Source organism: Oncorhynchus clarkii, chromosome 20, assembly GCF_045791955.1.
Source record: "Oncorhynchus clarkii lewisi isolate Uvic-CL-2024 chromosome 20, UVic_Ocla_1.0, whole genome shotgun sequence".
Classification (NCBI taxonomy): domain Eukaryota; kingdom Metazoa; phylum Chordata; class Actinopteri; order Salmoniformes; family Salmonidae; genus Oncorhynchus; species Oncorhynchus clarkii.
In genome coordinates this window covers 31,481,024-31,551,432 of record NC_092166.1, presented here as the reverse complement: position 1 = coordinate 31,551,432, position 70,409 = coordinate 31,481,024, and the positions used below count along the sequence as shown (strand labels likewise).

The 70,409-nt window shown below is 41.6% G+C and overlaps 6 protein-coding genes and 1 pseudogene across 10 annotated transcripts in view; 5 read left to right on the top strand and 2 right to left on the bottom strand.

Moving 5' to 3' along the window:
- Nucleotides 1–1,484, top strand: part of LOC139376201 (outer dense fiber protein 2-like) — a 17,016-nt gene extending 15,532 nt beyond the window's left edge. Inside the window, exon 16 of one of the 2 annotated variants that reach the window (XM_071118495.1) lies at nt 1,032–1,484. In XM_071118495.1, coding sequence (XP_070974596.1) covers nt 1,032–1,211 — 180 coding nt within the window. In that variant the 3' untranslated portion in view covers nt 1,212–1,484. The remainder of the gene's footprint in view (nt 1–1,031) is intronic. The other variant, XM_071118493.1, reaches the window with a different exon arrangement.
- An 8,315-nt stretch (nt 1,485–9,799) lies between these two features.
- On the bottom strand, nt 9,800–13,041 carry LOC139377048 (CCN family member 1-like; annotated as a pseudogene).
- Nucleotides 13,042–40,442: 27,401 nt separating this feature from the next.
- On the top strand, nt 40,443–44,079 carry LOC139377386 (B-cell lymphoma/leukemia 10-like). The gene is made up of 3 exons (XM_071120415.1): nt 40,443–40,747; nt 41,631–41,919; nt 42,122–44,079. Exons 1-3 carry the CDS (start codon nt 40,697–40,699, stop codon nt 42,574–42,576), a joined length of 795 nt encoding a protein of 264 aa, XP_070976516.1. The 5' UTR covers nt 40,443–40,696; the 3' UTR covers nt 42,577–44,079.
- Nucleotides 44,080–46,324: 2,245 nt separating this feature from the next.
- On the top strand, nt 46,325–51,124 carry LOC139377385 (mucolipin TRP cation channel 3a). Its single transcript, XM_071120414.1, has 12 exons — nt 46,325–46,429; nt 46,736–46,903; nt 47,231–47,384; nt 48,383–48,464; nt 48,565–48,661; nt 48,960–49,059; nt 49,435–49,544; nt 49,732–49,881; nt 49,965–50,066; nt 50,212–50,334; nt 50,555–50,761; nt 50,996–51,124. Exons 1-12 carry the CDS (start codon nt 46,340–46,342, stop codon nt 51,122–51,124), a joined length of 1,512 nt encoding a protein of 503 aa, XP_070976515.1. The 5' UTR covers nt 46,325–46,339.
- A 2,038-nt stretch (nt 51,125–53,162) lies between these two features.
- On the top strand, nt 53,163–64,647 carry LOC139376199 (afadin- and alpha-actinin-binding protein-like). 2 transcript variants are annotated; one of them, XM_071118490.1, is made up of 14 exons: nt 53,163–53,435; nt 57,329–57,457; nt 57,648–57,820; nt 58,016–58,228; nt 58,907–59,017; nt 59,250–59,385; nt 59,578–59,653; nt 59,781–59,967; nt 60,213–60,381; nt 60,887–61,026; nt 61,383–61,559; nt 63,202–63,319; nt 63,534–63,681; nt 63,850–64,647. In XM_071118490.1, the coding sequence occupies exons 2-14, from the start codon at nt 57,415–57,417 to the stop codon at nt 64,004–64,006; spliced, it is 1,848 nt and encodes a 615-aa protein (XP_070974591.1). In that variant the 5' UTR covers nt 53,163–53,435; nt 57,329–57,414; the 3' UTR covers nt 64,007–64,647. The 2 variants fall into 2 exon arrangements, with proteins under 2 accessions (XP_070974591.1, XP_070974592.1); XM_071118491.1 differs by having other exon boundaries at nt 53,216–53,435; nt 61,386–61,559; nt 63,850–64,643.
- A 107-nt stretch (nt 64,648–64,754) lies between these two features.
- LOC139376200 (guanine nucleotide-binding protein G(I)/G(S)/G(O) subunit gamma-5) lies at nt 64,755–66,333 on the top strand. The gene is made up of 3 exons (XM_071118492.1): nt 64,755–64,904; nt 65,255–65,414; nt 66,068–66,333. Exons 1-2 carry the CDS (start codon nt 64,824–64,826, stop codon nt 65,378–65,380), a joined length of 207 nt encoding a protein of 68 aa, XP_070974593.1. The 5' UTR covers nt 64,755–64,823; the 3' UTR covers nt 65,381–65,414; nt 66,068–66,333.
- Nucleotides 66,334–67,078: 745 nt separating this feature from the next.
- Nucleotides 67,079–68,730, bottom strand: LOC139377384 (sterile alpha motif domain-containing protein 13-like). Of its 3 annotated transcripts, none has more exons than XM_071120411.1 (4): nt 68,709–68,730; nt 67,721–67,763; nt 67,499–67,610; nt 67,079–67,412 (listed from the first exon to the last, which is right to left on the bottom strand). In XM_071120411.1, the coding sequence occupies exons 2-4, from the start codon at nt 67,756–67,758 to the stop codon at nt 67,236–67,238; spliced, it is 327 nt and encodes a 108-aa protein (XP_070976512.1). In that variant the 5' UTR covers nt 67,759–67,763; nt 68,709–68,730; the 3' UTR covers nt 67,079–67,235. The 3 variants fall into 3 exon arrangements, with proteins under 3 accessions (XP_070976512.1, XP_070976513.1, XP_070976511.1); XM_071120412.1 differs by lacking the exon at nt 68,709–68,730 and adding an exon at nt 67,882–68,108; XM_071120410.1 differs by lacking the exon at nt 68,709–68,730 and having other exon boundaries at nt 67,721–68,108.
- Nucleotides 68,731–70,409: the final 1,679 nt, after the last annotated feature.

The following is a 70,409-nucleotide window of genomic DNA, read 5'->3' as shown; positions in this document are numbered from 1 at the left end:
ATTTTTTAAAACATTTTGAGTTTAATGGCTGTGATAGGGGAAAAGTGATGATGGATCAACAACATTGCAGTTACTCCACAATGCTAAGCTAATTGACAGGGTGAAAAGAAGGAAGCATGTACAGAATAAAAATATTCAAAAAAATGCATCCTGTTTGCAACAAGGCATTAAAGTAATACTGGAAAAAATTATGTGGCAAAGCAATTCACTTTTTGTCCTGAACACAAAGTGTTATGTTTGGGGCAAATCCATCACATCACATTACTGAGTACCACTCCATATTTTCAAGCATAGTGGTGGCTGCATCATGTTATTGTTATCATTAAGGGCTGGGGAGTTTTTCAGGATAAAAAGAAACGGAATGGAGCTAAGCACAGGCAATACCTGTTTGTCTGCTTTTCACCAGACACTGGGAGGTGAATTCACATTTCAGCAGGACAATAACCTAAAACACAAGGCCAAATCTACAAAGGTGTTGCTTACCAAGAAGACAGTGAATGTTCCTGAGTGCCCGAGTTAGTTTTTACTTAAATCTACTTGAAAATCTATGGCAAGACCTGAAAAAGGTTCTCTAGCAATGATCAACAACCAATTTGACAGAGCTTGAAGAATTACAAGTATTGACTCAGGGGTGTGAATACTTATGTAAATGAGATTTTCATTTTGAATACATTTGCTAAAATCTCTAAAAACATGCTTTCACTTTGTCATTTACAGGGTATTGTGTGTAGATAGCCTACTGCAAACCATGTGACATTTTCCCCCATATCCCTCAAAGCTAATGAGAACACAGTACATTACTTTTTGATGCCATACAATACGCAATGAATCAGACCAGTTTTCTATTTTAAAGCATAGTAGTACATACTGTACATTTGTCAGGTCAGATTCCTTGGTGAATGAAATCATGTTAAGTGTTAACTGTTGTTTTGAGTTTGAGTATTTTCTGAGATTGTTGTTTTTACCTTGACTGCACTACAAATGTCCAAATTTGGACAATAAAGAGATTGATTGGTTGTGTTGCTCTGCAGGCTGAGAAGCAATTTGAGGTGCGTCTAAAGGACCTGCAGCTCAGCCTGGACCAGTCAAAAAGCCACAAACAGAGCATTCAGAACTACGTAGACTTCCTCAAAAACTCTTACGCCACCATGTTTGACGAGGGACTACCACAGGCACCGTCTAGTTTTGGATCATCCTACTTTTTAAAATGATGATTACTCCGGTATGTGTGTTTGTGGTGTGTAATGTGTATTGTTGGTTCAATCATGTACAATGTATGAGCATTATTTAAGAATAATGTGTTTGACAAGCAATGAATCGGCACATATACATTTTATGTTCGATAAAGTCCATGTAAATGTTTATATAGATCAGCTAATACTTTTTTTTGTCCATTTATAAATAGAATTTCAATAAGGTTTATAATGGCATATTGTACAGACCGTTTTCATCACAGAATCCAATTACAGAACCGCCACAGCCAATGTGTTTTTCTCTAGTCTTAAGTTTGTATATCACTCTTCGTGCTGTGCAGGATGTGGGAGCCTCTGAGAGCCAGTTTCATGTTCTGTTTGGGATCTCACTGTATCCAGGGTTTTGCTCAGGAGTTGTCTGTCAACACTTTGCATAACATTAGGAGGAGAGGAAACAATCTGATGTAATGCCAACATCTGAAAACAAGGTACAGTTGCTTCAGTTGTCAGGCCTGGTTTCATCACAGGATCTCCAGAAATCCAATATAGAACCAACAAACAGTCTTGGTTATAGTACCAGTCAAAGTTTGGACACACCTAGTCATTCAAGGGTTTTTCATTACTTTTACTATTTTCTACATTGTAGAATAGTAGTGAAGACATCAAAATTATGAAATAGCACATATGGAATCATGTAGTAACCAAAAAAGTGTTAAACAAATCAAAATACACTGCTCAAAAAAATTAAGGGAACACTAAAATAACACATCCTAGATCTGAATGAATGAAATATTCTTATTAAATAGTTTTTTCTTTACATAGTTGAATGTGCTGACAACAAAATCACACAAATTATCAATGGAAATCAAATTTATCAACCCATGGAGGTCTGGATTTGGAGTCACACTCAAAATGAAAGTGGAAAACCACACTACAGGCTGATCCAACTTTGATGTAATGTCCTTAAAACAAGTCAAAATGAGGCTCAGTAGTGTGTGTGGCCTCCACGTGCCTGTATGACCTCCCTACAACGCATGGGCATGCTCCTGATGAGGTGGCGGATGGTCTCCTGAGGGATCTCCTCCCAGACCTGGACTAAAGCATCCGCCAACTCCTGGACAGTCTGTGGTGCAACGTGGCGTTGGTGGATGGAGCGAGACATGATGTCCCAGATGTGCTCAATTGGATTCAGGTCTGGGGAACGGGCGGGCCAGTCCATAGCATCACTGCCTTCCTCTTGCAGGAACTGCTGACACACTCCAGCCACATAAGGTCTAGCATTGTCTTGCATTAGGAGGAACCCAGGGCCAACCTTACCAGCATATGGTCTCACAAGGGGTCATAGGGTCTCATCTCGGTACCTAATAGCAGGCTACCTCTGGCGACCCTCATGGAGTCTGTTTCTGACCGTTTGAGCAGACATGCACATTTGTGGCCTGCTGGAGGTAATTTTGCAGGGCTCTGGCAGTGCTCCTCCTTGCACAAAGGCGGAGGTAGCGGTCCTGCTGCTGGGTTGTTGTCCTCCTATGGCCTCCTCCACGTCTCCTGATGTACTGGCCTGTCTCCTGGTAGCGCCTCCATGCTCTGGACACACACAGCAAACCTTCTTGCCACAGCTTGCATTGATGTGTCATCCTGGATGAGCTGCACTACCTGAGCCACTTGTGTGGGTTGTAGACTCCGTCTCATGCTACCACTAGAGTGAAAGCACCGCCAGCATTCAAAAGTGACCAAAACATCAGCCAGGAAGCATAGGAACTGAGAAGTGGTCTGTGGTCACCACCTGCAGAACCACTCCTTTATTGGGGGTGTCTTGCTAATTGCCTATAATTTCCACCTGTTGTCTATTCCATTTGCACAACAGCATGTGAAATGTATTGTCAATCAGTGTTGCTTCCTAAGTGGACAGAAGTGTGATTGACCTGGAGTTACATTGTTAAGTGTTCCCTTTATTTTTTTGAGCAGTGTATATTTTATATTTGAGATTCTTTAAAGTAGTTACCCTTTGCCTTAATGACCGCTTTGCACACTCTTGGAATTCTCTCAACCAGCTTCACGAGGTAGTCACCTGGAATGCATTTCAATTAACAGGTGGGCCTTAACTTAATTTGTGGAATTTATTTTCTTAATGCGTTTGAGCCAATCAGTTGTGGTGTGCCAAGGTAGGGGTGGTATACAGAACAGCCTTATTTGGTAAAAGGCCAAGTCCATATTATGGCAAGAACAACTCAAATAAGCAAAGAGAAACTACTGTTCATCATTACTTTAAGACATGAAGGTCAGTCAGTACGGAAAACTTTAAGACTTTTTAAGTGCAGTCGCAAAAACCAAGCGCTATGACGAAACTGGCTCTCATGAGAACGGCCACAAGGAAGGAAAACCCAGATTTACCTCTGCTGCAGAGGATAAATTCATTAGAGTTAACTGCACCTCAGATTGCAGCCCAAATAAATGCTTCAGAGTTCAAGGAACAGACACATCGCAACATCAACTGTTCGGAGGAGACTGCAGGTATCAGGCCTTCATAGTCGAATTGCTGCAAACTACTACTAAAGGACACCAATAAGAAGTGACTTGCTTGGGCCAAGAAACACGATCAATGGACATTAGACTGGTGGAAATCTGTCCTTTGGTCTGAGTCCAAATTTGGACTCCGACCAAATTTGAGATTTTTGGTTTCAACCTCTGTGTCTTTGTGAGACGCAGAGTAGGTGAACGGATAATCTCTGCATGTGTGGTTTCGACGATGAAGCATGGAGGAGGAGTTGTGATGGTGTTGGGGTGATTTGCTGGTGACACTGATTTATTTAGAATTCAAGGCACACTTAACCAGCATGGCTACCACAGCATTCTGCAGCGATACGCCATCCCATCTGGTTTGCGGATAGTGGGACTATCATTTTTTTCAACAGAACAATGACCCAACACACATCCAGGCTGTGTAAGGGCTATTTGACCAAGAAGGAGCATGATTGCGTCCGAGTGCTGCATCAGATGACCTGGCCTCCACAATCACCCGATCTCAACCCAATTGAAATGGTTTGGGATGAGTTGGACCGCAGAGTGAAGGAAAATGCTGAGCACTTGTTAGCTGCTATGTGGGAACTCCTTCAAGACTGTTGGAAAAGCATTCCAGGTGAAGCTGGTTGAGAGAATGCCAAGAGTTTGAAAAGTTGTCATCAAGGCAAAGGATGGCTACTTTGAAGAATCTAAAATATACGAACACCTTATTTGGTTACTACATGATTCCATATGTGTTATTTCATAGTTCTGATGTCTTCACTATTATTTTACAATGTAGAAATAGTGAAAATAAAGAAAAACCCTTGAATAAGTAGGTGTATCCAAACTTTTGACTGGTACTGTATGTAAAAGACAATAAATACAAAAATTCAACAAACGTAGCTGCAACGTGAACCACAGGATGCTTCTTTACTTCCCCTCGTGTTCTCTTTCTGTTTCACTTTTGATGTGTTGAGTTGTAGAGGTTTTTGGGGTATACTGAAAGGCTTCCAGTCTAAATAACAGGAACCTTGGCACATCTCATTGCTTTGTTACATAAGCTTGACTTGACATGTGTGATGACATCCAGGAACATTTGTTCCTCCTTGTGAGAGTCAGAGATGGACGGTGTCATTCCCATTGGGCCTAATCACTAATTACTGTTGTCCCGTGTTGCCTTTCACTGATTATTAGATAGCCATACATTCTTTGTTAGGGTGTATTAGCTGGAAGTCATAAGTTGGACCAAAGAGTGTGATGATGACTTCATTCTATTCGTCTTTGCCATTCATCGTTAAAGGCACAGATCCAGGATTTCTAAATTACAGCCAGAGACTGGAGAGGCTGTAATTTAGAAGTTTCTAACCTCTCTTTTACAGCATTCACAGAAGAGAAGGTTTTGTGGTGGGTATAGGAAACACGTCAATGCTTACGCTTTGACTGCCTTGACCATGAAGAGAAGAAAAACTGCAATTGATTAGTTGTACAGAATACTCAGTGTACTGGGCCACCGTTTGGTTATGTCATGATTATGGGACTGTTAAGTGTTGGTTTGAGTCATCATCCTGCCTGGATTTGTCTGGCGGTGAGTTGATATTATGTGAACTCATTAAACCCTAGGGTATAGGGAAGAGGCTAATAATGTCAGTCAAGTTCTCTGCCTCACAGGGTTGGGGTCAGTTCCATTTCAATTTTGGAAATAAATATCAAATTCCAATTTGTTTTATTTTTGAATTGATTGAAATTAAATTGACCAAAACCTCACGAGTCGGCTCTTAGCTAATGAATATGCTGTTAGGATGAGTAGACGTGAACTTGGAATAGACCTTGGAGGCTGTCCAAGGAGGAGTATGGAATTCTGCAAAGCTTAGATGTGGACCTCTTCCACAAAGCAGGCATCCCTCCTCAAGTTTTCACAGACAAAGCTCCATTGTACTCCACAGACACGAGATGGACGTATTTCACTTCTGTGTGCGTCAATGCCCTAATCCCCCCCCCCAGTCCAAGTCAGAACTTGTTTATTTAATACTGTCAGTCATGCTTGGGTGTATGCATCTCTCACTCACACACACACACTCTCACACACTCATCTATTTACTGGAATATATTCTCGCTTTCATGCTGATGCCTGACATGTTGAGCAGAAGGGAAGGTATTGTACTGACACACACACACACACACACACAGTACATCAGATTTGGCAGTCCCTCATCTTATGTGTCTACCAGTCTCCTCAGCAGTTGGATTCTGACCCACATATCTGTTTATAGACACCTGCTGTATGAAAATAGACTTGATGTCAGTTATGGATGTATATAGAGGTTTTATGAGGGTTTGATGTTTGTGGGCACTGAGTGTAATGTAGGAGCTGGATTAGATGGTACTATGTGATTTACCAACACAATAAACTACTAAATGAAAGAAATGTACACATTTGATCCATCCATTCAAATCTAGATCCCCTCAGAAGTGGGTCAGCCAGAAACACAGCAGGGCAGGTATCCCTTGCCTAAGTATGGAGTCGGACAAGCTATTGGGAACCATATTCTAAAATAACTGGATAGAGGATAGAATAAACTAGGGAAATCCATGCCAATAGAACTAAGTTAGAGCTACTGTCCAACGGGGTACCAAACACTAAACCACTTTGATCAAATCACATTGTATTTGTCACGTTTGTCACAACAGGTGTAGGTCTTACAGTGAAATGCTTACTATAAGCCCTTAACCAGTGATGCAGTTATAAGAAAAAAATAAGTGTTAAAGTATTCACTAAATAAACTGAAGAAAACAATAAATAAATGAAAAAATAAGAAAATAGACAAATAAAAAATGATTAAAGAGCAACAATAAAATAACAATGACGAGGCTATATACAGGGGGTACCGGTACAGAGTCAATGTGCAGGGGCACCGGTTCAATGAGGTAATGTGTACATGTAGGTAAAGTGACTATGCATAGATAATAAACAGAGAGTAGCAGCAGAGTAAAAATGGGGTGCGGGGGACAATGCAAATAGTCCGTGTAGCCATTTGGTTAGATGTTCAGGAATCTTATGGCCTGAGGATAGAAGCCTTTTGGACCTAGACTTGATGCTCTGGTACCGCCTGCCATGCAGTAGCAGAGAGAACAGTCTATGACTTGGGTGGCTTTACATCGCCTGGTATAGAGGTACTGGATGGCAGGAAGCTTGGCCCCAGTGATGTACTGGGCCATATGCACTGCCCTCTGTAGTGCCTTGCGGCTGAGAAGTTGCCATACCAGGCGGTGATGCAACCAGTCTGGATGCTCTCGTGGTGCGGTTGTAGACCTTTTTGAGGATCTGAGGGCCCATGCCAAATCTTTTCAGTCTCCTGAGGGGGAATAGGCTTTGTCGTGCCCTCTTCACAACTGTCTTGGTGTGTTTGGACCATGACAGTTTGTTGGTGATATGGACACCAATGAACTTGAAGCTCTCAACCTGGTCCACCACAGCCCCTTCGATGAGAATGGGGATGTGCTCGGCCCTCCTTTTCATGTAGTCCATGATCATCTCCTTTGTCTTGATCATGTTGTGGTAGAGGTTGTTATCCTGGCACCACACTGCCAGGTCTCTGACCTCTTCCCTATAGGCTGTTTCATCATTGTTTCATCATTGTCGGTGAGCAGGCCACTGTTGTGTCATCAGCAAGTTTAATGATTGTGTTGGAGTCGTGCTTGACCATGCAGTCATGGGTGAACAGGAGGGGACTGAGCACGAACCCCTGAAGGACCCCTGTTTTGAGGATCAGGATGGCAGATGTGTTGTTACCGACTCTTGCCATCTGGGGGGTGGCCCGTTAGGAAGTCTATGATCCACTTGCAGAGAGAGGTGTTTAATCACAGGGTCCTTAGCTTAGTGATGAGCTTTGAGGGAACTATGGTGTTGAATACTGAGTTGTAGTCAATGAATAGCATTCTCATGTAGGTGTTCCTTTTGTCCAGGTGGGATATGGCAGTGTGGAGTGCAATCGAGATTGCATCATCTCTGGATTTGTTGGGGCTGTATGCAAATTGGAGTGGGTCTAGGGTTCCTGTGATAATGGTGTTGATGTGAGCTGTGACCCGCATTTCAAAGCACTTCATGACAACAGACGTGAGTGCTACAGGTCGGTAGTCATTTAGGCAGGTTACCTTGGTGTTCTTGGGCACAGGGACTATGGTGGTCTGCTTGAAACGTGTTGGTATTACAGACTCAGTCAGGGAGAGGTTGGAAATGTCAGTGAAGACACTTGCCAGTTGGTCAGCGCATGCTCGGAGTACACATCCTGGTAATCTGTCTGGTCCTGCGGCCTTGTGAATGTTGACCTGTTTAAAGGTTTTACTCACATCGGCTATGGAGAGCATGATCACACAGTCGTCTGGAACAGCTGATACTCTCATGCATGTTTCAGTGTTACTTGTCACGAAGCGAGCATAGAAGTAATTTATCTCGTCTGGTAGGCTTGTGTCACTGGGAAGCTCACGGCTGTGCTTCCCTTTGTAATCCATAATAGTTTGCAATCCCTGCCACATCCGACGAGCGTCAGAGCCGGTGTGGTAGGATTCAATCTTAGACCTTTATTGACCCTTTGACTGTTTGATGGTTCGTCGGAGGACATAGCAGGATTTCTTATAAGCGTCTGGGTTAGAGTCCCGCTTCTTGAAAGCGGAAACTCTACCCTTTAGCTCAGTCCGGATGTTGCCTGTAATCCATGGCTTCTGGTTGGGGTACATACGGTCACTGTGGGACGACGTCATCGATGCACTTATTGATGAAGCCAGTGACCAATGCGGTGAACTCCACAGTGCCATCGGAAGAATCCCTGAACATATTCCTGTCTGTGCTTGCAAAACAGTCCTGTAGCTTAGCATCTGCGTCATCTGAACACTTCCGTATTGAGCGAGTCACTGGTAATTCCTGCTTTAGTTTTTGCTTGTTAGCAGGAATCAGGAGGATAGAGTTATGGTAAGATTTGCCAAATGGAGGGCGAAGGAGAGCTTTGTACACGTCTCTGTGTGTGGAGTAAAGGCGGTATAGAGTTTTTTTTCTGGTTGCACATGTAACATGCTGGTAGAAATCAGGAAACATGGATTTAAGTTTCCTGTATTAAAGTCCCCGGCCACTAGGAGCACCGCCTCTGGATGAACATTTCCATGTTTGCTTATGGCCTTTTACAGCTCGTTGAGTGCGGTCTTAGTGCCAGCATCGGTTTGTAGTGGTAAATAGACAGCTAAAATATAGATGAAAACTCTCTTGGTAAATAGTGTGTTCTACAGCTTATCATGAGATACTAAACCTCAGGCTAGCAAACCTCGAAACTTCATTAATATTTGATTTTGTGCACCAGCTGTGATTGGCAAATAGACACAGACCGCCACCCCTTGTCTTACCGGAGGCAGATGTTCTATCTTGCCGATGCACAGAAAACCCAGCCAGCTGTATGCTATCCATGTCATCGTTCAGCCACGACTCAGTGAAACATAAGATATTACAGTTCTTAATGTCCCGTTGGTAGGATAGTCTTGATCGGAGCTCATCACGTTTATTATCCAGTGATTGCATGTTGGCTAATAGGCCTGATGGCAGAGGTGGGTTACCCACTCGCTGTCGGATTCTTACAATGCACCCCAACCTATGACCCTTATATCTCCATCTCTTCTTAATGCGAATGACGGGGATTTGGGCCTTGTCCAGTGTCTGAAGTAAATCTTTTGCGTCCGACTCGTTAAAGTAAATCTCCGTCCAGTACGAGGCGAGAAATCGCTGTTCTGATATCCTGAAGTTCTTTTCGGTCATAAGAGATGGTGGCAGAAACATTATGCAAAAAAAACATGCACAATTGGTTAAAAGCCCGTAAAACGACAGCCATCTCCTCCGGCGCCACAATAGGATTATGTGATATCTACTCATTCACGACAGAGCATCAGGTTCCATAAATACATATTTTATTAATAACATACATAAAACAAAATAAATGCTCAAATATCATTTTCCATTATGGCCTATCACATCTTAATAAAATGTAAAAATGTTATAGATAAATATTACTAATATTGTGATATTGAAAATGAATCATTTTAGTAGATGCCACAAAGAAGCTACACTGTCTTTTCAAAGTTTTCATGTTGAATGTACTTTTTTTTTTGAATAGATACACAAAAACATAGGCATGCATTCAAAACTCTAGTGCATCTCATGCCTTGTTTGAATAAACAAAACATAAGTTGTCAATGAAGTGAAATATTTCAACATAGCATTACGCTCCATATCGAAGCAACCAGTAACGCTCCAATATTACGAAGCAATTCATTTAAAAAATCCTCTGAATAAATGTCTCCAGCATAACGGTGCACATCTGGAGTTATCCTAACTCTCATATCCCACACTTTTATTCCCTCAACCTTCCCTTCCCCTCAGTCTCTGGACTTGTGGATAGCCTGTAGAACATACAGGGCCTCTCGTTGCAATGGGAACAGTTGAAGTCACATGGACAGGACTCTGACTATGACATTCTTGCTGAAGGTGTCTCCGTCCTCAAAGCGGACCGTCATAGTCTGGGTCTACTGAGAGGTGCAGCAGCGCCCGTCCAGACAGGAATCACAGTACCTGGGACGGAACTTATTCACACTGCTGCAAACTGCGTAGGTCTGTTTCAATGGAGGGCTGGCCTTTTCAATACGACTGCACTCCTTACCCTTCTGTTGGTGAGAGGAGAAGAAGAACAATGTGTGATCCGAATGTTGATGGACTAGACATACATGTCCTTATGATTCAGTGTCAACCAGGTGATGGCATGGCATTGTCGGTTTGATTTGATGTGTACCTTGAGGCTGGAGTAGGCTGACTGGGAGCAAGGCGGAACTCACAGAGACGAGTCTCCTTCACCAGCTTGCACTGGCTGTTGTTGTTGGTGAGCCGGGAGGACACTCCTGTGCCACGGGACTTAGCACAGGGGGACCAGGCTGTGGTCTGAGTCACACACCTCTTGTTCCCCTTGGACATCAGGCGACTCTCAGGCTTACTTCTGAAAGCTGTGGGGAAAATATGGCCAGACTATTATTCAATGTGCAATGGAGGCCAGGTCCCACAAAACTTCAAGCAAATTGGACATGAGTTTAAATCACAGGAGGTTGGTGGCACCATAATTGGGGAGGACAGGCTCGTGGTATTGGCTTCGAACAGAATAAGTTGAATGGAAACAAATACATCAAACACATGGTTTGATGCCATTCCATTCACTCTGTTCCAGCCATTACTATGAGCCGTCCTCCCCTCAGCATCCTCTACTGGTTTAAATCTAATGTGCGATGATAACAGGGACGAAGGCATGGGTGGGCACAAGCCCACCCACTGGGGAGCCAGGCCCACCCAATCAGATTGAGCAAAAGCAAAACAATGATACATTATTATTACAAAAATACTACTTGGCCCATCCAAATTTATGCAGGCCCACCCCCAACGAATTTCTGGCTACACCCCTGGATGACACATCGATTGTTAATAAATGGAATTTCCATTTAAACTCCGTCTGGATGTTAACTGAGGCTGAGGCTGATCTATTGGAGCTCAATAAATCCACTAACCTAATCACTGGAATAAACAGAGTTCAATTGACTCACCAGGTAAAGACTTGAGTCCTCCTCTGTCGACAGACACCAGCTCGTTCTTGTTTGTGAGGTCATCTTCGGAATGTTTATCCTGGCGGCCATCTTTTCTGACCTTGTCTAATGAGGCTGAGCCCAACACGTTCCCCTCCTCAGGGCAGACTAGCTTCTCACAGTAGCGACCAGGTACTTTGACCAGCTTGGGTTTGGCACAGCCCAGTTTGGTCAGGGAGAGCTGCTGGGGGCACAGGGGCATACACCCCACGGCACCATCCATGCACGTACACTGGTGCTTGCAGTTGGAAAGGAAGCTCTCTCCATTCTGGTAGATCTTGCTGTTGTACTCACAGGGTCTTCCATCTGTTTTGGCTGTTTGGAGAAGCAGATGGGGAGACTGTTACTATGTGAGTCAAGCGCAGGGTTACAAAGGCAGGGTATATTACTGGAAACTTTCGAACTTTACCAGTCAAATAACCAGAATTGTGTTAAAATTCCCCCAAATACTTGAAAGTTATCAGATGAGATCTAGTGGCCTTTTTTGGGGTACTTCAGATTATCACAGGTGTCTGTAATTATCTCTGGCCCTCTGTGTAGTCTTTTACATGTATAATATATAAAATTATAAAATAATATTTTAAAATATAAATTAAAATGACAAAGCTATAAAACATTATCCTAAATATAAACCATCAACTTAGTGAATACCATTGGTGTTTAATGAGGGTTTCAGCATGAAATATTATTTTTTACACATTTGTGTTTATTTTAATATTTCTTTGTTTTGGCGCCAAATTTGTGGCAGTTGTGAAAATAGTCAATAGTTGCAAAGTTAAGTAAAAAATAATGCCATTGTTGAATATATGCTTTTTTCATCAATTAGGCTATTTTCTCTTGAACCATATGGTCTATCCACTAGAAACATCGACAATATGGACACAGATATAAAAATGAATGCTATATATGAATATATATTTTATAAGTTATTCGAGTATATTACCTTTTAATTACCGGCATTACTGAAGATTCTGCTAACTTTGGTAGCTTTGCAACCCTAGTCAAGTGTAATATTCTAATTATAGAGAATGCTCCGTAAATAAACCAGAAGCATAATTCCTTATTTAAAACGTTGTAATAAACAAGTTTTTTTTTAACTACATCTCTAAATCAAAACCCATAGGAGCTAGATTTGTAGAAGTAATAGACTATCAATGACCGCAGCAGGGTATCAGAATTATTGTTTCCTATACAACTTTATCATACCACGACAGATGCCTTTAGCTGTGCCAGAAGCAGCCCCAAGATTGCACTCCAGTCCCTTGATGTGGTCGCATGGCTCTGTCTTGCTGCAGTCTTCATTGAGCTGCCGAGCGCAGACTTTGCAGCATCCACAGCCGTCGGACACAAAGCTGATTCCTGGTTCGCACCTGGGTAGGCCTACCTCACGAGGACACGAACATTCGGAGGGACAAGATGCTGATGCCTAAAATACCAGAAACATGTTATAAGAGAAATGTTGACTTAATTTGTGATTTCTCCTAAAAAAAAATATTCGACTGTAGGATGGAGTGGGGATCTTAATCGCCATCAAGCACCACCCACCCTGGGCATTGGCAATCAATCACGCATATTTTTGTAGGCTATGAATGATCATGAATTAGGCTATATGTTTTCTTACCGAATTTAAACACCCATAGAGGAAAACAACAAAGGAAAGCGCCAAAATCTTCATGTCTACTGCCATAGTATTGGTACAATTTTAGCAAAGATAGAGGCTAATTTAGATCAATCCACGCGTTTGCACACGGAATGCGCAATGTAAACTACCTACAGACTTACTGGGTTCTCTGGTGTCCCCCTCTCCTCTTTTATATCCGAAAGAGATCTGACGTGTGCGTTAGCTGACGGGTGAACTGTTCCAAAGCTATGCGAGAAATGTCTCCCAATGCTTCCTCCATTCAAGCCAAATACCACCCTGTCTACTTTAATTCTTACAGGGTTTCCATGACCATGTTACAGGCTATTTCATGTCGGAAACTAGGCTATTTATTTGAAGATATTTATGTGTAGTCTTTCCTGTCCTAAAGTGGGCCCCAAATTGTAATTGTCACATGCCTTGTAAACAACATGGTGTAGACTAACAGTGAAATGCTTGGGCACTTCCCAACAAATGCAGAAAGAAAAATTATAGAAAGATAATGACAAGGAATAAATGCACAATTGGTATAAATGCACAAAATACCTGTATAAAGATACCTGTGATCCCTGGGGAACTGGTACTTTTTATTTGTTCATGTTCGTGATGAAAACAGCTCATCAGATGATACAATGAGACTATGAGATGCCCTGGGAGGGGCTAAATATGATGGATCAGCACTCTTAACCATTTCCTTAGAGAGCTAGGATGAAAGTAAGCCTAAATATTACAAGATGAGTGACATATTTCTATGGCTAACTGAATGGAAGAAATCGGTCTCCCTAGGATTAGGCCAGCCCAGGTGTTTAGAATATTGCCCTCAAGCTATGGTCAGTGTTTGTTTTTAAATGAATTCCCTTATTATTGCTGTCTTGGTCTGGTGTTGCTCCAGTCCTCCCTGTCATAATTAGCAACCTAGATAGCATACTATGTCCCGTAGTGCTGTTAATGTAAGTGACCTGATTTATGTTTATCTAACTCCCCTGAATACCTCTGTTAATCCGGCAACCTATTCATGTCTAGATCGGTTGAGTGAATGTAAGATATCTAAATAATAAGTTGTTCAGTGATCTTATTATTTCCAATGACATTGATATTTTCATGCTTTACTGAAGCCTGAGTTAAACCCGAGGATTTTAGTTGTCTAAATGAAACTTACTCCTCCAGCCTTTACTTATCTACAGAAATTCAGGCCGTCTGGATAAGGTGGTGGGGTAGCCGTCATTCATAGAGACAAATGTATTCATAGAGACAAGTATTCAGGCCCCTAGACTTAATTTTTGTTTTATTAAGTTACAGCCTTATTCTAAAATGGATTCAATCGTTTTTTTCCCTCATCAATCTACACATACCCATATTAACAAAGAATTTTTTTTTTTTTTTTTGCACAAAAAAATATATAAAGAACTTTATTCAGACCCTTTACTCAGTACTTTGTTGAAGCCCTTTTGGCAGCGATTACAGCCTCGACTCTTCTTGGGCATGAAGCTACAAGCTTGGCACACCTGTATTTGTGGAGTTTCTCCCATTCTTCTCTGCAGATCCTCTCAAGCTCTGTCAGGTTGGATGGGGAGCGTCGCTGCACAGCTATTTTCAGGTCTCTTCAGAGATGTTCGATCAGGTTCAAGTCCGGGCTCTGGCTGGGCCACTCAAGGACATTCAGAGACTTGTCCCAAAACCACTCATGTATTGTCTTGGCTGTGTTCTTATGGTCGTTGCCCCAGTCTGAGGTCCTGGGCGCTCTGGAACAGGTTTTCGTCAAGGCTCTCTCTGTACTTTTCTCCGTTCATCATTGCCTCGATCCTGACTAGTCTCCCAGTCCCTGCCGCTGAAAAACATCCCCACAGCATGATGCTGCCACCACCATGCTTCACCATAGAGATGGTGCCAGGTCTCCTCCAGATGTGATGCTTGGCATTCAGGCCAAAGAGTTCAATCTTGGTTTCATCAAACCAGAGAATCTTGTTTCTTATGCTCTGAGAGTCATTGGGTGCCTTTTGGCAAACTCCAAGGGGGCTGTCATGTGCCTTTTACTGAGGAGTGGCTTCCATCTGGCCACTCTACCATAAAGGCCTGATTGGTGGGGTGCTGCAGAGATGGTGGTTCTCCCTTGTCCGCAGAGGAACTGTAGAGCTCTGTCAGAGTGACCCTCGGGTTCTTCGTAACCTCCCTGACCAAGGCCCTTCTCCCCTGATTGTACAGTTTGGCCGGGCGGCCAGCTCTAGGAAGAGTCTTGGTGGTTCCAAACTTCTACCATTAAAGAATGATGGAGGCCACTGTGCTCTTTGGGACCTTCAATACCGCAGACATTGTTTCTTCCCCAGATATGTGCCTCGACAGAATCCTGTCTCAGAGCTCTTTCACACAATTCCTTGGACCTCATGAGTTGGTTTTTGCTCTGACATGCCTTGTCAACTCTGGGACCTTATATAGACAGGTGTGTGTCTTTCCAAATCAAGTCCAATCAATTGAATTTACCACAGGTGGAGTCCAATCAAGTAGTTGAAACATCTCAAGGATGATCAATGGAAACAGGATGTACCTGAGCTCAATTTAGAGTCTCATAGTAAAGGGTCTGAATAATTATCTAAATAGGTATCTGTTTTTTATTATTAATGCATTTGTAAAAATTGCTAAAAACTGTTTACGCTTTGTGATTATGGGGTATGGTGGTATCCTAGTTTTAGAGCCTTATCTTTAGCTTGAACAAGAAACAGCCCACTTTGTATATTTTAGTGTACTGGCCTCCTAAACCAAATAGTTTGTTCATTGCAGAATTCTCTGACCTGCTATCTTTTGCTACGCTAAATATGACAGGCTTATTATTCTTGGAGATCTTAACAATGTGTGTTATCCAAATAATGCACTTGTTGGGGAGTTTCTTAACCTGTTAGAGTCCTTTAACTTTATTCTACATGCCACTGGGCCTATACACAACAAAGGCTATATATACTATTGATCTCGTGCTGTCCTATGGTCTGAATACTGATAACTTGTAAACTATTGATGTGTGTGTCTATGACCATCTCAGTATAGTAAAAAAAAAAAATAGAGTCGATTGACACACCTGTGTGTTTATGCTAGAGACTTACTGTGGTCCCTGCAGCTCAATCTACTCCTTCCGCCGATTTAAAGTTTGCACCTATTCCATAACATGGGGCTTGTGAGAGCTGCCTTTTTCTACACCTGAGAGGATACGGACAAGAAAATAGTCACGAAATTGTCTGTAAAACCAGAACTGTGTGAGCGACAAATTAATATATCACTAATATCGAAAGGGGAGACTCTCACGGTTGTTTGGCTCTATGACATCCACAAGCTTTATGGGAGTTGTCTGAACTCTCTATCTTGAACGTCCTCATTTCGAAGAGGTCTTCTCACAAAATTGACCGTTAGGACTGAACCATATGACACCAATATCGACACAGGAGACGCTCATGAGCATAAAGGTGTCGATTGTTCTGCTCTATGACGCATAGAAGCTTCAGGGGAGTCAATTGAAGGTAACCAACCCAGTACCGGGCTGTACATTATTATATATTTTTCAATATTCCTTTTACTTCTATCTCAGATATGGGACAGACAGTTCAAAACCTTGTTCCTTATTATTTATTTTTGGACTTTCTGTTTTGCCATGTATGAATGTGTTATTCAATGCATTTCTATGGGCTAAAGCAGAAGGGGCCAAATTCAATGTTTCATCAAATACTTTTTATACCTATGGGGTCCTAAAGTTCAAAATCAAGTGGCTAAAGGATCAATTTTGCGACCATCTTAGCTTAGTAAATAGATATTGCGATCTAAGGGCTTAGAACTATTAAAATGCTTTCTCCTCCTCCTAAAAAATATCTGTCACCACTCGCCCTCGCATCCTTTTCTCCACAACTGCTAGAACATTCGTGAAGGCTTTTAGTATCCTCTACTGATGTTCTTGTTCTTTGTCATCACACCGATGAGTTGCTGAACAGTTTTCATGACATACAGTGCCTTGCGAAAGTATTCGGCCCCCTTGAACTTTGCGACCTTTTGCCACATTTCAGGCTTCAAACATAAAGATATAAAACTGTATTTTTTGTGAAGAATCAACAACAAGTGGGACACAATCATGAAGTGGAACGACATTTATTGGATATTTCAAACTTTTTTAACAAATCAAAAACTGAAAAATTGGGCGTGCAAAATTATTCAGCCCCTTTACTTTCAGTGCAGCAAACTCTCTCCAGAAGTTCAGTGAGGATCTCTGAATGATCCAATGTTGACCTAAATGACTAATGATGATAAATACAATCCACCTGTGTGTCATCAAGTCTCCGTATAAATGCACCTGCACTGTGATAGTCTCAGAGGTCCGTTAAAAGCGCAGAGAGCATCATGAAGAACAAGGAACACACCAGGCAGGTCCTGAGATACTGTTGTGAAGAAGTTTAAAGCCGGATTTGGATACAAAAAGATTTCCCAAGCTTTAAACATCCCAAGGAGCACTGTGCAAGCGATAATATTGAAATGGAAGGAGTATCAGACCACTGCAAATCTACCAAGACCTGGCCGTCCCTCTAAACTTTCAGCTCATACAAGGAGAAGACTGATCAGAGATGCAGCCAAGAGGCCCATGATCACTCTGGATGAACTGCAGAGATCTACAGCTGAGGTGGGAGACTCTGTCCATAGGACAACAATCAGTTGTATATTGCACAAATCTGGCCTTTATGGAAGAGTGGCAAGAAGAAAGCCATTTCTTAAAGATATCCATAAAAAGTGTCGTTTAAAGTTTGCCACAAGCCACCTGGGAGACACACCAAACATGTGGAAGAAGGTGCTCTGGTCAGATGAAACCAAAATTGAACTTTTTGGCAACAATGCAAAACGTTATGTTTGGCGTAAAAGCAACACAGGTCATCACCCTGAACACACCATCCCCACTGTCAAACATGGTGGTGGCAGCATCATGGTTTGGGCCTGCTTTTCTTCAGCAGGGACAGGGAAGATGGTTAAAATTGATGGGAAGATGGATGGAGCCAAATACAGGACCATTCTGGAAGAAAACCTGATGGAGTCTGCAAAAGACCTGAGACTGGGACGGAGATTTGTCTTCCAACAAGACAATGATCCAAAACATAAAGCTAAATCTACAATGGAATGGTTCAAAAATAAACATATCCAGGTGTTAGAATGGCCAAGTCAAAGTCCAGACCTGAATCCAATCGAGAATCTGTGGAAAGAACTGAAAACTGCTGTTCACAAATGCTCTCCATCCAACCTCACTGAGCTCGAGCTGTTTTGCAAGGAGGAATGGGAAAACATTTCAGTCTCTCGATGTGCAAAACTGATAGAGACATACCCCAAGCAACTTACAGCTGTAATCGCACGCCCAATTTTTCCGTTTTTGATTTGTTAAAAAAGTTTGAAATATCCAATAAATGTCGTTCCACTTCATGATTGTGTCCCACTTGTTGTTGATTCTTCACAAAAAATACAGTTTTATATCTTTATGTTTGAAGCCTGAAATGTGGCAAAAGGTCGCAAAGTTCAAGGGGGCCGAATACTTTCGCAAGGCACTGTATGTCAGGCTACTTTAGCCTCGGTGGCACCAGTTAAAACCAAGAATAAACTCACCTTGCTAGTCTCACCTTGCTATAACATGACCAAATGTGTAATTATCTTTTCTTTAACCAGGTAAGTTGACTGAGAACACATTCACAGCAACGACCTGGGGAATTTTTACAGGGAAGAGGGGGATGAATGAGCCAATTGTAATCTGGGGATGATTAGGTGACTGTGATGGTATGAGGGCCAGATTGTGAATTTAGCCAGGACACCGGGGGTTAACATCCCTACTCTTGCAATAAGTGACCACAGAGAGTCAGGACACACATTTAACGTCCCGTCTGAAAGACAGCACCCTACACAGGGCACCCGAGTGGTGCAGTGGTCTAAGGCACTGCATCTCAGTGCTAGAGGCGTCACTACAGACATCCTGGTTCAGTTTACCCCAATCATTGGGATATTTTTTTTGACCAGAGGAAAGGGCCTCCTACTGGCCCTCCAACACCACTTCCAGCAGCATCTAGTCTCCCATCCAGGGACCGACCAGTACCAACCCTGCTTAGTTTCAGAAGCAGGCCAGCACTGGGATGCAGGGGAGTATGCTGCTGGCTTCTGAAGGCACTATCTCTAAACTTGTTTTTTTTTTAAAGTTGTTTTCAAGCAATTGGTGGCTTATTTGAATATAAACAACGTATTTGAAAAATTCCAGTCAGGCTTCTGCAAACTTCACAGTACAGAAACTGCTTTATTGAAAGACAGTAATGACCTCCAGTTGGCTGCTGATGCCAGTGAATGCTCTATTCTAGTTCTTTTGGATCTAATTTCCGCATGTGATACTATTGATCATAACATCCTTGTTGACCGACTGGAGAGGTGGTTGGGAATCTCCGGGCAAGATTCCCAACCACCTCTCTAGTCGGTCAACGAGGATGTTATGATCAATAGTATTGACTAGTTCAGGTCATATTCATGTGGCTGGTGTTTCTCAGTGAGCATGGGTGATTCAGTATTGTCCCCAGCACCTATTCACTATGGTGTCCCTAAGGGGTAAATTCTGGGCCCCTTCCTTTTTTCCCTGTAAATGCTTCCCCTTGGTGACAACATCCGCAAGCATAACATTCAGTTTCACTGCTATGCGGATGACACACAGCTTTATTTACCGATCGGACTCAGCGACCAACCTAGCGTAGCTAGCCTTCACAAGTTTTCGAGCTCAATTATAAGAAATATTTTTTTTATTATTTGGCCCCCACCTTGCTAGAACACAGATTGTGAATAACCTTGGTCATTTGTCCACCAATGTAAAGCCTATGGCCAAAAACCTTGGTGATTTTGTTGACTTTGACCTAAACCTTGAGCTGCATGTAAAGAAGGTTGCCCAGTCCTGCTTTTAACATTCAAGAAATATATCTTAAGTCATGTATTTTATTTCAGTCACTGATCTAAAGAAAGTTATGTGTTTTTATTTCCTCACACCTATATTACTGTACCTCTTTGTATATGTCTCAGTCATAAATCACTCCGTCGTCTACAGTTAGTTCAAAATGCTGCAGCTCGGCACCAGAAAAATGTAACCAAATCACACCTATTTAGCTTCTCTACACTGACTACCAGTCACTTTTAGAATACATTTCAAAATGGTATTAATCACGTTTAAGGCCTGGTTTAGCCTCATCTTATATCTCAGATCTTTTATTTTAATTCTCCTTCTTACTGTCTTTTTCTTTGTTAGTACTTTTTTTTAAATTATTTTTAATTTAATTGAAAAGTTATTATTACAATTATTATTATTATCTCTAGTCATATTTGAAATGCCTGTCAGTCACCCATCTGGGTGTGGGTGGATAAGTAAATGTATGTCTAACCCAAATGTCTTTCTTAACAAGAGGAGTACTTTGCCTAAGAGAGTTTGGAATGTTTGACCCCTCCTGGAATTTTTTGTTCAGCCAGAGTGAGTCCGGATTGAGAGAAGACTAAGGAGATTACAGAATGTGCTTGAGGAATGCCTGAAGGAACATTCCATTCAGGATGAACCTGGCAGGTGCCTTTGGAAATATACCCTTATACCCACATCAAAGAACAACAGCAATTATGAGGCGGGAAAATACTTTCCACCCTTCATTCCTGTCCTTTACTTCAGGATGATTTGCGTGAGTAGGGAATTTAGCAAAACAGACTGGCATACCTTTTCATTTAGTCCTTGTCTAATTTGAGAGTGCATATGGGTCAGTCGAGTCAAATCCAGGTCAACAGCAGACCTAATATTTGAGGAGCATGCATCACAAAGCTCTGAACAATAAAATTGCTGAATTTGGGGTTTTGATTAGAACTTTTTCCTATACATAGCCCCACTTCCCATGCATTGTTGAATGATCTTTATGGAACCACGTTAGGTAATAAATCAAAGCTGATATACTGTGGATTTTGACCAGTGGATTAGTGTATTGATGTGACGTACAGATATTGGAAGTCACCAAATCAGTAAAGGAATGTGGGGTTTGTTACACGGACAGTGATGGAGTAAAGACATGTTGAAGTTTACCACTTGAGCCTGGTTGATTTAATTCAGTACTTCGCACAAGTTGTAAGTATAGGATTGAACAATGGCGACGAGGATAACGTTTAAAAATTATAGTTAAATCTGAAAAGTGAGTTTGTGTCGTCAAGATGGAAAACACTACCAAAGTTTGACTGCTACAGTGAGCCTGCTACCCTAGGTCCACGCTGGACCAAGTGGATGATGGCGTTTGAGCTGTTCACGGATGGTAAAATGATTAATACCACCCGGTGACGTTGATGCGGTTACAAAACAACGGAGGAGAGCTTTGCATCTACATCATGCTGGGACAGATGTGCAGGACATTTTCTCCACACTCGCAGACACCGGAGAACCAACGGACAACGTCAGGGCTGTGGCTGCGTTAAATGCATACTTCGCTCCACAGGTGAACACAGTGTTCGCGAGACAGACCTTTTATCAACTGACACAGAAAACTGCTGAGAAGTTTAGCAATTTGTTACTCGTCTTAGACAAGCAGCTACAGACTGTGTCTTTGCTGGAGATAAGGACAATCAGATTAGAGATGCTATACTGAGCAAGTGTAATACGGAATGTGTGCGCTGAAAACTATTGGAGGAGGGCGATGGGCTAACATTAGCGCGGTCATTAGAGCTAGTCTCACAATTAAATAATTGAAGTGCAAATGTCCGCAATGCATGTGAGTACAGATACTAAATATGTTTTCAAAAAGGAGGGGAAATAACACAAAAAGAGGCGGGGACAGAATGCAGAAGGAAAAGACAAATCAGAGAAGGTGTGATATCGTTGTGGACATGCAGATCATTTTGCAAAGGACCTTGCTTGTCCAGCACCTGGGCAGACCTGCAAGAAATGTAATGGGAAGGACCATTTTGTAAAAATGTGCAAGACCAAAGGTTACTCGAAACAGACTGTGAAATATGTTATTTCAGAGGAACAAAACCGAGACTATGCATTTGTGGTAAATGAGAACAGTAACACAGACAGGATCACGTCCTCAGTGGGAGGGGTCAATTTATTCATGTTAATTGACTCTGGGGCCACCAGTAACATAGTAGATGAGAGCAAATGTGAAATGTTGAAAGCCAAGGAAATCAGGTGCCGTTCATCACTGACTGATAAAAAGCTAAATGCATACTCATCAAGCGAGTCATTACCAGTAAAAGGGGTTTTCACATGCCAAATAAAGACAGGCAAGCAAGCGCAGCACACAGGCTTAGTTAATTGTAAGGTAACCGTTGCTAGGTAAAGAGACTGCCATCAAATTGGGTGTGCTAAAAGTCGGTGTTGACATAGCAGCAGTGACAAATGTGAAAACACAGATAAATCACCAATACCCCAAGTTGTTTGAAGGGGTGGGTAAGCTAAACACAAAGCAGATCAACCTACATGTTGATAAAAATGTGACACCAGTAGCACAGGCCCTTAAGAGTAAACCATACCACCTGAGAGAAGCTATGGTGAAAAAGATAGAGGAACTACAAAACTTAATGGAGAGAGTGGATGGTGCCACACCATGGGTGAATCCGGTAGTGGTAGTGCCAAAACCGGACGGCGACATAAGACTGTGTCTGGGAATGAGACAAGCGAACACAGCAATCATACGTGGCAGGTACCAAATCCCCACAGTAGATTAACTTTTGCAAGGAATGAATGGGTCTGTCATGTTCAGTAAACTGGATCTTAAATGGGGCTATTATCAATTGGAGCCAACACCAGAGTCGGGAGGCATAACAACGTTTTCAGTGCATAATGGGATATACAGATATAAAAGACTCATATTTGGAGTTTAATCGGCGAGCGAGCAGTATCAACATGAAATCGCAACAGCACTGGCAGGCATCGAGGGGGTGGAGAACATATCGGATGACATCAACGTCCACGCCCCGGACAAGGAGACCCGTGACCAGTGGCTACATGCTGTCCTCAATAGGCTGGAGAACTGTGGGCTGACTCTCAACTCAAAGAAATGTCAGTTCAACATAGACAAATTGGTGTTTATGGGCATGTTACTCTCACAGAAGGGTATTGGGCCAATAGCTGAAAGAGTGAGAGCAGTCTTTGAGGACAGGGAGCCTGAGGCGGCATCAGAGGTTCGTAGCTTTCAAGGCTCAGTGTGCTATAGCAGTAGGTTCGTTCCCCAGTTCTCTACACTCTCAGAGTCTCTGTGGAAATTGACCAAGAAGGACACAACATTCCACCTCGGACTGAAAAAGAAGACATTTCAGACATTAAAAGAGAAACTGTCTGAAGCTGTGACACTGCCGTACTTTGACAAAGACACTTCCACAAAAGCAATAGCAGATGCAGGACCTGTGGGTCCTAGGAACTGTGCTCGTGCAAGAACAATACAGAGAAATGGTTCCAGTCTGTTATGTGAGCAGGAGTCTGTCAGTGTGAAGAAAATATTCACAAACTGTAAATGGCAGGGAATTTGATCTAATCCCTGATCATAAGACGTGAGAGGCATTTTACAGTCCTCGCTCAAAGCATTGCACTCGCATCTGGATATACAGTTGGAAGTCGGAAGTTTACATACACCTTAGACAAATACATTCAAACTCCGTTTTTCACAATAAAAATTCCCTGTCTTAGATTAGTTAGGATCACCACTTTATTTTAAGAATGTGAAATGTCAGAATAATAGCAGAGAGAATGATTTGTTTCAGCTTTTATTTCTTTCATCACATTCCCAGTGGGTCAGAAGTTTACATACACTCAATTAGTATTTGGTAGCATTTTCTTTAAATTGTTTAACTTGGGTCAAACCTTTCAGGTAGCCTTCCACAAGCTTCCCACAATAAATTGGGTGAATTTTGGCCCATTCCTCTTGACAGAGCTGGTGTAACTGAGTCAGGTTTGAAGGCCTCCTTGCTCGCACACGCTTTTTCAGTTCTGCCCACAAATGTTCTATGTGATTGAGGTCAGGGCTTTGTGATGGCCACTCCAATACGTTGACTTTGTTGTCCCCATGTGCAGTTGCAAACAGCATTTTCTGGAATTTTCCAAGCTGTTTAAAGGCACAGTCAACTTAGTGTATGTAAACTTCAGACACACTGGAATTGTGATACAGTGAATTATAAGTGAAATAATCTGTCTGTAAACAATTGTTGGAAAAATGACTTGTGTCATGCACAAAGCAGATGTCCTAACCGACTTGCCAAAACTATAGTTTGTTAGCAAGAAATTTGTGAAGTGGTTGAAAAACGAGTTTTAATGACTCCAACCTAAGTGTATGTAAACTGTAGCTACACCACAGAGTGACCTGGAGACACTATGATGCTGAGCAGAAATGGAAATCCAAGATCTACAACCATCGCAGAGCCAAACACTCTGAGGAGACCAGGTTCTCCTAAAACAGGACAAAACAGACAAGTTCACAACAACTTTCAACAAGATACCTCACACTGTGATCAATAAAGAAGGAAACAATGTGGTTGTTCAATCTCCAACCGGAGCCAGATATTCAAGTTATACAACATTCGTAAAGAGGTATACAATTGATGAGCCAGATACACAACCAAAGGACACCATCTTCTGTCCCCACTTGCTTCAAGATATCCACCATTGTTCCTGTACCCAAGAAAGCGAAGGTAACTGAACTATACCGAACAAAAATATAAACGCAACATGCAAAGTGTTGGTCCGATGTTTCATAAGCTGAAATTAAAGTTCCCAGAAATGTTCTGTAAGCACAAAAAGCTTATTTCTCTCAAATGTTAAATGTTAGTGAGCATTTCTCCTCTGCCAAGATAATCCATGCAACTGACAGGTGTGGCATATCAGTAAGCTGATTAAACAGCATGATCATTACACAGGTGTAACTTGTACTGGGGACAATAAAAGACCACTCTAAAATGTAAAGTTTTGTCACACAACACAATGCCACAGATGTGTAAAGTTTTGAAGGAGTGTGCAATTGGCATGCTGATTGCAGGAATGTCCACCAGGGCTGTTGCCAGAGAATTGAATGTTAATTTCTCTACCATAAGCCGCATCCAAAGTCAATTGGCCTCTAAACTTTAGACCACAAGTAACCACGCCAGCTCAGGACCTCCACATCCGGCTTCTTCACCTGCGGGATCATCCGAGACCAGCCACATGGACAGCTGATGAAACTGAAGAGTATTTATGTCTGTAATAAAGTGATTTTGTGGGGAAAAACAAATTCTGATTGGCTGGCCTGGCTCCCCAGTGGGTGGGCCTGGCTCCCAAGCGGCTGGGCCGATATCCTCTCAGGCCCACCCATGGCTGTGCCTAAGCCCTGTCATGTGAAATCCATATATTCGGGCCTAATGAATTTGTTTCAATAGACTGATTTCCTTAGGATTTCCGTAAGTCAATAAAATCATTGAAATTGTTACATGTTGCGTTTATATTTGTATTCAGTATAAATGACTATCGCCTCGTAGCACTCACAAGTGTCATCATGAAGTGCTTTGAGAAGTTAGTTAAGGACCATATCATCTCCACCTTACCCGACAACCTAGATCCACTGCAATAGAGCCACGGAAGATGCAATCGCCACCACACTGCCCTCTCCCATCTGGACAAGAGGAATACCTATGTAAGAATGTTGTTCATCGACTATAGCTCAGCATTAGTCTATGAACCTGGATCTGAACCCTGCCTTGTGCAACTGAGTACTGGACTTCATGACGGGCCTCCCCAGGTGGTGACGGTAGGCAACAACACCTACACTACGCTAATCCTCAACATAGGAGCCCCACAAGGGTGCATGCTCAGCCCCCTCCTGTACTCCCTATTCACCCATGACTGCGTGGCCACGCATGTCTCCAAGTCAATCATCAAGTTTGCAGACGACACAGTGGTAGGCTTGATTCCCAACAACGACAAGAAAGACTACAGGGAGGAGGTGAGGGCCCTGGCGGGGTGGTGCCAGGAAAATAAGCTCTCCCTCAACGTCAACAAAATGAAGGAGCTGATTGTGGACTTCCGGAGACAGCAGAGGGAGCACGCCCCCATCCACATCAATTGGGCCGCATTGGAGAAGGTGAAAAGCTTAAAGTTCCTAAGCGTACACATCACTGACAATCTGAAATGGTCCACCCACACAGACAGTGGTGAAGAAGATGCAAATGCACCTCTTCAAACTCAGGAGGCTAAAGAAATTCAGCTTGGCACCTAAGACCCTCACAAACTTTTACAGATGCACCATTGAGAGCATCCTGTCGGGCTGTATCACCGCCTGGTACGGGAAAAGCACCATCCGCAACCGCTCTCCAATGGGGGCACACTGCCTGCCCTCCAGGACATATATAGCACCGGTGTCACAGGAAGGCTAAAAAGATCATCCAGGACCTTAGTCACCCGATCCACAGCCTGTTCACCCCTATGCGTCAAAGTTGAGACAAGAGACTGAAAAACAGCTTCCATCTCAAGGCCATCAGACTGTTAAATAGTCACCACTAGCCGGTCTCCGCCCAGTAACCTGCCCTGAACTTTCATCACTGTCACTTGCGGGCTACCACCCGGTTACTGAACCCTGCACCTTAGAGGCTGCTACTTAGGTACATAGACATGGAACACTGGTCATAACAGCAGTAATATAACAGTGGTCACTTAAATATTATAACATACTGTTTAACCCACTTCATGTGCAATGCATTCAGAAAGGATTCAGACCCCTTCACTTTTTCCACAGTTCCTTAGGTTACAACTTTATTCTGAAATAGATTACATTTTTGCAAATGTATACAAAAAAAATGTAATACCTTATTTACATAAATCAGACCCTTTGCTATGAGACTCGAAATTGAGCTCAGGTGCATCCTATTTCCATTGATCATCCTTGAGATGTTTCTACAACTTGATTAAAGTCCTGCTATGGTAAATTCAATTGATTGGACATGATTAGGAAAGACACCCAACTCTCTATAGAAGGTCCCACAGTTGACAGTCCATGTCAGAGCAAAAACCAAGCCATGACGTCAAAGGAATTGTCCGTAGAGCTCCGAGACAGGATTGTGTCGAGGCACATATCTGGGGAAGGGTACCAAAACATTTCTGCAGCATTGAAGATCCCCAAGAACACAGTGGCCTTCATCATTCTTAAATGGAAGAAGTTTGGAACCACTAAGCGTCTTCCTAGAGCTGGCCGCCTGGCCAAACTGAGCAATAGGTGGAGAAGGGCCTTGGTCCCCTCTGTGGAGATGGGAGAACCTTACAGAAGGACCACCATCTCTGCAGCACTCCACCAATCCGGCCTTTATGGTAGAGTGGCCAGACGGAAGTCACTCCTCAGTAAAAGGCACATGACAGCCCTCTTGGAGTTTACCAAATGACACCTAAAAGACTCTCAGACCATGAAAAACAAGATTCTCTGGTCTGATGAATTCAAGATTGAACTCTTTGGCCTATATGACAAGCGTCCCATCTGGAGGAAACCAGGCACGCTCATCACCTGGCCAATACCATCCCTACAGTGAAGCATGGTGATGGCAGCATCATGCTGTGGGGATGTTTTTCAGCGGCAGGGACTGGGAGACTAGTCAGGATCGAGGGAAAGATGAACGGAGCAAATTACAGAGAGATCATACAGAGCGCTCAGGACCTCAGACTGGGGGCAAAGGTTGACCTTCCAACAGGACAACGACCCTAAGCACACAGCCAAGCCAATGCAGGAGCTGCTTCAGGACAAGTCTCTAAATGTCCTTGAGTGGCCCAGCCAGAGCCAGGACTTGAGCCCGATCGAACATGTAGCAATGCTCTCCCATCCAGCCTGACAGAGCTTGAGAGGATATGCAGAGAAGAATGGGACAAACTCCCCAAATACAGGTGTGCCAAGCTTGTAGCGTCATACCCAAGAAGACTTGAGGCTGTAATCGCTTCAACAAAGTACTGAGTAACGGGTCTGAATACTTATGTAAATGTGCCACTTAAGGTTTATATTTTTAATAAATTTGCAAACATTTCTAAAAAACAGTTTTTGCTTTGTCATTATGGGGTATTATGTGCATATTGATGTGAGGGAAAAAAAACGATTTAATCAATTCTAGAATAAGGCTGTAACATAACAAAATGTGGAAAAAGTCAAGGGATCTGAATACTTACCGAATGCACCGTATATACAGTGCCTTGCGAAAGTATTCGGCCCCCTTGAACTTTGCGACCTTTTGCCACATTTCAGGCTTCAAACATAAAGATATAAAACTGTATTTTTTTGTGAAGAATCAACAACAAGTGGGACACAATCATGAAGTGGAACGACATTTATTGGATATTTCAAACTTTTTTAACAAATCAAAAACGGAAAAATTGGGCGTGCAAAATTATTCAGCCCCCTTAAGTTAATACTTTGTAGCGCCACCTTTTGCTGCGATTACAGCTGTAAGTCGCTTGGGGTATGTCTCTATCAGTTTTGCACATCGAGAGACTGAAATTTTTTCCCATTCCTCCTTGCAAAACAGCTCGAGCTCAGTGAGGTTGGATGGAGAGCATTTGTGAACAGCAGTTTTCAGTTCTTTCCACAGATTCTCGATTGGATTCAGGTCTGGACTTTGACTTGGCCATTCTAACACCTGGATATGTTTATTTTTGAACCATTCCATTGTAGATTTTGCTTTAGGTTTTGGATCATTGTCTTGTTGGAAGACAAATCTCCGTCCCAGTCTCAGGTCTTTTGCAGACTCCATCAGGTTTTCTTCCAGAATGGTCCTGTATTTGGCTCCATCCATCTTCCCATCAATTTTAACCATCTTCCCTGTCCCTGCTGAAGAAAAGCAGGCCCAAACCATGATGCTGCCACCACCATGTTTGACAGTGGGGATGGTGTGTTCAGCTGTGTTGCTTTTACGCCAAACATAACGTTTTGCATTGTTGCCAAAAAGTTCAATTTTGGTTTCATCTGACCAGAGCACCTTCTTCCACATGTTTGGTGTGTCTCCCAGGTGGCTTGTGGCAAACTTTAAATGACACTTTTTATGGATATCTTTAAGAAATGGTTTTCTTCTTGCCACTCTTTCATAAAGGCCAGATTTGTGCAATATACGACTGATTGTTGTCCTATGGACAGAGTCTCCCACCTCAGCTGTAGATCTCTGCAGTTCATCCAGAGTGATCATGGGCCTCTTGGCTGCATCTCTGATCAGTCTTCTCCTTGTATGAGCTGAAAGTTTAGAGGGACGGCCAGGTCTTGGTAGATTTGCAGTGGTCTGATACTCCTTCCATTTCTATATTATTGCTTGCACAGTGCTCCTTGGGATGTTTAAAGCTTGGGAAATCTTTTTGTATCCAAATCCGGCTTTAAACTTCTTCACAACAGTATCTCGGACCTGCCTGGTGTGTTCCTTGTTCTTCATGATGCTCTCTGCGCTTTTAACGGATCTCTGAGACTATCACAGTGCAGGTGCATTTATACGGAGACTTGATCACACAGGTGGATTGTATTTATCATCATTAGTCATTTAGGTCAACATTGGATCATTCAGAGATCCTCACTGAACTTCTGGAGAGAGTTTGCTGCACTGAAAGTAAAGGGGCTGAATAATTTTGCACGCCCAATTTTTCAGTTTTTGATTTGTTAAAAACGTTTGAAATATCCAATAAATGTCGTTCCACTTCATGATTGTGTCTCACTTGTTGTTGATTCTTCACAAAAAAATACAGTTTTATATCTTTATGTTTGAAGCCTGAAATGTGGCAAAAGGTTGCAAAGTTCAAGGGGGCCGAATACTTTCGCAAGGCACTGTATGTACTTTTTTCACTTTCTTGCCCACAGGGAAGGGGTTGTATGAGGAGGGTTTTCTCTAGTCGCCAGGACAGGGGGGCAGGAGGGTGGATGTAAAAGTATCCTCGGTTGATAAGAAACCTTGGCTGTTTAGGAGGTAGAGGGTGTGGGGGCCAGGTGGGTAGATAGTGATGTGGGGGGGGGTGGGGACTGACAACAAACCCGTGTTGCTAGGTGGGTTGGGGAGGGGTGGAAAACGTGGTTTCCGGGTGGGGGGAGGATGCGTGGGTATTAGACTGAGACATGTTTTGTTTTTCATTTCTCTACATAACATAGGTATAATTACAAAATCCTGTGTGATCAATATGATCATTTCTCTGTATGTATGCATGTATTATCATTTAATTTAGTGTGAACCTACATACATGTGGTATAAACTGTTTAAATTTACATTAATATTGTACCAGTAACCCCCCCCCCCCCACACACACACACACACACAGTCTCTGTGTGACCGTCATTTTTCTGTGTTGTGTGTTTCGTAAACAGGATTGAAGTCTATCAATTCCATTTTCTTTTAGGATATTCACTGTGTAATTGGTAGACCGTTTAGTATCCTATCAAAATGCACATGATTTATTCATGTTGTACAGTAGCACATCTAGTGAGAAGGTGGTTTGAACATACTGTATGTTTTTATGGGTCTGACTGACAGGTTTTATGAGGTACACAGGAATGTCTGTAGTGGCCTTGCGTACATTTTCAAGATGTGATTGCAAATCCAGTTCTTACACAATTTCTATACATTTGTTTTCCTCATTTTGGGTCCCTTTCCTTTTGCTGCATGCCATGGGCACTCAGAACAGGAACATAGTGTTCGTCTGGCATTCCCCGTTGCTGACTCGGCATTAAACACTGTATGACCTGCTGCTAAGCACATGCTGCTAATCACAATACAGTCCGGTCTTTTGGCTGTTTCCTAACACGGAGAAGAGAACTAGCTGTGTTTCGAGGGAGTTGATTTTGTTCATGTTTTATAACCATTGCCTGGACTGTTCCTACAAGGACTGGTCTGTAAAGTCTACTGCTGTCATGTCATGGAGGAACACATTATCATACCTAAGCATCTGGGACTTACTGTACAGGCCTTTATTGTACCTAGAGTTTTAAGTTTCAAGTTTTATTGGGTTGAATACGTATTGACTCAAAGACATTTCAGCTTTGTAAACATTTCTAAAAACATAATTCCACTTTGACATTATGGGGTATTGTGTGTAGGCCAGTGACAATACAATTCTCTTTAATCCATTTTAAATGCAGGCTGTAACACAACAGCATTTGGAAAAAGTAAAGGGGTGTGAATACTTTCTGAAGGCACTGTATGCACAATCAATAGACCTACCTATAATTAAGCCATTAGGCTACATCTGAGCCGCTTCAATTTTCATATATATTAGGCTTATATCTAAAAGCTCACGCATTTCAATGTAGCCTAACCAATAACCTAAAAGGTCAACATATTAGGTCTATGGCAACGTCGCTTAACTTTCTACATCATGTTTAATTATTTGAATTGTTTCATTTTTTAAATGGCAGATTATCTATAGGCCTACTTGAAGCAATAGAGATCAATAGTAATGGCGTCCCTTTGTACACTAACTCCGCCATGGTTCATTGGGCAAAGCCTATGGGGAAATTAATTGAGTTTTTGTATGGTTTTTCTATAAAACGCAAAAAATAAGGTTTCTGGTAAACACAGGCTTAGGAGATCTTATACGTTTTGTTCTATGAGATAATCTTCATCGGCTAACCTCACAAAGCATATAAAGGCTCCATAATTCATAAAGGTCATGTTAACTGACTGATATGTCATAGAACAAAAATGTATAAGATCTCCTAAGCCTGTGTTAACCTCAGACCTTATTTTCAGAGTTTAAATAAAGGTTCATTAAAATAAATCAAAATCAGCTTTTATCCCAAACCACTATTCTTTTCCCCATTCATTTTCACTATAGGAATGGCTCAACCAAATAATTTTTTATAACTAACCCAAGATAGACCATGGTCTGTTGTTTCCAATGGGAGCAAACTAATCCTAGCATGCAGAACAAGCAAGGAGCTGGTCAGAGCAAAGCACGAGCTAGCGTGAGGCTATTGGCACGTCCTAGCATGTATTTCCATATTTCCATTAGGGAACACCTACTCTGTGAAATGCGTGTGTGCAATAACTCAAGTCGCCCTTGCACTCCTCCTAAAACAACACCATTTTTACATTTCAGGGCACAGTATGACACAACAAGCATAGCAACAATAACTTCAGGGAAGCAATCAGTCTTCAGAGGAGTCCTGTAATATCATGATTAAGCTGAAAACTGAGAAGGCAGAAGTTGTACCAATTTTGAATGTATTTTCTGCCTTCTGGAATGCTGTGTTTGCCTTCTCATGCAAAGCGGTTAAACTGTCAATAAGAGTAGAGGAAACCTCACCGTCCTCCGCCAATACTTGCTCTTGTTGGCTTACTTTAACCTGGTCAGAGCTGTACCTTACCCACTCTTCGTGGGACCTATAGTAAACAATTATATCACTTTTTCGTTATGTACTGTTATGGATACTTGAACACAAATGATCTCTTCTACACGACTCCTTATTCAACATGACATGTGTTTTCAGGTTGCCAAGGCAAATTACAAATATACTTAGCCTAGACGTGTTCTCATAGCCCTAGGACAGCCTCAGAAAATGTATAATCTCCTCATAACATGTAGAGCAGCCTTTTTGATATTAGACCTCAGGCACTCTGTGTCATCCTAACTACATCAACAGTAATAAAGGCAGACACCCTCTCAGCAACTGAATCCAACAGGAGTAAATATACATTTATCAAGTACACATTTACTAAGACTTAATGAATTATGCATGTATTACACATGAATATGCATTACATAAGTAGAAGTATAATGGTGACGTGATGACTGCAATATTGCCTGGTCATGTCAAGGTGCAGCAGACTACTCTACAGTAAAGATACCAGTACTAATATACACTGACTATACAAACATTAAGAACACATTCCTAATACTGAGCTGCAACCCATTTCCCCCTCAAAACAGCCTCAATTCGTCGGGGCATGGACTTTACAAGGTGTCGAAAGCGTTCCACAGGGATGCTGGCCCATTTTGACTCCATTCACCTTCTGAATGGCACACATATACTAGTATATATACTAGTATATACTATATACTAATATATACTATATATATATTAGTATCCCTCATTTACTCAAGTGTTTTGTTATTTTGGCAGTTAACTGTAGCTCAGAATGATAGCCTATTATTTACTGTTATAGCCCCATCCCATAGCCTACATATAAAGTAATCCTGTATTTTAAAAATGTTTTGTAAAAAATATGACAATGAAAATATAGTTACAAGTAGCAATGAAAGGGGTTGACAGGATGACAGCACAGACACAATCAGTTGGATAACAAAGCAAGCACTCTATCACGTAGGAACTACAGTATCTTCCGTTATGTGCAGTGAAAACATGACCATGTTTATCTCGCAATGCCACAAGGATGATGCTAGTGAAGTGTAGTCTAATGCTGTAGGTTGGTTTGCATGCATCTTCGCATTGCAACAGGTAATCAATCTTAAAGTCATTACTTAATGTACTGAGTTTATATACCAATTCTCGGGTCAATTTGACAAACGTTTATGTTAAGATTTGTGAAATATTTTCAGCATTAGTGTAATGCCCGGGGTGTAATGGAGGAAGGAGTCAGACGCAGGAGACAGAGAGTTCAGAGTAGGCGATTTCGTTATACACCGACCAGGTGAAAACAGACGCCACTCAAAACAAATACCCCAAAACACAGGGGAACTAAACAGTATCAAAAAAACAGCTCACGAACAACCGTGACATACATGCGTGTACAACGAGTACACATGAAACAATCCCGCACAACCAGCAGGCGGGCCGGCTGGCTAATAAAGCCCAACTAATAACCTAATTGATAACAGGTGTCACTAATAAACAGACAAGGAGGGGGAGGAAACAAATCAGTGGCAGCTAGTAGGCCGGTGACGACGATCACCGAGCGCCACCCGAACGTGAAGGGGAGCCACCTTCGGTGGGAGTCGTGACAATTAGTGTATTGGTTTGTTACGGTCATCTTTGAATTCTGGGACTTTATTTGATCAAAATGTGTTTTTTGTAAACGATTTAAATCTCAGTTGGTACAGTTCACATTAGTGTTCTAAAATACTTCAATACACTCTCACAGCTGCAATACGCTGACTGCGCAAGCAGCAGGATTTCCAGTTTCTACAATAAGGGCAACATTATGTGATTAAACAGATATAGTAATCATGATATTTCACACTGTCCGTCTGCATCGTTTAAATCTAACATTCATTTGCACGAGACAAAGTCCACTTGATCAATAGTTATTGCTATAGTATTGTAGTGGGCAGTAATATTTGACATGTGTATATACAGTGTATACTCTATGATATTATAAACACGTCACATGCGACTCATAATAAGACAAGTAAATTAGCCTATTAAAATATTTATCTGACTTCATAAAGATGATTTAGAAAGATGCAAGAACACTATTGAGTTAAAGTAATAGGCAAGTAAGAAATGTCTGAGAATGGATTTTTCAAAATACAAGTATTATTTAATTACTTTGTCAAATGAATGGATTCCCATGCACGACATAAAGCTTAAGTTACATGGCAATACCGACATTAACAAAGCATTATTCTAAGCATGATGAGAGCGAAAGAGAGAAATCATAGCCTGAAAGGCCATGCCCCAAAAGTCCATGGGACGGAGAGCGAAAGAAAGAGATCTCACCACAGCAGTTCAGGAACAAAGTAGAGAAAGAACAATGAATCTTAAGACCCTTTTATAAGCATCTGAGTTGTTTGGATTCTAAATCTGAGTTGTTGATCAATAGTATTACTGTAAAGTTAACCTCCAATCAGATATCAACCCTACATGATGTAACCTCTGCTTCTCAGAGGTGACACAATGGGGGTTGGAGAGATAAAACAGAGAATGTTGAATTCCTAAGACAACACAGAGGAACTTCTTGCATACAGTTGACAAGAAGAAGCACTTTGTGCCAGCCCTACAGTATCCTATTGTGCCACTGGTGCCAATGATATCTTAAGTGCCACCAACTGTTCTGGGACTGCCTTCTAAGGTTGCGGTGACTTTATATTCACACAGCTTCTAAGGACATACACATAAGGTTTACACCGGTGTAAAATACTTAAGTAAAAATACTTTAAAGTACTACTTAAGTAGTTTTTTGGGGTATCTGTACTTAACTTTATTATTAATATTTGAAAAACTTTTACTTTAGTACATTCCTAAAGAAAATAATGTACTTTCTACTCCATTCATTTTCCCTGACACCCAAAAGTACTCATTACATTTCGAATGCTTAGCAGGACAGGAAAATAGTCAAATTCTCGCACTTCTCAAGAGAACATCCTTGGACCTCCCTACTGCCTCTAATCTGACAGACTCACTAAACACAAATGCTTTGTTTGTAAATTATATCTGAGTGTTGGAGTGTGCCCCTGGCTATCCTTAAAAAAAGAAAATGGTGCTGTCTGGTTTGCTTAATATAAGGAATGTGAAGTGATTTATACTTTAACTTTCGATAATTAAGTATATTTTAGCAATTACATTTACTTTTGACACTTAAGTATAATTAAAAGCAAATACTTTTAGACTTTTACTCAAGTAGTATTTTACTGGGTGACTTTTACTTGAGTCATTTTCTATTAAGGTATCTTTACTTTTACTCAGGTATGACAATTTGACACATTTTCCACCACTAGGTTTACATACCATCTGTTCAGTTCTTATAGCCCTGGTGTGATATGGTGCCATCTAGTGGTGTAGCGTGGCCGACTTTAAATGCAGCAACTTATCATTGTCAAATTCATTAGAGACTAATTAATTGGAGTCAATCTGAGTTATGGTTCATGAGAAGAACATTTTAAAAGTATTCTTAGCATAAGCATATGCGCTAACGTGCATCTATAAGTACAGTCCGGCCATATTTGAATGCAGCAACATTTGTTTCTCAACACCATTAAAAGACTAATGTACTGGGTATTTTAATAATGTATACAGTTTAGGTTTTTGCTCAATCTGATTGGGTGGGCCTGGCTCCCCACCCATTCCTACACCCCCGAAGAGATGTGCCAAATGCCTACATACCGAATTGGTGTTATTTGGACTGGTTCATGAGAAGACGTTTTCAAAGGTTTTCAAAAATGTCCAAGATGGAGGAAAATCAATCCTAACAGACCTTATGGCTTCTTGAGGCAAATTTGTTCAGCATGAGGAAAGACACCTACAAACAAAGTTTCAAGTCTCTAGTTCAAAGGGGGCAGCAGATATGAGGGTTTAAGTGAGACCGTTTATAACAGTGCTACATACAATGGGGCAAAAAAGTATTTAGTCAGCCACCAATTGTGCAAGTTCTCCCACTTAAAAAGATGAGAGTGGCAATGATCCCAAACACACCGCCCGGGCAACGAAGGAGTGGCTTCGTAAGAAGCATTTCAAGGTCCTGGAGTGGCCTAGCCAGTCTCCAGATCTCAACCCCATAGAAAATCTTTGGAGGGAGTTGAAAGTCTGTGTTGCCCAGCAACAGCCCCAAAACATCACTGCTCTAGAGGAGATCTGCATGGAGGAATGGGCCAAAATACCAGCAACAGTGTGTGAAAACCTTGTGAAGACTTACAGAAAACGTTTGACCTCTGTCATTGCCAACAAAGGGTATATAACAAAGTATTGAGATAAATTTTTGTTATTGACCAAATACTTATTTTCCACCATAATTTGCAAATAAATTCATTAAAAATCCTACAATGTGATTTTCTGGATTTTTTTTCTAATTTTGTCTGTCATAGTTGAAGTGTACCTATGATGAAAATTACAGGCCTGTCTCATCTTTTTAAGTGGGAGAACTTGCACAATTGGTGGCTGACTAAATACTTTTTTGCCCCACTGTATAGGCCAATTGGTGCCATTCTTCTTGACCAAGTTACTCATGGCTTCTAGATTCACCTATGTGAAGCTAGCCACAATAGTGGAATTTGCTGTTTGTCTTCAAATTAAAAGTCACATATCAAAAGTTATGCAAATGGCTACAAATAGTAGAGTAATGCTAGTCAAAGTCCCACAATATGAGCCATGATGCTAATATGTGTGTAATCTTCACTGTTGTGTTCTGTGGGTGTCACTGAGAAGACTGATACCCAATTTGATTTATCCACAATTCATAGGTAAGGCTGTACAGTGCAATGTGAATGTCCAATACACATAGTAAGTTGATTGGTACGCTTAATGTCTCATTTCACAGTGGTTTCAGTCCCGCAATATGAGCTATGATGCTAATATTTGTGTAATCTCTTCACAGTTGTGTTCTGTGTGTGTCATTGATACCCCATTTCATTGATCCACAATCCATAGATAAAGCGGTACAGAGTAATATTGTCACACCCTGATCTGTTTCACCTGTCTTTGTGATTGTCTCCACCCATCTCCAGGTGTCACCTGTTTTCCCCATTAGCCCCGGGGTATTTATTAATGTGTTCTCTGTTTGTCTGTTGCCAGTTCGTCTTGTCAAGTCAATCAGCGTGTGTTCTGTGCTCCTGTTTTTTCCATGTCTCCGTTTTTCTAGTCCTCCCGTTTTGACCCTTGCTTGCCCTGACTCTGAGCCCGCCTGCCTGACCATTCTGACTGCCCTGACCTCGAGCCTGCCTGCCACTCTGTACCTCCTGGACTCTGACCTGGTTTATTATCTTTTGCCTGTCCCCGACCTGCCTCTTGCCTGCCCCTTGGATTGTAATACATATCAGAGACAAACCATCTGCCTCCCGTGTCTGCATCTGGGTCTCACCCTGTATCATATAAATATCAATGTCAATATGCACAATAGGCTGACTGGGGAAGTAATATCCCACAGTCAAAGTGCCGCAATAAGAACTACTACGCTAATATTTGTGTAAACTCTTCACAGTTGTGTTCTGTGGGTGTCAATGAGTATACTGATACCCCATTTCATTGATCCACAATCCATAGGTAAGACCGTACAGTGAATGCAATTCTGAAGTCTAATACATCCACAGTGCGATTTCAACTGATTTCTACAAATTAACTAATAATTGTGTTTAATTGAATTTATATAACAACATTCCAACCGTGTTTAGCATGATCTAATGCATATATGGCATGATTCCACTATTTGTTACCATTTGCATCGCTTTCAATTAGGGGCTTTTATTTAGATTTTTTATTCCACATTCCAGGTGGACGCTATGTGGGCACGCCTGTGCCCAAAATTGATGATTTATGTCGCACAGCGAGAGTTGACTGGGGACGAATGGATTCGGTTCAGTCAGTCTTGATAATGAGCCTTCCCCAGCCTCCTTTTTTTTCCTTTCTCCTTTTTTAATCAAATGTATTTTTATGATTAACAAACAAATATCAACAAACAAAAGAGGAATAGTCACAAAGAACAAGCATACATACAAACTATTTACATTTCCAGAAATCCCCAGCTAGTTAGTTCCTGGTCGTGGCTAGAAACATCTAGCCTGGCTAAAGATGAGCAACCCAATATACCAGCCTGGTCTTACTAGACGTAACGTAGTAAAGATATCTCCAGGACACTCATTAGTAGATATGTTACATGTGGTATGGTTACTGAAGACAGATGGTTACTTAAGGCAAGAACTAAAAGATGGTGGTTGGTAGGGGTGACATATAACTTGAATGTCTAGCAACCCAAATGTTGCCAGTTCGAATCTCATTGCGTTCCTATCAAAGTAAGTGCCTTATTTTCTGTATATCGTGTTGTTGTTTCTATTGTAGCATATGTATGTGTGTATGGAGCATAATGTATTTACAGTTTTATTAACATGTTTTTAAGTACTGGTGTCAAATAATGCATTCTGATTATTGCATAGACTGTAATGGACACCTATGATGTGTGTAAAATATTTTTTTGAAGGTTGTACTGATTACAATGAGCTAATGCTAAGCTATTTGCCAGCCATGTGTGGCGCCATCTTTGTTGACATTATACAATGCATTCTGGGTGTCACGTAAACATCTGTCAGACCAAAGATGTTAGAATGAAGAGGTCAAAAGGGGAGTTAACCTTTTCACACGTACCAACAAATGGGTGTGATCATTCTACAGTGGTCCCTGCGGCTACACTCAAACCGGTGTGATTAGAATGCTTATTGCAATGTAACAGTATAGCTTCCGTCCCTCTCCTCGCCTCAAACCAGGGACCCTCTGCACACATAGACAACAGTCACCCTCGAAGCATCGTTACCCATTGCTCCACAAAAGCCGTGGCCCTTGCAGAGCAAGGGAAACAACTACTTTAAGGTCTCAGAGCAAGTGACATCACCGATTGAAACGCTATTAGTGCGCACCCCGTTAACTAGCTAGCCATTACACACTAGGACAAATGTAGCCTACATTTTCCGGTTTGGATGAGAATTGTGTTATGCTGTTGCTACTTCTGTGAATGTCTGAACATTGATTCCAAAAATACACTGGTCACATTCAGGACATAAGGACTGTGTTTGTGCAAAATGTTTGTGAAAAATGTGTGTGGCCAGCTCAAATGCTGTCAATCAAAACTGGATGTTCTAAATAAGCATTCTAATCACACCTGTTTGAGTATATGCTGCAGGGAGCACTGTAGAATGATCACACCCTTTTGTTGGTACGTGTGAAAAGGTTAACTCTTTTAGCTAACCCCAACAGCAACCCTTCAACCTAACCTTACCCCTAGCCTAGCTAACGTTAGCCACCTAGTTAGAATGCGTAACATATCATACTTTTGGCAAATCTGTAACATATTGTATATTTTGAAAAGTCGTAACATATAATACGAATTGTCATTTGTAACATATCATACGAAATGAGTGATGGACATCCACAAATTAATATATACCATACGAAAAGTAACCTATCATACTCAAACCTGTATCGAATTTACATACAGAATAATACGAAATGTACTGAGACCAGGTTGCAACACAACACGTTGCATTGGTTATTAACACCGTTTTTTTCGTTATGTTAGTTAGCTAATTGGCCTTGCATGATGACGTCCAGATTCCAGATGGTGTCCAATACTATTCTCTCTCCCATCGACTTTTAACTAAGCCATGCTGTTGTTGTTGATAGCTAGCCAGCATAAACTAGCTAGCTAGGAAGGGCTCATCAGGACTACTGACTGAACCCATTCGTCTCCAATCGACTCTCAGCTGCGCGACAACGTCGTCAATTTGGGCAGGCGAGTCTGTGTAGCCTCGGCTCTCTCCAAATTCTATTGTGGCTAGCTTCACATAAGTTCTAGTTTCTGTTCGCCAAATTAGAAAAACAGGTCCCACTCTATGCTTCAGTTATTTGACCATGTCAAGCAAAAAAATAAGAAATCAGAGAATAACAATAGATTATTTGAACACTGGGATATGTTGTTTATCCGCTAATGGAAAAAACAGTGGTGATGCGATAGTAGCCGACTTGTATAGCGCAACTGAATGAAAAACACTCATCATAAAAAAAAATATTTAAAAAACACTCATCATTCACTTGCCCATACATGACTTGCGTAAACTCATCCATGGAATCAGGAAGTAATAATTGGCAGCGGTTCACTCATGAGAAACTTATATTTACCGAGGCTCTGGAAGCTTCTGTTTTGTATCGGCAAATAACTAGACTATAGGCTATTAGACAAGAGTTACGCACTGGAAAATACAATATCCGTGTACCGGAGCCTATCTTTTGGTTTAAATATTTTTAGTGTGCCATTTTAATCTCGTAAAGTACCCGGAAGACTTGAATTTGACACCTTAGGTAGGGTGAGTAGGATGGATGTTCCTCACCTGACAGAAGATGAAATGGCCGATATAAAAAAGGAAGTAAGTGGCCTATTTGTCTGACTGTCAATTCAACTGTTAGTGAGTTGGTTTTACAATAATTATTTACCATAAAGTTATTAACTTAAAATGTTGAATTGCGCATAATAAAGAAGTGAAAGTAACCAATTTATGCCGCACCCTCTATAGGCTACCCCATTTTCACAGAAGCCTATGTGTGTATAGTGTAAATAAAATTCTTCCTTCTCGTATTATACCTAACCTGTTAGAGCCGATTTTGACATATTTGTATAAAAGACAGAACATACAGAGCTCCATGTACACTTGTGTAAATATATTAAATATGAATGTATATGATGAAATATTATGCTCATTCATTGTACTGTGGTAAGTTTTTGCAAGGAGTCCTTGCTAGATGCGGGAGCGGTATAGTGTTTTGACCATACAGACATTACAAAGGTCATATTATGTATTTTCCATGTCAAGTAATATCTGATTTAAGTTGATTGGATAATCTTTTTTGTTGTTGTTAGATATTAGAAGAATAAACCTTTTTGTTGCACCATATCCCTGGATCTCATTGAATGTTTTGGCCATTTGGAAACTTAGAATTGGACTGTATGCATACGAAACAACCCCTCTCCAGGCTAGGGCAGTGGCTATGGTAAAGAGAAAAGGAAGCCACTACATAACCCATTCATATTAATGGTTAACAAAGGCATGTCCATACTCTAATCATTATTTTCCCTCACATGTTTACCTGTCCTTCAGTGCATTTACAGTATAGCCATCAGTAGTCAGTCCTCTGTTCACACACACTTGATAAAACATATATCAATTAATACTGGCCCTATATAACATACAGATGGTCGAGAAAGCATCCTTCAACACCCTCACAGTTTCCATCTTGCTGTTCTCTGTCTAGGTCCTGACGAGGCTGCGGCCGTACCTTTGTGAAAAGATCCGGGCTGACCGTCATTTTGACTACCTGCGCTCGCGGAAGATCCTGACGCGAGACGACACAGAGGAGATCAGCTGCAGGATCACGCAGACCAAGAAAACGGGCTTGCTCCTGGACTACCTGGCTGAGAACCCTCGGGGGCTGGATGCCCTGATCGAGTCCATCCAACAAGGACGTACGCTCAACTTCCTGATTACCAAGATCACTGATGAAGTGCAGAAGGTGAAGAACGAGAAGATAGAATCTCTCAGAGGTACGTTGTGTGTGTGTTCAAGTGTTGTTTTTTATTTTTATTATTTAATAGAGGAGGTTCGGTGAACCACACTTGAGTGACGAGTAACCTTGCCTGAGACCTGACGATGTGTGTTAGCTCCCCGAGCTAATAGGCTTTAGCTCAGTGGTCTTTCACTGTCTTAGTACCATTATCATGACCATCTCCCATTGGCCCTCTACAGCAGGGGCATCCAGTTCCACCTCGAGCTTCCTGCCAACTCAGGACACATCCGGGGTCAATAAAGACCTCTCCAAGACACTGTCATATGAGTCCAACCTGGCATCCACCATGTTATACAACGGAGAAGGGAGCCCATCCACCTCTGACGCCCTAAGGTTCCTCAACCGGCCTGCTGCCTCCAGCCATGGGAAGGACGTGTTGTCATCCATGCGAGGGGGTAGCATGTCTTCATCCCAGGTCTCTTCCACACTGCCCAGGCCTGGAGACCCAGGGGCTCCCCCCCTGCCGCAGGAGGTGCTGCTACTGCCAGAGGCCTCATCTAACATGGACGCTGGACCACACAGGAGCACGGCGATCAGCGGAGGGGATGTCAACTTCCAGCCCCTGAGGTCACGCTCCACACCCACTTTCATGTCATACAGGGACCCTTCACCTCAGCCCCCACCAAAATCTTAATGAGACCCCCCCCCCACCCCCCCACCCTGGACTACTTCCCAGCATTACTCATAACAAACATTCACTCTTCAAATGTGTTGTTCGTATCAGTGTATGTGTTTTATCAATGGTTTTAGTTGAGTGTTACTTTAAACAAATATCAACTTGTAAAGTATGTTCCATGCCTTACATTATACACTGGGTCAACCCGAAAGCTGGACAAACCTGTTTTGGGTTCAATATGAAATAAGTAACTGCTTACTAATGATGCCTCAATCATAAGCTGTACCCTCATGAATTTTACTCTGCTTCTATCAAGTCCTCATTCGTAAAATGCCCCTTCCTTACGCATAGAGAGTTGGGTTGAGACATACAGTGCCTTCAGAAAGTATTCATACCCCTTGACTTATTGTGGTACAGCCTGAATTCAAAATATATTAAATCAAATAAAAATCTTGCCTGTTTACACACAATACCCCACAATGACAGTTTTTGCAAATTTATTGAAAATTAAACATAGAAATATCCCATTTACATAATTATTCACAGCCCCGAGTCAATACTTTATAGAAGCACCTTTGGCAGTGATTACAGCTGTGAGTCTTTCTGGGTAAGTCTCTAAGAGCTTTCCACACTTGGATTGTGCAACATTTGGCCATTATTGTTTTCAGAATTCTTCGAGCTCTGTCAAATTTGTTGTTGATCTTTCCTAGACTTAACATTTTCAAGTTTTGCCCTAGATTTGCAAGTAGATTTAAGTCTAAACTGTAACTCTGCCAGTCAGGAACATTCACTGTCTTCTTGGTAACCAGGTTTAACTATAGGATTTGCCTGTGCTTAGCTACATTCTGTTTATTGTCCTTAACGAATAACAAGTCCTTAACAATTACAAGCATACCCATAACATGCAGCCACCACTCTGCTTGAAAATTTGGAGAGTGGCACTCAGTAATGTGTTGTATTGGATTTGACCCAAACACAACACTTTGTATTCTGGACAAAAAGTTAATTGCTTTGCCACATTTTTTTGTGCCTTGTTGCAAACAGGATGCATGTTTTGGAATGTATGTATTCTGTCAATTATATTAATATTGTGGAGTAACTACAATGTTGATCCATCCCCAGTTTTCTCCTATCACAGTCATTAAACTCATGGTGAAACCCCTGATCAGTTTCTTTCCTCTCCGGCAACTGAGTTAGGAAGGATGCCTGTATCTTTGTAGTGACTGGGTGTATTGATATACCATACAAAGTGTAATTATGCTCAAAGTGATATTCAATGTCTGCTTTTGGGGGGGGGGGGGGGGGGTCATACTGGTCCCTCATGGGAATCGAACCCCACAACCTCGACTGAGGGACCTTACAGAGAATTGTATGTGTTTGGTACAGTCATTCAAGTCATGAGGTAGTCATTCAAAAATCATGTTAAGCACTATTATTTCACACAGAGTCCATGCAACTTATTATGCAATTTTTACTCCTGAATTTATTTAGGCGTGCCATAATAAAGAGGTTGAATACTTATTGACTCAAGACATTTCATCTTTTCATTTTTAATACATTTGTAAACATTTCGAAAACACTGACATTATGGGGTATTGTGTGTATGCCAATGACAGAAGAAATCTCAATTTAATCAATTTTAAATGCAGGCTGTATCAAAACATAATGTGTAAAAAGTAAAGTGGAATGAATAGTTTCTGAAGGCACTAGGTTCACTTTATTCTGGACTTGGACTAAGGTCGAAGTATGTCGTCATTCTCCAACACTGCTCCTTTCCTATGAATTATGGGTGTGTGAGTTCATGATTAACTGTCATGATATATCTATGCTAGCATCAACATGCCACACCATGCCAGCTACAGTAGGGATTTGTCCTTGTAAGGATCCCAGATCATCAGAAGACAACTTCTCTGTATTTACACAAAACACTGGAATAAGTTGTTCATCGTATGCATTTAGGCACACAAACTGTAGTTACAAAATGTGGTAGGCCTACATTGAAATGGTTTGTTTTTACTCTTGACTAGAGTATTCTTATATTATTAAAGATACATGTTCTTATTGTGATAGGGCATTAATGAGTCATGGTACAATGGTGTTACTTATTATCAAAACGATTATGTCATTTTAATCATTTTGCTAATTGATGTGTCTGTACTTTTTAGGTTGAAAATCTTGATCATTTAGAACTATAAATAAATCAAAGGAATATGAGACACAGGAGACATTTCTAATTTCCGGTAAAATGTGTTAATGTTTGTTAAAGATCTAATGGCTCATAGAAATACATGCTATCCTTATTTTCTGATTGCCCAACTTTCATTATGATTGTATAATCCTGAGAAGTAAATTAGGCAATTACATGCATGAAACTTGAGCTTTTCAGTCAGACTTCAAAACTCAGTCATTTTTGTAAATGTAGGCCTTCTGTATTTGGGAACTCGTTTTTTTTGGAGGGGGGGCACGCACATAGCAGCGGGATGCTGAGGGTGATTAAAATTAAATACAAATTAAATCCTGTGTTAGCGGACCAATAAAGTCATCTGTAGCACGGGCATAACATTTTTTAGTTAGAACATTCTTCTTTTCCACAAAAGTAGTGCACTGGGACTTTTCTAGTTCTTTATTTGCGGACCTATTGCCGTCTTTAGCACGGGGATGTTTTTTTATTCCTGCCCCAAACATCTTCCCGCTACTATGGAAAAAGAGGAAAACCGCAGAATGACGCGAGAGAATGACAGTCACAGTGATCGAGTGTCTCCGTGTCTGTTCTATCCGATGTTGACAGAAAAAAAACCGTGCTTGTTCACGCACTAAATCTGCTCAGTAGAGCGCGGCAGGTGCATCTCTGGATCACAGGTAAATTATAAACCGTCGCCGTTCCATTTATGTTCCAACTTTTAGTAGGAATAACCTAGCAAAGTGTTGATGATGATGACAAAGACAAAGATGAAGACATTTAAATAGTTAGATCAAATAACGAGGTTGTATCTTGATTTATATTTGGTGATTTGGGACAGTAAATGTTTTGTTTTTTTGCCACTTGTGTTAGACAGAACTGTATCAATTGTCGTTGAACAGCAACTTTATGTGGACCACATGACATTTTCCTACGTATTACCAATAGAAAGGTATTTTTAAAGTTGTTTATGTGTTTGCTCTGCTGTAGGCCTATGTTAATGAGTAATGGAAAATAAGAAGTGTTCGTAGATGTCCCAGACCAGTGTAATTTATCCTGTTTTAGTGTCATTTATGGAGCCCATGGGAGCATAAAAAGTGACAGCGACAGAAGTCATTGAATGCAGTCCAACCTGTTTAGATGAAGATCAAAATGAAAGGAATGGCTGAACTCTCTCTCTTTCATCACATTATTCTGCACTTTCAGAAACATGTCTGTTTGACTCTGCCTGACTCTCTCTATATTAGTTTCAGTAGCCCAGTACTCGTTCATAATTCCAAGATGGTGAAATCCTGTGTTTGACTAAACACCAGCTGAAATGACAATCAGAATGCTGATTCATTTTAACCACTGCCACTTCTTCCCTTGACTTTGGCTGTCATGTCAAATCTGTGTGTGACTAATCGAGTGGTATCTACAGTATAGTCTACAGTATAGAAGGATCTCCTTCCCCCGATGGATGACGTGGAGCCCCTTGTGCCCCAGGGGCCAGCAGAGGAGAGGAGACCAAATGTCCACTGCACCCGGTGCCCCATCTCCAGCCAGAGCCCCGGTGATTCCAAAGTGGTGGAAGACTTCAGGAGGAGGCTCAAGTACTTCTTTATGAACCCCTGTGAAAAATATAGAGCCAGGGGCCGGAAACCATGGAAACTAATGTTACAGATTCTGAAAATTGCCATCATCACGTTTCAGGTAGGCTACTGTAGAATACAGTGTAGGAGGAGACTTAGGCTTCTACTGTCGGTCATGTAAAATATAGGTACAATATACCCGCCTAGAGAAGTGAAATACCCATAGATTTAACCATTTCCCCATTAAACCATGACTGTGAGCCAAAGTGGCATTACACAATAATGGAAGTCCCTAGAAAGACCATGTCTAAAATCCCAAATATTTTATTCACTTTAATCAAATGTAATAAAATGAGAAAAAAAATCTCAAATGCTTTGTGTTACGCATAATTGATGTATGTATCTATTACATGTTTGTTTTCCTCAGTTGGTGTCTTTTGGATTGAGTAACGAGATGATGGTGACCTTTAAAGAGGAAAACCTGATGGTGTTTAAACACCTCTTCCTGAAAGAATATAAGGACCAACGTGTGGACAGATACGCAGTGTACACCAAAACAGATGTGTACGACCACATCTATTACGTCATCGATAGGGTAATGTAGAGTTCAAATGGCCTAAAAAGAGCAGTCTTTCTCACTGCTTGTTCGCTACCAGTGTAAATGATATGTCTTATGTAGATTACAGCACAGTATTTAAAGGATACAGTAGCTGATTCCCCGGTGTGTCATCTAACATTTTTACACAGTCATATGAGACTTATCAAACAGTGGAGCACGGTGTTGTTTATAGTGAAACTATAGCTACCCTAAACATGTTGACAACCAAAAAATTTAGTGAATTTCCTAATTTGCACCACCTGTGACAAATCTGGCCAAGAACACGGTTGTATATCATGTCTCACTATATTTTCCTTGTTTCAGTTTATAAACCTGCAGAACCTGACGGTAGGGAACCATGCGTATGAGAAGATAGAGGGCGAGTACACCCCTCTGACCCTTTGTCAGGAGTTCTTCAGGAAAGGCAGCATCTCCCCTGGCAACGACACCTTTGATATAGACCCACATGTAGACAAAGGTACAAGAGCACACCATTTCATTATGTATTTATTTTTTTGTGATAGCCTCAAGTGTTCTATAAGAGAGGATAATAACATGGTTTAGGTATCTTAAAAAATAAATATGATAAGGGAGAATAATGTTAAGTTTTAATGTATGTGCCCACATTGACTGGGAATAAACAGTATGTAAGTCATTTTGTTAGATTAATCCATTCCAGCTGTTAGATATCTGCTTACATGCTCAACTAAACACTGACCGTGGACTGTTTGTCCTATTTACAGATCTCTGGCTTCTCACAGCTGTCAGTGCACAGATTGTGTGTTGTTGTTGTAGTAGATTTACACTGAGTGTACAAAAAATTAGGAACACCTTCCTAATTTTGAGTTGCACACTCTTATGCCCTCAGAACAGCCTCAATTTGTCAGGACATGGTCTCTAGAAGGTGTTGAAAGTTTTCCACAGGTTTGCTGGCCCATGTTGACTCCAATGTTTCCCACAGCTGTTGTCAAGTTGGCTGAATGTCCTTTGGGTGGTGGACCATTCTTGATACACACGTAAAACTGTTGAGCATGAAAAACCCAGCAGCATTGCAGTTCTTGACACCCTCAAACTGGTGCGCCTGGCATCTACTACCATTCAAAGGCACTTAAAAATGTTGTCTTGCCCATTCACCCTCTGAATGGCACACATACACAATACATGTCTCAATTGTCTCAAGGCTTAAAAATATTTTTTAACCTGTCTCCTCCCCTTCGTCTACACTGTTTGAAGTGGATTGGACAGGTGGCATCAATAAGCGATCATAGCTTTCACCTGGATTCACCTGATCAGTCTATGTCATGGAAAGAGCAGGTGTTCCTAATGTTATGTGCACTCAGTGTATAGTATTTATCACATTGTCAGTTCATTCGTGTGACTGCAGAAACAGGAAGTTTGGGAATTGCTTGCAACCATTACAAGGGTTTCCACTGGATTAAGGTATATTATGAAGACCTTTCTGTTTTTTCCTCACAGAATGTATTTCCGTATATCCTCTGGAGCCATTGGAGGATAAAACTTTGTCAAGAGACATTAACTTTTCTCTGGATTTTAAAAGGTGACTGACCAGACCAACAGTCAAACTACAGTTGGCCCCCTATACCAGGTTTCTTTTGTTGTAGTCTATAATCATAAATGTTTCTTTGTCTCTCACTCAGGCTGTTGTCAGTAAACATCTTCCTCACGTTGAAAGCCATCAACCTGCAGACAGTGCGCCACCACGAGCTCCCAGACTGTTATGCCTTTAGTATAATTGTAGGTGGTGGGTTGTATGACTCAGGAAACAACTTCTTCAGGCTCTTTTAGTCTTTTAAGTGTGATGCAGCTGTCCTCTGTGTCAATGGAGAAGACAAATGGCAACCAGTAGCGAGTCAACAAAGTTAACGGATTAATTTGTGTCATGGAATAACTAGTCAATTCTCCATTTTCTAGTAATGGTTCATTTAAAATGTTACTTAAACCAGTAGAAATCCAGCTGCTGAAACCTGGATTCAGTCATCCTTGCTAGAACTCACAAGCAAATGATGTCTCTGTCTGACTTTATTTTTGGCAGATAATGTTTGACAATCGTGCAAACAGTGGGAGGATAAAGATTAACTTAGAAAATAATGTTGGAATCAATGAATGTAAAGACTGGAATGTTGCAAGCACTTGTAAGTATATCATAAGATCATCCCAGTATGTAAAAAAAAAATAATAATGTTCAGTCAGCATACGATTTGTCTGAGTAATAGCTACATTCTTTGTGACCTCAGTAGTTAAGATTTAGTGTTTAGTGAGCTGAGTCAGACTGTCACGTCTCCTTATTTGTAACATACTGTAGTTATAACATGGGCTGTGCCTCTCAATGCCAGAAGGAGGCACAATTTAATAATCTGTTGCTCAGCATGTTCATTACTACAGTCCATATTTCATACATTTACAGTAGAGATCCTACCATTTGCAGTGGCAGTAATCTGTCAGCCTCCATCCTATATGCATGGGGAAAAAGTGTCACTATCTAATTTACTGATTGATTGAATTTGCAGCTGGGAAGAACAACCACCTCTTGCTGTTTGATTCCTTCGTCATCCTCGCCTGCTTTACCTCACTCATCTTGTGCACACGCTCAGTCTACAAAGGATCTCAGCTCCAGTTTGTAAGTTAAGAAGACTATTCTATAGGGGTAATAGGTTCAATATTAGGATTGTACATACCATGAATACGGTCAGGCATTCATACAATATACAAGTAGAAGCATACCCAGCTCATGATCGCCTACTCACTATAACAATAGCATTAATATTCATGTGTTTTTGCTTATGGTGTGTGTTTCTCTCATTCAGCATTACACTGCATTCTTCCACACCTACTTTGGTAAAACTGTGTCCTGGTCTGAGCGCATGGAGTTTGTGAACGGCTGGTATATTCTGATCATCGTCAGCGATACACTGACCATTGCTGGATCCGCCCTCAAAATAGGAATACAGACTAAGGTGTAGTGACTACACCTGAGCACATACCTTTTGTTCATGTGTCTGTATGTCCAATATGACATTCATATTTCTGTATTTGTCAGGACCTTACAAACTATGATGTCTGCAGTATTTTGCTTGGGACATCCACAATGCTTGTCTGGGTTGGAGTTATCCGCTACCTGGGTTTCTTTAAGAAATATAACGTAAGGACTAACATAAGAAATTAGCTCAATTTAACAGCAATGCTCCATCAGCACCACAGCAACATTACAGTACATGGCATTCATAAAGGACAGCACATATTCAAATAGTGAAACATAGATGAGTAAGGTTCCTTGTTCCTCCTAGATCCTAATTCTGGCCCTAAGGGCAGCGTTTCCAAATGTGATCCGCTTCTCCTGCTGCGCTGGCTTGATCTACCTGGGCTACTGTTTCTGTGGCTGGATCGTTCTGGGGCCGTATCATGAGAAAGTAAGTAGGTACACTAAAAACCAAAAAGGTATACGGTACCTGTATATGTAGGCCCAAGAACTTTTAGAATCCACATATATAAGGTCAGTCCAGTATATGAAGGGCTACAATTTGAACCAATGTGTTACAATGGTTTATTACGTATAACTAATACAAGTTTATAATCCTTTATAGCACAGCATACTTTAATGCAAAGTGTTACCAATTGATTTTCTACCAGTTCCGGACCTTGGACAAGGTGACGGAGTGCCTGTTCTCTCTGATCAACGGTGATGACTTGTACTCCACTTTCCAGAAGATGAGAGAGAAGAGATACATGGTGTGGCTGTTCAGCAGGCTCTACCTCTACTCCTTCCTCTCTCTCTTCATTTACATGGTGCTCAGTCTGTTCATTGCCCTCATCACAGACACATACGAGACCATCAAGGTCAGCTTTTGAATTAACATGGCATGACATATTCAAAAGTAACCATCCCTGTTTATCTTCTGCATGCCTGTTCAATGAGAAAAGATGGTAATTCAATGATCTGGTATAATGTTGCATCTCCTTCCTGGTATATTTAATGTTACAGCACATAATACAGTGGTTATGTAACATGGTAATAGTATAGTACTGTATGTAAATGTTCAGAAAGTTTACTGCCATACTGTTTATTTTCAGCAACACCAGAAGGACAGAGTCCTGGTGTCCCAGCTGAAGGCCTTTGTGGCTGAGTGTAGAGACCAGCCTGGCTCTGGGAAGTACAAGATAGACAAGGAACCCACCTGCTGCTGCTACTGCTTTGGATAGACCCTATAAAGTAGCCGTGTGTGTGTGTGTGTGTGTGTGTGTGTGACATATGTTAGTAGGCTCTATTCATGTGTTGGGAAATGTATTTTGAAAATTGTTTAAAGTTTGTATATGTTGATCAATAGTATACTTTTTTATATTTTATTGTATTATGTAATTATGTATGAACAATTAAATTGCACAATGGGTGGTATTTTAATGTAACGTGACATTGTTTGTGCTTGCATTTACTAGGTAAGAGGAAAAGTAGAGGAAAAGTATGCATTCACTCATATCACTCATAGGTAGGCTAAATCAGTGGGCTAATGGCGAGTTTCCAATTAGGATTTATCCTGGTGTTTCGCCCAAAATACTGATTTTTCGGTTTCCGTCTACATGGGCCCGGCACCCGGGTCTCACTGGGTCATGGCTCCGAGGGACATGCCCAGACTTGGGGCCAATCCCAGCCCTGTGTACTTTTCGGCTTTAATTTACATAACAATGGCTAACTGTGAACTTCAACACCTTCTCACAAAGCAACTGTCTTGAATGATGCAGAGGTTGTTGATTCTGCTCACCCCAAGTCTTTAGTGTCACACTCCTGATGGAAACACAATCACACTAGAGCAGGTGTTCTCAAACTTTTGGCCTTGGTGGGCCAATATATAATCTGTGTGGTGGGTCACGGGCCAAACAAATAGACATTATGTATTTCGAGATCGTGACCGTGGGACTATAAAGGTCTGTCTACGCAAAGCATAGTTCTGAGATAAAGATTATCAACATTCTCACATCCCAGATCTCAGCACTGTTTTGTAGTGAATTCTTCTTTCATATCCCATTAAGGTCCTCACCTTAAAGATACCTAAAGTGCAAAGTATCAAAATCCTGAGACATTTGTGAATCAGTTTATTTAGGGGGGTACAGTCTCAGATACAGTATAAACTTGTGGCTCTGAAATGTCAATCTGGGTTCAGCAGTAAGGTTATATCTAACACTTCTGAATTCAATTTTAAACTGTAGCTATTTGAATATGCTCATTATAGAATAATACTATTTTACCAAGATTGAGTCAGAACACATCATCAAATACATGTATTATGATCATCAGACAAATTACTATAATCACTGAACTATGATGTGACAACATAATTTACTTTAAGATGTCTGACAGTGTTGTTTTTTTGCTTGCGTGCCATTATTGCTGGCTAGACTATACCACACCTTACAGCGCCAAGTTCAAATGGGTTTATGCACTTAGAACGTTCTAGTTTCTTTCTTTTTTCATTTTTTCCCACTTAACATTTGTTTTTTGAATATGTTTCAAATGACTTGACTATGGGAAAGGTGTATCAATTTGTCTTTGCAGCAGTAAGTCACTAAAAATGCATCCGAATGGTATTGGAAAGTTCAGGAAAACATCCGAGCTCATCAGGCGCCTCTAGCCTTTTGGCGTCCCTAAGCGAGATTTGGTTTGGTGTCCCTCCCCCTCCCTCTCTTGGCTGTGGATTTTTTGTTGTTGTTGTAGTGTTAAAGTACATTTTCTGCAATCCTACACATTTTGCCATGGGGTGTAGATAAAATGTTATGGTTTTAAAAAACATTTCCTGACATTTTACACATTTTGCAATAACGTGCTGAGAAATTTCTGCAGTTTTAAAGCTAATTTACTGCAATTCATACATGTTCAAAACAAAAATCAATGGTGAAGGTCAGGGCCCCTGGTCACATGCCCTGTATGCCCAGTCGGTAATCTGGATAGATTACTTTACCTAGTGATCTAAATCATGTTAGCTGACATGGGCTCAGTGAGTGACTATCAGTGACTGAATATAAAAAGTGCACCTTCTGCATTCTAATTTTCTAAATCTCAACAGTAACTTCATACCCAGACTAAATTCCTAAAGAGTACAATAGAAATTATATTTTTTAGTTCCAACACTATCATAAAACACTGGCGACCCACTTGTGTGGGTGTAAAGTGGGTGTAAATTTCAATAAAGCGCTACAATGCACTTGACAGCCTTCCATATTTGCATAAATCGTCCATTAAAGGTGTGCGCATGATCCAATACAGCGGACTAATACTGGTTGCTTGACAACGCATTCGCCAATGACGGTGGTGTTTGTTTTGAAGCCAGAAAGACGTCCACTTAAAAAAAACAAATCTAATTTTGTCAATGTGGGGTCAACTGTACAACAGTGAGTAGAATTATCCAAGTGGCTTGGCATTCACTGTCAAGAACTAGACAGAGAAAATCAATGTACACTCGCATTCTCGGATTCGCTTAGAGTTGGCTGTGCTGGCACTAAGGCAGGCTAATCAAGTCAGGTGAGTATCCACTATCCAGCCATGTCTTTGCTTCGTTGGCTAGCTAACTTTATACACACGTTACGTTAGCTATAATACACGTTTCATCAAAGCAGAGTTAGCTGGCTAACGTTACTACCCGAAGCTAGCAGCTTTTTATCTGGCTAGGTTAACGTTACTGTAGGTAAACCAGTTCAACAAGATAACTTGTCACCCTTTCAGCTACTATTAATATGTTAACGTTAGACAGCTAACCTTAACTTGTCTTGTAACTACATGATTGACTACGTTTTCAAATGAGCCTCCTGTTTGTTTATCTGACTCACTTGCAGCAACTCAATAAGATAAGAAGAAGCGAACAGTAGTAATGTTTTAGCTACTGCTTTTCAACTGGAACACCAGTGTTACACTTGTACATACACACCCTTATGTTGCACTAGGGAAATTGTGTTTCCATAGCTAGGGCTGACCGTGAGGACTTGTCAAGAGCAGAATCAATAATCTATGCATAATCAAAACAGTTGCTTTGTGAGAAGGTGTTAAAGTTCACAGTTAGCTAGTGGTATGTAAATGCCATCTGAAAAGTACCGGTGTCCTGGCTTTGGCCCCAAGTGACAGCAGTTCCACCGGAGCCATGGGGCACGAGTGCCGGGCCGCATAGATGGAAACAGAAAAGTCTGAACCTTTTTAGGTAAAACGGGTTAAATACTGTTTGAAAATGTGCCAAAGTGTGTTTACAGTATATTCACCCAATAGTAATGTCAACACTAGCTAAAATGTTAGCTAGCTAGCTAGTTGGTTGCTCTTCTTGGATTTAGATGGAGGTGCAGTGGATAGGGTAACAGGGCAACGTAGGGCAACGTTAAATCACAGACAAAAGGGGAAACCAGTATCTTTGGTTAAACGGGAGTGAGTATCAGTGTACATAAATTGCAGCCTGGGTCAGTGGATAAGGGGTGCCTGAGAAGGTGTTTTCTGACATAGCTACTGCCTCTGTGGCTCGACTAACTTTCTACTCTGGTGTTGCCCGAGGTAATTGAGACAGTCAGGTCTATTATACTTAAGTCTAAAATGCACAATGTATGTTTAAACAGAGTTTGTTGATAACTGTACTGTTAACTATTTAAAGGGGAGTGGTGAGTGTAGAATGTGGTTGAGCTTGTTTCACCAGGAAAATCTTAAGGATCATATTATAAATCACATTTTATTTGTCACATACACATGGTTAGCAGATGTTAATACGAGTGTAGCGTAATGCTTGTGCTTCTGGTTCCGACAGTGCAGTAATATCTAAAAGGAGTGAATGAGAATATGTACATTAAAAAAAACATCCTCACTGTCAATTGTTTATTTTCAGCTAATTTAACATGTGTAAATATTTGTATGAACATAAGATTCAACAACTGAGACATAAACTGAACAAGTTCCACAGACATGTGACTAACAGAAATGGAATAATGTGTCCCTGAACAAAGGGGGAGGGGGGTCAAAATCAAAAGTAACAGTCAGTATCTGGTGTGGCCAGCAGCTGCATTAAGTACTGCAGATCATCGCCTCCTCATGGACAGCCCCAGATTTGCCAGTTCTTGCTGTGAGATGTTACCCCACTCTTCCACCAAGGCACCTGCAAGTTCCCGGACATTTCTGGGGGGAATTGTCATGCTGGAGGGTCATGTCAGGATGAGCCTGCAGGAAGGGTACCACATGAGGGAGGAGGATGTCTTCCCTGTAACGCACAGCATTGAGATTGCCTGCAATGCAACAAGCTCAGTCCGATGATGCTGTGACACACCGCCCCAGACAATGATGGACTCTCCACCTCCAAATCGATCCCGCTCCAGAGTACAGGCCTCGGCGTAACGCTCATTCCTGCGACGATAAACGCAAATCCGACCATCACCCCTGGTGAGACAAAACCGCGACTCGTCAGTGAAGAGCACTTTTTGCCAGTCCTGTCTGGTCCAGCAACAGTGGGTTTGTGCCCATAGGTGATGTTGTTGCCAGTGATGTCTTGTGAGGATCTGCCTTACAACAGGCCTACAAGCCCTTGGTCCAGTCTCTCTCAGCCTATTGCGGACAGTCTAAGCACTGATGGAGGGATTGTACGTTCCTGGTGTAATTGCCTACCGTCTGTAAGCTGTTAGTGTCTTAATGACCATTCCATAGGTGCATGTTCATTGCTTGTTTATGATTCATTGAACAAGCATGGGAAACAGTGTTTAAACCCTTTACAATGAAGATTTGTGAAGTTATTTGGATTTTTACGAATTATCTTTGAAAGACAGGGTCCTGAAAAAGGGACGTTTCTTTTTTTGCTGAGTGTATATATGGCTGAGTGGCATAGACAAGGTGCAAGATGGTATAAAATACATTATATACATATGATTGAGTAATGTAAGATATGTAAACATTATTAAATTGTCATTGTTTAAAGTGACTAGAGATCCATTTGGTAAAGTTGCCAGTGATTGGTTATCCATGTAGGCAGCAGCCTCTAAGTTAGTGATTGCTGTTTAGCAGTCTGATGGCCTTGAGAGAGTGAGCTGTTCTTCAGTCTCTCAGTCCCAGCTTTGATGCACCTGTACTGACCTCGCCTCCTGGACAGTAGCGGTGTGAACAGGCAGTAGCTCGGGTGGTTGTTGTCTTTGATCTTTTCTGCCTTCCTGTGACATCGGGTGTCATGGAGGGCTGATATTTTGGGCTGTATGTGAAGTGGATCTTGTGTAGCTGGTAAGGTGGAGGTGATATGATCCTTGACTAGTCTCTCAAAGCACTTCATGATGACAGAAGTGAGTGCTATGGGGCGGTAGTCATTTAGTTCAGTTATCTTTGCCTTCTTGGGTACAGGAACAATGGTAGCCATTTTGAAGCATGTGTGGACAGCGGACTGGGATAGGGAGTGATTGAATATGTCTGTAAACACACCAGCCAGCTGGTCTGCGCATGCTCTGAGGACGTGGCTAGGGATGCCGTCTGGGCCAGCAGCCTTGCGAGGGTTAACACGTTTAAATGTTTTACTCACGCCGGCCGAGGAGGGGGGGCGCAGTTCTTGTTAGCAGGCCGCAACGGTGGCACTGTATTATCCTCAAAGCGGGCAAAGAAGGTGTTTAGTTTGGCTGAAAGCGTGACGTTGGTGTCCGTGGTATGGCTAGTTTTCTTTTTGTAGTCCGTGATTTCCCGTTGACCCTGCCACATACGTCTCGTGTCTGAGCCGTTGAATTGCGACTCCACTTTGTCCCTGTACCAGCATTTCGCTTGTTTGTTTGCCTTGCGGAGGGAATAACTACACTGTTTATGTTCAGCCATATTCCCTGACCCCTTTCCATGGTTAAATGCGGCAGTTCAGTTTTGCGCGAATGCCGCCATCCATCCATGGTTTCTGGTTAGGGTAGGTTTTAATCGTCACAGTGGGTACAACATCTCCAATGCACTTCCTTAGGAATTCACTCACCGAGTCAGCGTATAGGTCGATGTTATTATATATAGTCATAGAGAACAATTAAGTACTGAAGAGGCCCTCTTGAATAATGAGTGTGCCGTTGCCTCTTGTTGAAGCCATTTTTCTCAAACTAAGCATTTTGAATTCAGTGCCACTGGCATTGTTAATTAAACCTTGCACACACCACAGTCAGTGGCCTTTCTGTGTGGGTGTCTAAAAGCCTTCCCCTGGCATACAGTCATTAGCCTAGTTAAAGTTAACATGCAAAACCCTCTACACAAGCTCAAAGTATCACTCTACTACAGTCCAGTGTAACAGCCAAGGCCTGAAAGCCCTACCCACCCCCAACCCGGTCCCATGCTGGCATAACACCCAGATTACGTTTAATCCCGCATGGCGTGGGTGAAGAATCGACCCAGATTATGCTGCCTTGGAGTCTTATGTCATTGGCTTGCTGCTTGACGCTCTATTTCAGGATTCTGTTCCAGTGAGTGCAGCCTCCGGTCGGTCAGGTCTGTCATCTCGCGGATGACCTCCCAAAGCGGATGACGCTTTGTTGACATGGGAGACTGGTGGACGACACTAACCATAGAGCCATCAATAGGTAATTTAATTCAAATGGGGACCCGGGGACAAAATAGACAATTGCTTGTTTTTATATGGATTTTTGTTGGATGGTGTGGGATTTTGCCCTATTTTTGGGCACAATTGTTTTTTTTAAGCCTCATAGTCAGCTGCCTGTGAACTTGTGATGTATCAATTGGTTGTTCTCTCTGTTTCCCTGCTGTGTTTAGAAAACCATGAGATCTCCAGCATATCAAGAATGATGATGTCCCCCTCGAGGCATCATAACAACCTTCCTACAATGCAGTCCTCCACCATGACACTGTCCAAGAGCTCCTACAATGTGTTAAGTGCCTTCTGCACTGAGGAGAATGTTCCCCAGTGTACCGCATACATCAATCAGGTACTGAAATTACTATTATTTAGTTTACATTTGGAATAATCTAATACTGACTTTGTGTAGGTGCTTATTTTACAGCCTGAATGTTTTTTTTAGGTTTGTGTATCTGATGTTGCTCAATGATTATTAATTGATCTAGTTTAATTTTCACTGTATGCTGCTAACCCATTTTTCTGCCCTCTTTTGGGGCTTGTACAGGAGATGGACTCTCTGGGTTTCTCCTCTGCCTGTATTGAGGCCAGCTCACCAGAGGGAAGCTGGGGGCTGAACACGGTGCCAGCCCTGAACATGATGTATGAGCTGCTCCAGATGCACTGCCGCAGCCAGCGCAGCCTGCAGGAGCAGGAGACAGAGCAGCTGAAGAGCTCCAGTGCCCTGGAACACCTGCAGATGACCAACTCTAGACTCAAGGTCAGTCAGGCAGGCTTTCCCGTAGATCGTTTTCCAGGCAGGGTGCAAATTGTCAGTAAATACTAGCTTGGGGAGCTAAGTTAAGGTTTGATGGTGTCCTGAAAGGTCTTACTGCTTCGAATAAAACATGTTATTGTTATGATATTGTCGTCAAGGTGAGCACATTGAGTATGCAAAATTGTGTTGATATAACATGCACAGCAAGTATGTAATTGCCCAGCCTCCCGAGTGGTGCAGTGGCACTGCATCGTAGTGCTAGCTGTGTCCAGGCTCTGTCGCAGCTGGCCGCGACCGGGAGACCCATGGAGCGGCGCACAATTGGCTCAGCGTCGTCCGGGTTAGGGGTGGTTTGGCCAGCAGGGATGATCTTGTCCCATCTCGAACTAGCAACTCCTGTGGCGGGCCGGGCGCAATACGGGCTGACACAGTCGCCAGGTGTACGGTGTTTCCTCCGATACATTGGTGCGGCTGGCTTCCGGGTTAAGCGAGCAGTGTGTCAAGAAGCAGTGCTGCTTGGCTGGGTTGTGTTTCGGAGGACACACGGCTCTCGACCTTCGCCTCTCCTGAGTCCGTACTGGAGCTGCCGCGATGGGACAAGACTGTAACTACCAATTGGATACCATCAAATTAGAGAGAAAAGGGGGGAAAAAATAAAAAAATGTATGTAATTGCCCAAAGGATCAGCTGGAGCTCTACAAAAGAGAGAAGTCAGGACTGCTTGAGACAGAGAGGCAGCTGCAACTCAAAAACAAGACTCTGCAGAACTGCCTGAAAACAGAAAAAGATGAGGTAAAGACTTGTCATAAAATTGTTAATCATTGAGTGATGTGCTCTTATGTCGCTGCAAGCATCAATTGGAAATGTAGTTTTGAGTGTGTGAGCCTTAACCAGCATCTTGCTCAGTAGTGCACACCATAGGAAAACATTTTGTAAGCAAAAAACAAAACTGTGTTCTTATTGGATAAGTTCAGGTAGTACATCTCTGTTTCAAAACGTTTTCTCCCTACTGAACACACCCTAGGTGCAGAAGCTCCAGAGCATCATCGCCAGCAGAGCCTCTCAGTACAGCCATGATGCCAAGAGGAAGGAGCGGGAGAGCACCAAGCTCAAAGAACGCCTCAACCAGCTACTGGTGGACAAGAGGGATAAGAAACTAGGTATGGGCATCTCAAAACAATTGTTTCCTCCTTATTCCAAAGGTTGTTGGTAATGTGAATATGTTTGCAACCTAGTGTCTTTCTTCTTTTTTTTTTTTTTTTTTTTTTTCAATAAGTCTGAGAACACTGAAAATGATGTAGGCCTATATAGCAAGTCCCTCATTCCCATTTTCCTCCCTTTATCTCTACTAGCGATTGATGTATTGAACTACTTGGGACGGGCTGATGGGAAGAGAAGCCAATGGAAGACTGGAAAGGTGGAGGCCAGGTAGCAATACTCATCTGACTGAACCATGTCTGTTTTGTGTGCTTACATCAACTCTTGATGCAACAAATCCTACATAGCTTTGGAGATCCCACTTTGATGAGTACGTATTTATTTGCCATGATTGTAGACATGAGGGGGAGATGTACAAGTCCCTGCTGAGTGACTACGAGGGTCGTCAGAGGGCTCTGATGCTGGAGAACGTTGAGCTAAAGAAGGTGCTGCAGCAGATGAAGTGGGAGATGGTGTCCATTCTTAGTCCTAGGAAATCCTTCTCCAACTCCAGAGGAGACCGTGGGGAAGACAGCCTGGAACGGGTGAATTGATGGATTGTCCTATCTGAGACACCGTAGCAATAGTTTACTTAGTTATTTTTACGTGGTAATAAATAGATTAGATCACTTGTTTTTAAAAATGCTCCTGCAAATCTTAATCATAAATCGCGTCTGTCTATGCAGAGCCACTCACAAAATCTCAGTGTTCTACATGGTATGGAAGTGACATTTCCCTATAAACATTGTGGAGAGTAGAGGAGTGATCGTGCCTATTGTTATGCTTTCAGGCCAGCTCGGACAGAGAGGAGGTTGGTGACTGTAGTAAGGAGACCCTGGATCAGTCATGTGATCATGCTAGGGACCAGTCCTGTGAGCACGCCCGGGAGCAGCTGACCAATAGCATCCGACAGCAGTGGAGGAGACTGAAGAGCCACATGGAGAGACTGGACAGCCAGGGTATAAACGCATCTCTCATATATATATATATATATATATATATATAAAAGATCATGGAAGTAGACAATCTGTAACTCACCTAGTAGTCATCACTGGCTTTCTCTGGTCATTAACGGGTGTTACATGAAGGCGAATGAAAGAATCCACTTTTGGTTCACTGCCATAAAATCACGACCAGTACTACTGCATTTTTGGCTCTCGAGTGGCACAGCGGTTTAAGGCACTGCATCTCAGTGCTAGAGGCGTCACTACAGACACCCTGGTTCGAATCCAGGCTGTATAACAACTGGCCGTGATTGGGAGTCCCGTAGGGCGGCGTCCAATTGGCCTAGTGTCGTCCGGGGTAGGCCGTCATTGTAATTAAGAATTTGTTGTTAACTGACTTGCCTAGTTAAATAAAGGTAAAATAAAAATGTAAACAACTCTGCTGCCAATACATTCTATATGTCACAGGGAGCTTTCTTCTCCACCATTGATCATAATGTGTCATCCATCCATTTCCCAGCCTCCCTGGTACAGCAGAGCCAGCAGTGTGCTGGTAAAGAGCTGGTCCCCAGACAGATCCACGAGGAGGAGATGGAGAGGATGAGACTGGAGGTCCAGCAGTGTAAAGACTTCATCCAGACCCAGCAGCAACTCCTACAGGTTAGTTAGACTCACAACGCAACACACGATTCTCTTTTTCAAACCGAGCTACAAGTATCTGCCTTCAAGTTCATATCTACCTCAAATACATTGTTCCTCTGCACATTGATCATATAGTGCTATAGTGCTTATACTCAATGGGTACCTTTGGACAGGGCCAGTGTTAACCAACCCATGTCTGTATATAGCTTGTGTTACTATTTTATTTGTATTATGGTAAAGTCTACAACAGTTGTGTTTGGCGCATGTGACAAATAAAATTTGATCTACTGTACATCTCTTGTTATTGCCTTGAATTTGACCCTTCCAGGAGTTTCTCAGTCAAGTATTATTACCTTTTCCGTGTGTGTCTGTAGCAGCAGCTCAACTCTCCCTGCTATGATGATGAGACTGCTGCTCTGCTGAATGACTGCTACACTCTGGAGGAGAAGGAGCGTCTCAAAGAGGAGTGGAGGCTCTTTGACGAGCAGAGGAGGAACTTTGAGAGGGAGAGACATAACTTTACTGACGCTGCCATTCGCCTCGGCCACGAGGTATCCGTTTTTGTTTTTGCCAAGTTCTCGAGTTGGAAATGCTATGTTTTGTCAAGTTGTCACTTGCAGTATGTGAACCCTTTGGAATTACCTGGATTTCTGCATAAATTAGTCATAACTTCTGATCTTAGTCACAACAATAGACAGTGTGCTTAAACTAATAACACACATTATTTTTCTTGTTTATATTGAATACATAATTTAAACATTTACAGTGTAGGTTGGAAAACGTATGTAATGACTTTTCCAAAAGCTAATTGGAGTCAGGAATCCGCTAACCTGGAGTCCAATCAATGAGATTGGAGATGTCGGTTAGAGCTGCCCTGCCCTATAAACACTGTTTGCTATTCACAAGAAGCATTGCCTGATGTGAACCATGCCTTGAACAAAAGAGAGCTCAAATGACCTAAGATTAAGAATTGTTGACTTGCATAATGCTGGAAAGGGTTACAAAAGTATCTCTAAAAGCCTTGATGTTCATCAGTCCATGGTAATAAATTGTCTATAAATGGAGAAAATTCAGGACTGTTTCTACTCCCTAGGAGTGTCCGTCCTGCAAAGATGACTGCAAGAGCACAATGCAGAATGCTCAATGAGGTTAAGAAGACTCCTAGAGTGTCAGCTAAAGATTTACCGAAATCTCTGGAACATGCTAACATCTCTGACGAGTCTACAATACGTAAAACACTAAACAAGAATGGTGTTCATGGGAGGACACCAAGGAAGAAGCCACTGCTGTCCAAAAAAAACCATTGCTGCACATCTGAAGTTTGCAAAAGAGCACCTGGATGTTCCACAGTGCTTCTGGCAAAATATTCTGTGGACAGATTAAACTAAAGTTGAGTTGTTTGGAAGTAACACACAACACTATGTGTGGGGGAAAAAAAGGCACAGCACACCAACATCAAAACCTCATCCCAACTGTAAAGTATGGTGTATGGAGCATCATGGTTTGGGGCTGTTTTGCTGCCTCAGGGCCTGGACAGCTTGCTATCTTCGACAGAAATGAATTCCTAAGTTTATCAAGACATTTTGCAGGAGAATGTAAGGCTCTGTCCGCCAATTGAAGCTCATCAGAAGTTGGGTGATGCAACAGGATAACGACCTTAAACGCAGAAGTAAATCAACAACAGAATGGCTTCAACAGAAGAAAATACGCCTTATGGAGAGGCCCAGTCAGAGTCCTGACCTCAACCCAATTTTAAAATGCTGTGTCATGACCTCAAGAGAGCGGTTCGCACCAAACATCCTAAAATTATTGCTGAACTGAAACAGTTTTGTAAAGATGACTGCTCCAAAATTCCTTCCTGACTGTTGTGCAGGTCTGATCCGCAACTACAGAAAACGTTTGGTTGAGTTTATTGCTGCCAAAGGAGGGTCAACCAGTTATTAAATCCAAGGGTTCACATACTTTTTCCACACTACACTGTGAATCTGTGCGCTCAAAGACATGAAAATGTATAATTGTGTTATTAGTTTAAGCAGACTGTTTGTCTATTGTTGTGACTTAGATGAAGATAAGATCACATTTTATTACCAATTTATGCAGAAATCCAGGTAATTCTGAAGGGTTCGCATACTTTTTCTTGCCACTGTAACTGTATTACCCCTTATTTATTTTTTTCCTTTTGTGTTTTCACAGAAAAAGGCTTTTGAGGAAGACCGCGCCTTGTGGCTCAAGAATCAATTCTTGAACATGACTTCGTTCGTGGACCGCAAAAGACATTCAACGTCAGAAAATCCTCGTGCCTTGTCAGTTAGTAAGTCGTGATGATTACCACAGCAGCGATTCGTATTGGATTCGTAATGGAAAATGTATACAGCAGATTTTGTTGGGAAATTTGTGTGGAAAATATTGTATTGGAAGATGCTGCATCATACAGTATGCTGCCCATCACCACAACAACAAAAAACACGCCAATGATCTTTTGTAAATCATATTGTGTTTGGTCACAAGTCCCTGTTCCCCTCTAGGTAGTGAACCAGAGATGAGGATCCCCTCCACCTCTGCCATGCTGACCAAATCCCGGACGTACTACTCAACGCCTAAAGCTGCCTCTGCTGCTGGCATGCCCTCCACAGCTGATCTCTACCGTACATTATGCCTCATACCAGACAGGAGGTACCATTTTTACTAGTTACTTTGCTCTATGCCAGCTCACTCTCCTTTTTAAAATGTTTCATTCCTACATTTAGATAGTAGTATCAAATCGGTGTCATTGATTATCACTAACTTAAGTTCTCTCAAACAAACTGTGGTTAACTCTTGTTTGTTTTCTATCTATCTAAGCTCCTCTTCTGTAGGCAGTTCAACACAAGGGAGCTGGCAGGAGTCCAACACCATCCACAGTAGAGAAGATACTCCGGTCAGGTCAAAGCACAGACACGGAGGTGGAGACTGCTGCAGTATCTTCTCTTTAGGGTCAGAGGAAAACAGCCTCAACTGAAGACACACTAGTACCATTGTGTTACTGTGGACTCAACAGACAACTCGGATGACAATCCACGGCAGTGTTCATTAGACACCAAACAGAAGACAATGGACAAACAGGGAAAGAATACCTAGATTTGTCCAATAAGATGCACTCATTTTTAAAATTTCTGTTGCAAAACATTTTCTGTTGCGTGCCCTAATGAACATGACCCATGTTTCAATGCCACCACTGCCTCAGGATGCCACGGAGACCTATTTTTGTGCAACTCATGTTGCGTGATCACGGACTAATACTGAACAGTAGCACATTGTCGTTCACCAAAACTTGATTCATTCAGAGAGCACTTTATTGGATATGCCAATGTTTTTTCTTTCTCTTCTATATACATTTTTACTAAGCAAAGCATATCCAAGTCTCTAAGCTTTCGCCAAGTGGCAGCCAAACCTTAATTTGGGGTTCTGTATCACTACAAATGTTATCCAATTTGGGAAAAGCTATCAATAGGCTACTGACTAGCCATGAGAATGTTTACACATTGTTTTCACTCCAGATATATCATGAATAGTTTAGTGAGAACTTTATTCTAAATGTTTAAAATGAAGCGCTAACATATGCGGCTTTGAAATTGCAATAAACGTTTTTTTATTTTTATCTATCAATTCAACTTTTTGTGCTTGGCGCCCCATAGCGGTTTATACCAGGAGGTGTGGGCGCAGACTGTGCAACGCTGCGACTGCGCAAGTCACAATCGGATGTGTGATCATCAGTGCTTTGTCTACGCGTCCGTCGAGCTAACAGCCCACCGCTTCATTTCTAGGAAATAGTAAAGATGTCTGGCTCATCAAACCTCGTTGCGATGAAGAAAATTGTCCAGCAGCTGCGTTTTGAAGCGAGCATAAACAGAGTGAAGGTAAGAATCTATTTCACACGTAAATCTATTTGGTAAACATGCCCACGAAACTAGTCCGAGCGTGCGAACATCGGTAACGTTAGCTAGCTAGCGCTAAGGGCGTGGAATCTAGGCACACAAATGGAGATCTAGCCATGAAAACACAATCACAAACGCCCCTGGATAATTATTCCCAACAGTCATTGAACAGCAGGAAAAGCCTAACGTTAATTCAAGCATCTGTGTTCACACCATATTATTGACAACACCCATTTTTAAGGAGGATATTTACAGACTTGCAGGAGTCTAGCTAGTTAGGAGTGCAACAGGTAAAGCTTCCCTTTCACAGCTATATTCCTTTGTCTTTTCAGGTGTCCCAAGCAGCTGCAGACCTTCAGCAGTTCTGCATGCAAAATGCCCTCCAGGATCCCTTGCTCACTGGGGTATCCTCCAGTACAAACCCCTTCAGACCACAGAAGGTGTGCTCCTTCTTGTGAGGAAGACACACAGGACAGACCACAGCATTCTTTGGTGAGTCTTTCTTTTTTGGTGTATGTAGTCCTTTGGAGAATCTCAATTGCATACTCCTCGCGTCCTCACCTTCTCAAAACCCATTGAAGAAGATGGTTGGAGGTAGCCTGACTACTTACACAATTATTCTGCCGCTCTGTCTTTTGCTACATACTTTAATCAGAGACTGCCGTCATTTGTGGTGACAAAGGGAATTGTGCAAAAGTCATCAGTGATTGGATTATCTCTATCAAAGACTATTATGAATTTTCAAACTACCGCTTTACCCACGTGTGTTCTGGCTCTGGCCCAACCCATTGGTTTCTGGACCAATTGGACAGCCCTGAATGTTTGGATTTGGTGAAGGGTCAGGGAGCTACTCAGATCCAGACACATTGCGGAGAAGAAACTAATGTCTGTGGGCGTAGTGTTTGGCTGGAGCAAGGAGTCTGGTTAGCGAGGTTAGGGACCTCCTTGCTTTCTCAGCCAATGGGTTTTGAGAAGGAGTATGCAATTGAGATTCTTGCCTTGATTGGCCTGTAAGCTGCACTAAATCAGTAAAGTGAAACAGGTTATCTACTCCATGCTAGTCTTTGATTGCGTTACAGATAAATACCTGTTTCTTTAATGTGCAAGAGTATCACATTGTACCTCTGTGTTTTCCTGTCTCGCAGGCCTTCGTTTTGATGCTACAGGGAAAAAGTTGACCTCAACACTGCTCCTCATTGCCAACGGCAAACCACTGCCACATAATCTTATGAAGTGTAGAACATGTCAGGAAGACTTGCCATCTATTCTCAGCCAACCGAGGATATGATGAGAAGGGTTTATTTTTCACGGCACTGTGTGGTTTTCAAGTAAATGATTGTGCCTTTTCTATTCTATTTTATTCATTGTTCTTGAATTTTTGTATTTAGAAATTAACATTCTTCTTTCTCTACATGACTGTGTTTTGCTAATTGTTCTTGGGTAAGACTGACAGTGTTACATCTCAAATCTTTACTTAAGATGCAAGTAGTTTCTAACAGCAAAATGTGAACAGGGCAACTTTACAACACAAAAGGCAGCAGCATGTCACTGTTATGCGTGATAAAAGCATCCATATCAAACACGAAAGTAAAATGCCATATATTTAAGAATAAGGAAATCAAAGAACGCATTCAACCTATATCCCTGTGCTTAAATTTACAATTAACATGCATAATGTTCATAGATGCATCTTTGATTAAGTTAAATAGTGGCTTATTAGGAAACGAAAAATGGCTGTAATGGTGGATCAGTAAGTATGGTTCAAACTAATTACCATCCAGTCTTAGCTGGCATCAAACTGTTCCATAGTTTGATATATATATATATATATATATATATATATATATATATATATATATATATATATATATATATATATATATATACTCATCGATGGTAGAAGATAGCGCTTTACAAAGTCAGACATCTAGTGCACCGTTTGCATCCATCTGAAAAGGATCGTCCACTATTAAATAACCCATTCAGTTGAATCTGCTTGATTTGCTTTGAGACTAACTCTTCGAAGAAGAAAAAATCGACCTGTACTTTTTAAGACCTGTAAAATGATCTTATGATGTCCAAGACCTCAAAGAATTAAAATCCTTGTTTGGTTTCATAAACTGATACATTTGTTGGTAGTTAACTGAGTGGTAACGGCTCAAATCATTTGGCATCTGTTAAGTTTAAGTAAAATAATATTTTCAGAAGGATGCAAGATGCAACCACGCGAGAGTTTTCTAAGCCCCTTCGTCTTCCACTGTCCTCTTGGGTCTATAAATCTCTTCGGACTGGTCTGTCCGTCCTGCCTCGTGATTATCTTGTTACACGTTGAGGAGCATGCAGTGGTGCATTAGCATTACTCTTCAGGTGCTGAGTTTGAAGTGGTTTCACATGGTACTCGTAGATCTTCAGTGCTGGCCCCAGTTTGATTGAAAGACCAGTCAGGACATCATTCCGTGTCATCAGGAGCAGAGACTTGCCATCGATTTCCTACAAGAATAACAAATGGAAGGGATTGGGAAGCTCTTGCCCACCAGAAAGAGCAACTTGCAAGGTTAGTAAATTACTATCTTTACCTGGTCCTGGAAAGCAGTAGCCTGCTCATCAAATCCTGCAGCTTTGAAATAGTTGACGACATCAGTGAATGCCCAGTCTGCAGGGTCCGGCAGCTGGCCATTCTCCGCCACACTAGAAAAAGACAGAACAGGAAAATGGGTATAAGGACAAGGCAGGAAGACGGCGCAATCGTATCCCTTATCTACAGCCTCACAATTAAAACCCCTAGACTCTAGACTTACAGTTTAGCTTCCACTGATCCATTTGTTTTGTTCTCCATTCCAGCTAGAGGAAAAAAGAACGGTGAGATGGAGATATGGATAAGCAAAAATACAACTGAAGCCAAAAGAGGTTTGTGAAGAAACACGAGGTCTGTCATAAAGTGAACACATTCACTACTTACTTGAAACGTGTGTTCGTTGTAATAGGACGTGTCAAGAGGTTACCTGGATATGGTCAGTTGTTTCTGAAACCTTAAACTACAGAGCATCTGATATACGGAGTGTTGAATAGAGAAGCCAGAGTCGTGTTTTAACCATTTCTTTGAAATGCTGACACGCATAAGTAGAGTACTCAGTTGCTAAGCAACATAGATGTGGGTCGCTTGATACTGTGGAAATACTATGGTACAAATGCATAGATCAGAATTCGCATTCAATAATGCCAAAAAGCAATTCAGTCTTCAATGGATGATGGGCAATAGGGTTCACATAACATGGAGGATAGAATCATCACATTAGTCTGTGGATTCTGACCTGATCCAAAGCCATGGAATGCGTTGCACTCAGATTTGAGTCCAAATATCAGAGACGGGAGCAATTTTAAAGCGCCCTGATCTGCATGATTAAAACTTCCCTATTCAGTGTCGCTACTGTACCTACGAGACTACCAGTCTTGGATGTTCTGTAGTTTATCTTTGGAAAGCTAATTTCTACCAGAAGCATCATTCATATAGTTTAAACTTTAGACACTGCATTTCATTCAGGACTATACACATCTGTGGACAGAAATATAGCTGATGGTGATGACATTGTTGACTGTTTAAGTGTAATATTACAATGTGTAACAAAAGTCAGATGCAGCATGAAATATGTAGTAAAAGAAGAATGGCAATGACAAACTTTGAATAATTAGTCATTTAGGACAGTTTATTCAATATTACTATAGCTTACTACTGAAATTATATCATTGCATCATTGCCAACGTTGTGGTTGTCTATTTGACACTTACCTTTTTATTGCTAATTCGTGAGCTAGTTGGTTTCCTTTTATAGTTCTTAAGGCGTAAAAAAATATCCGGTTTATTCACGATCGTGTGCTTGTCGCTGTGTAATTGATCTATAAACCACCTGAATTGTTCATTCAATTTTTCGGATATGTTGAAAGGACTTGCGAGTCGGCATGCGACACTAAAACAAGAAGCTCGTGAACAGGCGCACACACCATTCTCAAACCTGACTGGCCAGTTCGTAGCGAATGGGACAGGGTTCCGGTTTAGAAGCACGGTTTTGTACTGATCCTACAGTTTTGCTTCTGTACTGCAGTTTAACTGAATCTCGGCCCAGAAAGACAATTTCCATACATGGTCACATAGAGAAGTCAGATTAGAAAACTCCCAATTTAGTCATCACCTTTGGGTCTGAATACTTATGTAAATGTGATATTTCATTTTTTTATATATATATATATATATTTTAAACATTTCTAAAAACCTGTCTTTGCTTCGTCATGGGGTATTGTGTGTAGATTGAGAGAGAGAAAAACCTATCCATTTTAGAATAAGGCTGTAACGTAACTGTGGAAAAAGTCAAGAGGTCTGAATACTTTCCGAATGCACTGTAGATGGCCTAAGAATAGCATGGAAAACTACCAGAAAGCAAGAAATCCTAAATGAAACCCTTCCTAGACAACTTTATGGCCCCCACATTTCATCACAATAAGGAAGATGTAAATTTGGGTGTACAAACATTAACAACATTGTGACAAATTGGCATCCTTATCCAATTTTTAAAAAGACACATAAAAACAATCCCAAAAATAAATAAGAGTTTGATTATGATTTGCAAATCTATAACAGAAAAACTTAGGACTATCCAGCCAAAAACAGAGAACCAGAATCTGCGCCTTCAGTATTGGGCAACCCTGAAAGAATAGACTCCAGAACAAAAAAAGAACAACACATCAGACATCAACCAATGAAATTGAGGAATCCGTTAATTCAAACAACTTTAAGGAAAGTTAGAACTGCCTAAACAAACCACACAGAGGAAAAATGTGCTATCCAAAATGGTGACTAATTGAAAACTCACTTTGAACAATTATATAGACATATTAAAATAGATTCAGAACAAAAAAATCTATGAAAAATGTATAATTCTTGAATCAGCCATTTAAGACAACCAAAACCTGTTAATTCTGTTTGGGTTATTGGGGTATCTATAGTAAAAAATAAAAAAAATACAGCTTGTGGTCATGACGGAATTTTTAACGAATTTATCAAATTCAGACCACAAATTTAGCACTGCAACACTCAAACTATTTAAAGTTTTGAATGTAGGGGCCTACCGGGTGGCACAGCGGTCTAAGGCACTGCATCGCAGTGCTTGAGGCGTCACTACAGACCTGGGTTTGATCCCGGGCTGTGTCGAAGACGGCTGCGACCAGGAGACTCATGAGGCGCCGCATAATTGGCCCAGTGTATTCCAGGTTAGGGGAGGATTTGGCTGGCCGGGATGTCCTTGTCCCATCGCACTCTAGCGACTCCCTGTTGCGGGCTGGGCGCCTGCAAGCTGACTGTGGTTGCCAGCTGGATGGTGTTTCCTCCGACTCATTGGTGCGGTTAACTTCCGGTTTAAGCGAGCAGTGTGTCAAGAAGAAGTGCGGCTTGGCAGGTTCGTGTTTTGGAGGATGCAATAGCTCTCGACCTTCGCGC

What these genes read in the sequence shown, in the direction of transcription:
- LOC139376200 (XM_071118492.1), top strand. Translation starts at nt 64,824, where the DNA reads ATGTCTGGCTCATCAAACCTCGTTGCGATGAAGAAAATTGTCCAGCAG. An exon ending in CGAGCATAAACAGAGTGAAG is followed by an intron (nt 64,905 to 65,254) that starts GTAAGAATCTAT and finishes TTGTCTTTTCAG; the next exon opens with GTGTCCCAAGCAGCTGCAGA.
- LOC139377386 (XM_071120415.1), top strand. Translation starts at nt 40,697, where the DNA reads ATGGATGTTCCTCACCTGACAGAAGATGAAATGGCCGATATAAAAAAG. An exon ending in TGGCCGATATAAAAAAGGAA is followed by an intron (nt 40,748 to 41,630) that starts GTAAGTGGCCTA and finishes TTCTCTGTCTAG; the next exon opens with GTCCTGACGAGGCTGCGGCC. An exon ending in GAAGATAGAATCTCTCAGAG is followed by an intron (nt 41,920 to 42,121) that starts GTACGTTGTGTG and finishes GGCCCTCTACAG; the next exon opens with CAGGGGCATCCAGTTCCACC.
- LOC139377384 (XM_071120410.1), bottom strand. Translation starts at nt 67,857, where the DNA reads ATGACAGACCTCGTGTTTCTTCACAAACCTCTTTTGGCTTCAGTTGTA. An exon ending in GGATCAGTGGAAGCTAAACT is followed by an intron (nt 67,611 to 67,720) that starts GTAAGTCTAGAG and finishes GTCTTTTTCTAG; the next exon opens with TGTGGCGGAGAATGGCCAGC. An exon ending in CTACTGCTTTCCAGGACCAG is followed by an intron (nt 67,413 to 67,498) that starts GTAAAGATAGTA and finishes TTATTCTTGTAG; the next exon opens with GAAATCGATGGCAAGTCTCT.
- LOC139376199 (XM_071118490.1), top strand. Translation starts at nt 57,415, where the DNA reads ATGGGAGACTGGTGGACGACACTAACCATAGAGCCATCAATAG. An exon ending in GTACCGCATACATCAATCAG is followed by an intron (nt 57,821 to 58,015) that starts GTACTGAAATTA and finishes GGGCTTGTACAG; the next exon opens with GAGATGGACTCTCTGGGTTT. An exon ending in GGGAAGACAGCCTGGAACGG is followed by an intron (nt 59,968 to 60,212) that starts GTGAATTGATGG and finishes TTATGCTTTCAG; the next exon opens with GCCAGCTCGGACAGAGAGGA.
- LOC139377385 (XM_071120414.1), top strand. Translation starts at nt 46,340, where the DNA reads ATGAACCCCTGTGAAAAATATAGAGCCAGGGGCCGGAAACCATGGAAA. An exon ending in TCTATTACGTCATCGATAGG is followed by an intron (nt 46,904 to 47,230) that starts GTAATGTAGAGT and finishes TCCTTGTTTCAG; the next exon opens with TTTATAAACCTGCAGAACCT. An exon ending in GTTATGCCTTTAGTATAATT is followed by an intron (nt 48,662 to 48,959) that starts GTAGGTGGTGGG and finishes TATTTTTGGCAG; the next exon opens with ATAATGTTTGACAATCGTGC.